Source organism: Petromyzon marinus, chromosome 79 (genome assembly GCF_048934315.1).
Source record: "Petromyzon marinus isolate PM22_M1 ecotype Great Lakes invasive population chromosome 79, UKy_Petmar_22M1.pri1.0, whole genome shotgun sequence".
NCBI classification, from domain to species: Eukaryota; Metazoa; Chordata; class Hyperoartia; order Petromyzontiformes; family Petromyzontidae; genus Petromyzon; species Petromyzon marinus.
The window spans coordinates 19,321,731-19,393,819 of NC_133745.1; the positions used below are offsets into that span (position 1 = coordinate 19,321,731).

Here is a 72,089-nt window from a genome sequence, read left to right on the forward strand (position 1 = left end):
GGGGGTACAGCAACGTGCGTGGTCGGTGTTTGACGATCGAAGAGGAGATCCCCTCTTCGCCAGCCAGCGGTACGTTAGCGAGCGGGGTGAGCGCAACGTGGCGCGGGGTGAGCGCAGCCATCCCGCGAAGAGAGGTGGCTGTCCGAAGATTTAATAAATAATACTTTGAAGTTACTCACTGTGTCGGAGCCACTTATTACACATTAAATAAATATTATCAGTAAACAAGTGGTGTGTCTTGCCATGATGTTCAGGAATGGATCTGAATGGCAATTTTTATTATATCGAGAAACATTGACTCATCTCTTGTATCACTGTATACTTTTATCATCTGACTGGTACTCATTTTCTCACTGCTCGCAAATCATTTTTCGTCTTTTCTGAGGCTGCCCAAAAACTGACGAATGTCACTGCCACCCATCCTCTTGCTCATGATGACACTCACTGTGAATGAAAGCTGACTGTAATAAAACTGCTTGCACTTTAATCAAAGAAACACTAATAATGATATCATAAGCGAGTACAGCTATACACTATACTATACGAATATGCAATATATGAAAGCTACTACTGTCTACAAATATTACACATGCAGCGCAACATAAATGAATGACACTTCACGTGGACTTTCTGACAAATATAACGTAATAAAGACATTAACCAATCTTGATTTGAAGCTTTCGTGACTGCAGGAATCTATACTCTTTGGTTTTTTCGGTAAAGTCACGTAGGTAGACGGCAAGCGGTCGTCCTCAGGCGGAAAAAAATAATCCAGCAGTGGAACTGCTGAACCAGCGAGAGAGCTGTTACAACAAGAGGATATTTACGTGGCAATGGGCAAGCAAGCGGGGTCTGAGCTAGAAAGGAATTCCATCCCCGGACGCAAGCACGTCAGTTGTGTTAATGGGGGAGATTATGAAGAGAGATATTAGGAAGAGAGATTAGCATGAAATGAGCTTCCGTCGCCGCGTAAGAGCACCGTCCCTGCATATGCGCACAACAGCAGTGTTGATGGGAGATTAGCACTATGTTGATTGGAGAGATTTGGCAGGGAGATTAGGGGGATTAGTCAGTTAATGTCATGTCTATGTGTAACACAAGCTGCGGTGCTGCCAACTGCGCTGTGAGCCAAGGGCGTCCACGCAAGAGAACCACCCCAATGGTGGTCGCGCCAGTGAGACACAAAACCCATCACACAGCCAGAACCATCGAAACATCGAGGCTAAGAGAGCAGAGGTGGCCATGTTAGTGAGACCCCAGCCCATTAATGCAGAGGCACATAACAGGGCAATGCAACTCAGAGAGTTGGAGATAACAGCCAAACGGCAGGGAAGAATGGATGCAACCACAGCAAGTTACGATTTTGCTTGGTTAATAACGTCCTTCCTATGATTGCTCAGCATATACCCATCTTCTCGGTTGAAATTGTCTCCGTGTTTATACATCTGGATGGCTTCATGGACAAATATTTTATGGTAGCCCAAAGGTTTGCAGAGTACCTTGGTCTCGGAAAAAGCAATATTGTGTGAGCCCACTGCGCTTTAAGAATGATCAGCCACTGCAGAGGTATTGGTTCTGCTGTGTTTCAAATCTGCCTTGTGTTCGCGAACACAGTCCGAGACATGTCGTTTCGTTTCCCCAATGAAACTGCTTCCGCAGACACAACTTAGTTTGTAGACACCAGGGTATTGCATGTCAGGAATGATATCCTTCACAGATGGGATCAAATCACGGAGTGTGTGTATTGTATTGAATTGGACCTGGATCTTGTGTTTGTTGAAGATTTTGGAAATATTTTTGGTAACCCCTGCTATGTATGGCAAGGTGATGGTTTTGATTGGGTCCTCATAATGTTGTCTCCCCATGGTTGGGGCTACAGCTTTGCGGATTGTGCGGTCTGGGTATCCATTCATCTTGAGGGCTTGGTGTACGTGCTCCAGTTCACTGGCTAGGTGGCGCTGGTCGTAGATGCAGCGGGCGCTATGGTGTAGTGTTTTCATGAGGGAGTTCTTCTGGGCCGGATGGTGGTGGGAGTCAGACTTTATATAGGAATCCGTGTGGGTGGCTTTCCTGTAGACGGAATGTCCCAACGAGCCGTCAGGCCTCTTCTCGATCAAAACATCCAGGAATGGTAGCTTGCCATCATTTTCCACTTCCATGGTGAATTTGATGGATGGGTGTATGGAATTGATCTGATTGAAAAACTGGTTCAGTGCTGGCTGGGCATGTGACCACATGACAAAAGTGTCATCTACGTATCTCTTCCACAGGAAAGGACGTAGGGTGGATGTCAGGATGGCATCTGTTTCAAATTTCTCCATGAAAACATTCGCTACCACTGGTGATACGGGAGAACCCATAGGGGTACCTGCATTTTGTTTGTAGAATGTACCATTCCAGATAAAGTAAGTGTTGGTAAGGCAGTGCCTCACCAAAGCTGGTATATCAGGATTCAGTCCTTGTTGGACCAAGTCTTCAATGATTGCTATGGTGTCAGGTACAGGTACCTTGGTTAACCGAGAGACTACATCGAAGCTGACAAGCAAATCATTATCAGGAGACAGTGAAATGTCCTTGATTAGAGAAACCAAGTGAGCTGAATTAAGTACTGCTGAGGTCGTCTTGCCCGTGAATGGAAGCAGGGTCTCAGACAGAAACCGGGCCAGTTTGTAGGTAGGTGAGTTTATGGTAGAAACGATTGGAGGAGTGGAGTACCTTCTTTATGGATTTTTGGAAGACCATAAAATCTGGGTGGTCTAGCAGCCGAAGGTTTTAGAAAGAGCTGCTTGGTCGATTCGATTATAGAAGTCGAAATAGTGATGATATTGTTGTTTTTTGTAGCCAGGCGGTTAGTAGGATCTTTGTTGATTTTGACATAACTGCCATCATTAATGTACTGTATTTTGTTGTTGTATATGGTTTTATCCATGATGACCGTGGTATTGCCCTTGTCGGCTGAAAGGATGACAATGTCATCTCTACTCTTTGTTTTTTTCGGTAAAGTCACGTAGGTAAAATAAAAATAAAATAAATGAAATCACGACGTTTTATTTTATTTTACCTACATGACTTTACTGAAAAAACCAAAGAGTATGGATCCTTGCAGTCACGAAAGCTTCAAATCTAGAATGTCATCTCTCTTTTTCAATTGAGCGAGTTCAGAGCACTAGTACCTGCTGATGTTACTAATGGGTTTCTTAGCGTTTTTGATGGCGGCGAAATTCAGATCTTACGACATCTGCTGGGATGTGACCTAAACCTTTGTGGGCTACGTTAACCTGGGCAATGATATCATCCAATGGGATGTGTTTGGGGGGTGACTGCAAAGTCCATCCCTCCAGCTAGTACCGATTTTAGACTATCGTTAATTGGGCTGTTACTCTGATTGAAGACAATCTTGTTAACATCTAACTTTTTTAACGTGTGGATCTGGCTTCTTTTTTGACAAGATGTTGAATTTAGCAATCAGTTTAACTTTACATTTGGCTGACATTGTCGCGGCAGAAGAAACAGTCACATTATCTACAAGGTCCCAATCAGATGTGGACATTTTATCTGTTAATGCTAAGTGTGATTGTATGTTCAAAACGGAGCAGCCTTATCCTTTCATGCTAATCTCTATCCCTAATCTCCCCCATTAACACAACTGACGTGGAAGTCCGTTCCAGCTCAGACCCCGCTTGCTTGCCCATCGCCACGTAAATAACCACTTGTTGTAACAGCTCTCTCGCTGGTTAAGCAGTTCCACTGCTGGATTATTTTTTCCCGCCTGAGGACGACCGCTTGTGTTGCGATCGAAACGTCGTGATATATTATTTTTTGCTTTTTTTATTTTTCTACCTACGTGACTTTACCGAAAGAACCAAAGATTAAAGACATTAACGTCCGTTGAATACGCCCGTGAGCGCCATTGTTTGTCTTTGGGTGAATGTGTGGCTAATTCACTTTCCAAGTAACTTACTTAGCTATGCTAGCTAACGTTAGTGATGGTTGATTGCTTAGCAATCGCAAATCGGCCAGTTTTCACCAAAAACCATTGTTTACACTCGATAGTGATATAGCCTACGTCACACTCATTAATTCTTTTTTTCCACTTTTTTTTTATAAATTTGAAAGGAATGAAATGGAGAGACAGTACAGTGTTTGACATTGATTGTACCTACCCACAGCAGTCGGTCAAGCAACGGCTTCTGCTGGGGTACGGCAACACCACTTGGACAAACCACACGCAGAACTGCAGTACACCGTAATACTAGAACTGGTCGTAATAATAATGCCAATTTGTTAAGTTTAAATTTTGATTTAAAGCTTTCGTGACTGCAGTAATTCATATTCTTAGTTCTTTCGGTAAGGTCACGTTGAAGGGAAACAACCAAATAATATTGTTTTATATATATTTTATTATTTTGTTGATTCCCTTCAACGTGACTTCACCGAAAGAACTAAGAATATTGTTAAGTTTAGTTATGGTTATGATTACATTTGCTAATGACTATTTCGGACGGCGGTGCGTGGTTTCCTGTCGCATTGCAATTGCCCCAATATATATTATAATTATGGCCTTGGTTGAAAGTAAAAAAATATATACTGGAGGCTAGGTCAGGACACTGTGGTTGTAAACTCACTTCACCCAATTCTAGTGGCTAACTGTTGAGTAAATCATGTTCGAGTGAGTATAAAAATTGTTTCTGTCTTCCGATGTGCTGGTTATGCGTTCCACCCGCACTGTATCGTATGTGATCGGAGTCTCCCTCGCAACCTGTGGAATGGACACACAGAAGTAAATGCCGGAAGTGAGAACAAAAACCGTGGGCATTTTCCACGCTCACCGTACCACGGGTGGAGGTCGGTCAATGCAAGTTCACTTTAACAACAACACGCTGCCATGCCAATGGCGCCTTCTTCAAGGCAAAACGACAATGCGCCAGATAGGCCCTGGGACGAGGATCCTCCGACAACATTGAGGGACTCTCCCAGGTGAAGTGCGAAAGCCATACCCTGACTTGCCAGGAAAAGGCGAGGCACCAATAATGTTGTCCCCCCCCCACCTGGTCTGTCTGTATAGGATCGAGTGTTACCCCTCGCACACAGGTGGGCTTTTTCTCCGGGTGCTCCGGTATCCTCGCGCATATAACCACTCATCCGTCGGCCGACGAATGAGCCGTCTAAATGTGCGACCTCACGACGCGTACGTTCGGCGACCGCAATCCAACGCGGCTCGGCGGGGGACTGGGCGGATACGGTCGGACCTTGAAGCGCCCGTCACGACGCGCACCGGAGGAGTTTTTGTACGCGAGATGCGGGAGTTTGACGAGCAGCATGAGCTCTCCTTCAAAGGATTCTCACCATAGCCAATGACGATCTCTTCAAAGCTGAGAACGAAAGGACAAAAAAATTAACATTGCGTAGCAAGTCAACTGCTGTCCGTTTTCCCCATAACTGTGCGCATGCGTGCTGTTGTTGTTGTTGTTGTTTTCATAACGCAAATTGGATATACAGTTGATCATTGATTATCTGGCGTGCGATTATTCAGCTTCCAGCTTTATCCGGTGGTCCCGAGCCGATTCGGCGAGATGGGCAAAACCGCTAGGAAAAGGCTGTGACCTAGTCCAGCAATTAGCACCGTGTGTGTGACAAAAAAGTAGCAATTAGCACCGTGTGTGTGACAAAAAAGTAGCTATGCTTGATTGCAGTGTCAAATATATATGTAACATGATACACTACATACAAAAGCTTAAGCAATGAACATACTGCAGTCTTCTAGATTGGAGTGGTAAGTACGGTACAGTAAATGCAGTCACTTTTTTAAGTAGTATATTTATTTTGTCTATTTGTATTTTTATTGATATCAATTTCACATAGTAAACAAATTTAAAACGCTCAAAATCCATGTACACAGCACCTAATAAAAACATAATGTTATGCAAGAACGTGCAAAAATGATCTATTTTAAATAAAGACGACGTGGTGATTATGGGGCGTTTTGTAAAATCCGTCGCGCCCTTACCCCCCGAAGCCACCGGAAAATCCATGATCGACTGCGTAACATGATCGAGAGACATCTCTGCCACTGACGTTGGTGCCAGGGTTATTGAGTTTTTTGCATCAGCTCCAGGTTGATTAAAACTCAAGACGGCAGACCAGGGAGAATGCGGTGCCTTTGAGTTCAACATAACAAGGACTGAAATACAGCACCTGTCCAATGCCATGAGGAGATCGTCTGCCATGCAAATCAGGGCGAACTCAGTTGCACAATCGGCCCTGAAGCCTGATTGAGTTACATCAAAGAAGCATTCGGTCTCAAGACACGACTCCAACTGGGAGGAGGCCACCATTTCTATAATCTTCCCATAAAATTGAAGATTGGCGATTGGGTGATAGTCAGCCAGGATATCAACATACAGTCCTGTTTCCTTTACAAGTTGTCACACTAAAGCCTTTTTCAGGGTCCCGGGAACATTCCTTCTGAGAGGGAAGAGTTTACCAATTCGGTCACCATTGGGATCACTGGCTCAAAGGCCTCCTTAAGAAGACAAGAGGGACAGGGATCTATTTCACACGTGGTCCATTTTATCCCCGCAGTAGTTTGTATGGCAGGACCAGTAAAAAGGCCTCAAAGATGAGAGGAGCCCTTGGGTCCAAGCAAGGATCAGGACTAATTGCTGGGCAGATACCCTCTCTAATGCGATTGATCTTATTAGCAAAGAACTAATGAAAATCTTTGAGTTGCTCTTCAGAAGATGCAACGTTTATGGACGTAGAGTTTGGTGAATCATCCTGTTATTGTGTAATGTGCCATATTTTATTTGGTGTTTAGTGAAGAAAGGGGCTAGTTAGTTAAGCTACGAGGGGTCTGACCCACGGCCATGGTTCCTCCCAACTTACCAAATGGCCATTATACTTCACCACTGCTAATTTACCTACCCGCGGCATTTCCCAGGAACCTAACACGACAATCTCCCGCGGGTTTTGCGAGCGAATTTCGTGTAGACAGTTTGTTGTTGTTCACCCCTCACATCAGCGAAAGCGTTCACCTCTGGCTCGGAGTGCCCTCTGCACAACGCACGCGATGACGGCACCCAGAGAGATGGAGCCGATGGATATCACGGAAACCATGAAAGAAGATGTTGAGTTAGATGCAGTAGTCAGATTGGATTCCACGGGGACATCTGCGCAATGGAGGTCACGTGACACATTGTGGTTAGACGACTTGGATCCGCACTGTGTAAGGTTGCAACTTCATATCCTGCTTGTGTGACAAATCAGCCGATGTAGGTGTTTTTAAGAGACATGGCCAGATTTCTGATCAAAATGGAGGTGTTTTTAAGAGACATGGCCAGATTTCTGATCACAATGGAGGTGTTTTTAAGAGACATGGCCAGATTTCTGATGACAATGGAGGTGTTTTTAAGAGACATGGCCAGATTTCTGATCACAATGGAGGTGTTTTTAAGAGACATGGCCAGATTTCTGATCACAATGGAGGTGTTTTTAAGAAACATGGCCAGATTTCTGATCACAATGGAGGTGTTTTTAAGAGACATGGCCAGATTTCTGATCACAATGGAGGTGTTTTTAAGAGACATGGCCAGATTTCTAATAATAATAATGCACTTTGAGTGGCGCTAAATCCATTATGTAGCAGGACCGGACTGTATTCGGGAAGACATTGCCAAGAATTGTCACCAGAAATGGTTTTCGTGCCAATTTTTTTTTATTCTGAAATAAATACAAAACCTGATCATCGCTCCCCCTACTGGAAAACAAGCGACGAGAATTTCTATCATATCAAGGACGGAAGACGTGCGTCTGCAAGGATATGGTCTTTTTAATTAAACGCACATTTTATCGAGCATTTTCTTTCTTGTCAGATGAACGAATTTCCATTTCCTTAGCCATGGCTGATCATAATGAATGCATTGCAATTGACGATTGTCCTTACGTTGACCCTGTGCGCCGTGGCGAACAAAAAGGTCCGTGTAAATGGAATGTTGAGACGAGTGACTGTGCAGTAGAGGGTCGCCTGTGTACACGCAAGCTTGAACGTATGGCCCACTTACCGTCGACGACCAGGAGGGTTCCAATTTGGTCAGCGTAATTGTACTCGCTGTTTCCCTGTTGGTTCATTTTCAACTCTTTGATGTGACAGAGGTAGACATTTGTGTCACTACAGTTCAGGTTGGTGATGCTGATGCTCGCCTCCCCCTTGGTTGGGTCTCCCACCAGTCTGAGTCGATCCTGGAAATTCCCTTCGGTGTAGTTGTTTGAACTGTTGAATATGAGCAGTCCCTTGTTGACCTCCTGGAGTCTCCACTCCACGTGGACTTGGTGTGAGAGAGAATGATGCGACAAGGTGCAGGGCAAGAGGGCAGAGCCGCCTGCCACGCCCATGACGATCCTCTCGGTGCATACACTCGCCATGTCGCTGAAGTTGGAGCACTGAAGACTCTCGTCTCCCTCAGAGGCTGCACCAGAAAAGGAATGCGAACGATTTGGCAGCATGAGTCTGTGATAGAGTGCTCATAGGTGGTAGATTGGGGTTGCACAGAGAGCACAATGTACATGGTCCCTGATAAACTACATGGCTATGAAGGTGTAGTGATGTATATTGGGTCACTTTGGCGCCCAGAGCCAGTAATTAGCCCTCTCTGCCAGCAGGGTTTGCTTTGCCATGGTAATTGGTCCCTAAGGAGCATGGTTCTAGCGGCGGGCAGAGAGAGCATGTGAGGACGTAGCAGCCCGATTGGCAGGCAAGGGCACGTGACAGGACAGGGTAAGGATGTGGGCCAAATGTTACAGAAGGGACATGTGATGGAAGGCCCAGAGTCTTCTAGTGAGTTCTAGAAGGGGGCGTGGCCGTGGCGGAGCCAAGCCACGCTGAGTGGCTTAAAAGGGAGGTCCCGAGGTACAATTTCTGGCTCTCTACTGGAATGGAACCCGCTGTGCTACGTCTCTTCGCTCTTCACGCTCGGCATCGTGGGTCAGGTAGTGTGTTAACTGACCTAATCCGGTTATGTAGTTACCCCGTGGTGGTTACCGCTATATAGTTATCCCGTTGTTACATTAATGTAGTTACCCCATTCTGGTCGTAGAATAAACGTGTTGCCCCCTAAGTCAAGTGTGTCTCTCAAGTGAACCCACTATATCTGGCAAGCACATTAACCCTTTAACCATTGTGACGACGTACGTTACGTCATCAGTTTTTCTTCTGATTCCGTAATGGAAGATGTACTGAGGCTCCCACAAGGCCATGCGGTGGAGGGATGTGTTCTGCCCCACGACAGATATGTCACCTGGGATCGGGCTGTCTCCATCGCCTGCAAGTTGTCTGGAGCTTGGAAGCTAGATTGTCTCCGAGTAGGGTTGTGTCTCATCACCTGAGTGTACGGAGTCACTCGTGTTATGTGTTGAGTTGTTATTGGACTTTATGCTTAATAAACATACAGAAGAGAAGATGGCGTCTCTGAGAGCTACATTACACTGGGAATACTGTTATAATGTTGGGATTGCCGTTATAATGCTGTAGATGCCTTGTTTTTTCCAAGACCAAGGTACTCTGCAAACCTTTGGGCTACTATCAAAGGTTTGTTCATGAAGCCATCCAGGTATATAAACAGACATAACTTCAACCGAGAAGATGTTATTAACCAGGTAAAAACTTAATTGTTTATGGTTGTTCCATCATATCTGCCGGGTACTAGTCTATTTTTCCAAGTGAATCCCCAGATTAAAACACTACACCATAGGGCCCACTGCATTTCCGACCAACACCACCTAGCCATTGAACTGGAACACGTACACCAGGCCCTCAAGATGAATGGGTACTCGCAAAGCTGTTTTTCCAACCAGGGAAAAACAACCCCCTGAGATGCCGATCAAAACCATCATGTTACCATACATAGCAGGTGTTACCAAAAATAATTCCAAAATCTTAAACAAACACAAGATCCAGGTCCGATTCAATACAGTACACAAAATCCGTGATCTAAACCCATCTGTGCAGGATGTCATTCCTGACGTGCAATATCCTGGAGTCTCCAAACTGAGATGTACCTGCAGTCACAGTTACATTAGGGAAACGAAACGACATGTCTCGGACAGTGTTCGCGAACACAAGGCAGATCTGAAACACGGCAGAATCAATACCTCTGCCGTGGCTGACCATTGTTGTAACGCTGTGGGCTCGCATTATATTGTTTTTTTCTGAGACCAAGGTACTCTGCAAACCTTCGGGCTACTATCAAAGGTTTGGTCATGAAGCCATCCAGATTTATAAACATAGACATAACTTCAACCGAGAAGATGGATACAAATTGAGCAATCATTGGAAGTATGTTATTAACCAGCTAAAACCTTAACTGTTTATGGTTGTTCCATTATATCTGCCGGGTACTAGTCTATTTTTACGTGTTAATTTCCGCTGCATCCCCAGCATCCCCAGCCTCCCACTTCCCCCCCCTGCCCCCCCCCCAGCTTCACGTCCTCTCTACCCCTAGCGCTCACGCAGGGCCCCTCCATCCCCCTACCCCCACTCTCTCTCCCCTTGCTCCTCCCCCCCGTTCTGACTTATATAACCTCTTGCCACGGCAGCTCTCTCGCCCACTGCATTGGCATTGATGCTGCATTGGCATTGATGCTACATTGGCATTGTTGCTGCATTGGCATTGTTGCTGCATTGGCACTCGTGCACTACCCATGCTCCTGGTGCTGTTGATACACTTGAGCTACGCCCATCCCCAAACCTTTATAAACAGTTTGCCTTTAGAGGCTGACTCCTCTGCCTGATGACGACCGCTTGCGTTGCAATCAAAACGTCGTGATTTGTTTTATTTCATTACATTTCTAACTACGTGACTTTACCGAAAGAACCAAAGAGTATGGATTCCTACTTGTGTACAACTACGTGGATTAAGTTGCTGGTAGAGTGAATTAGATGTACCTGTGATGTAGGGGTGTTGTTCGGATAAGGTTAAGAGACTTGTGGAGTGAGTGAGGCGGTTATGTAGTTAACGATGTCTTGAGGCCACCACGTGGCCAAGATGGCGGCCGTATCGTCTCAAACTTTTCCCAGCGTTTATTTTTATAAGGAATATGTCAAGCCAGTGAGTCGTATGTAACATCTTTACCAACGTTTTCAAAAGCAGCTGGTGTAGCACCAAATGTTGAATACTTTGCATCACTTCCTGATGTCATAAACGTCCCTACTTGTTTTAAACACATTCATGAATTTATACAAATCGAAATCACTTATCCCCCCTACCAGATAATGATGATGGCAATTTACAATCAGATGTCACTAAATTCCTCTCAGTCACTCTTTGATATTCTCGTAGCCAGAGATTCTCAAAGACAATGCAACACTCTTGATGATTTCCCTGAATTTTCCTAAAGCTAGCCCTGCATGAGTCATTGCCACAATGGAGAGGCAGGGGTCCTGAAATGTTTGTTACCTGAACCAGATCTCAATACCGAGACGACACGTACCTTTGACGAGCAGGCGGGTTCCATGATGACCATAGTAAATATATTCTTTGATTCTTTGTTCGCTCATTTCCCACTCTTTGATTCGGCAGAAGTAGGTGTTTATGTCCGCATGTTTCAGGTTGACGATGAGGATACTTGCCTCACCCTTGCCTGGGTCTCCCAGCAGTCTGAGTCGATCCCTAAACTTGTCGTCAGTGTAATTGTTATTCGAACTGTTGAATATGACTGCTCCCTTATTGACCTCCCTGAGTCTCCACTCCACGCTATATTGGCTCGAGGCAGAACGAAGCGAGAAGGTGCAGGGCAGGAGCACGGAGCCACCAACCACACCGATGACGAACCTCTTGGTACAGACGCTCACCGTGGAACCAAATTTGGAGCACTGAAGACTCGCGTCTCCCTCAGAGGTTGCACCTGAAAAGAATGCAGACAGGACTAAGTAAGTGCCCAGTCCTGCAACGCCTCTGATGCAGTGATTTTCGGAGGTGGGGTTATCACGTTTAATTCATATGACTGTTCGATTCGCTTCCAGTGCCGCCATCAGATCTCTCAACCAACTCATTGTTGCGTCATCTCACAGATCATTCTATGCTCTGTGCATTAATAAGTCGGATCGGGACCCCAGTGCTCTGTGTTGCGTCATGAAGGGTCCTGCTGCCTCCAACCACCCATCAACCAATCAAAGCGGTCTTTGCGCAGTACAGGGACTCATCCTCTTACACAAATTCGACTTAAGAACTTTCAGAGATATAAATAAAGCTGTCCGTATGTTCCAGATGCCTGTTCAGACCGAGAGTCGTTAGTTCAACCACCAAAAAATATATGGCGGTGGTGGCATCTACATCTGCGAAACGTGAAAAACCAGTGCCATCTACATCTATAGGAGACTATTCAACTTCTATAGGCATTCCCGGTGTTTAGTGTCCATGCCATACAACATGTTTAAAATCGAACAAATCGACTTACGAACAGATTTCTGGAACCTAACTAGTTCCTAAGTAGAGCAGTCCCTGTACTTGCGTCGTTCTTCAATTTTAAAAAGTGACAATCGAGACAGCAGTTTCTAACTTGAAGGCAATGCATTCTCTCGGTCTGCAATTTGAGTTTGATCAACCTGGAACCAATGAAAAACTCGATAAGCTTGTCACCAACGTTGGTTGCAGAGGTATCGTCGCTTGACTACATTCCGCACCTTGATTCTCAAATTACGGTCGCATGTGCTCGCACCGCCGATTATTCACATTGCAAATGTTTCCTTCAGCGAGGGCTGTTTCCCAGACTGGTTAAAAATTGCGCAGGTAACACAGCTCCTGACAAAGCATTAGCTTGCGCCATAGTGAACCCACAACCTATCGCCCGGACTCAAACCAGAGCACGATTTCAAAGGTCATAGAGCGCCTGTGGTTGGAGTGTTTACTTCCCCAGGTCGCTGCAACAGGCAGATTTAACCCATTGCAGTCGTCATACCGGATGTTCCACAGCGCTGAGATGGCATTACCAAAGATCACCGATGACCTCTACAAGATCACGGATGACAGGTTGGTTGGACTCGATGTCTCCACCGCCTTTGACACCATCGACCATGAGATACTCATCGGGCGGCTAAGGTCAATGTTTTGTGTATTGGGTACACCACTGGGGTGGATTTAGTTATACCCGCATGGTCGATCACAGTTCGTTAAGTTGAGGACGAACAGTCATCACCCATGCCATGCCGAGTACCACAGTGATCCGTCCTCAGGCTCTTCCTGTTTTCAAGATACGGGTCTCTGATCGTCGATGTCATCTCGTCACATGCCATCAAGTTTTATTAATTTGCTGACGATGCACGATTGTAAACTGCAGTGAAGTCAAAGTAAGATATGGAGAGCCTCTGTAACCTTGAACATTGCTTGCAAGCGGCGCACGTGTAGTTAGCGCGAAAGAAAATGCTGCTTAATCCATAAAAATCTGAGGTTCTGCTGGTTGCACTCAGGCTCAGGCTAAAACAATTGTGGGAGGATCAGGTGTGGGTGGTCGCAGACTCCAGGTTTCAGTTTTCTACTCATATAAAGAGCCTCGGCACCATCCTCGAACAGAATGTCGTTTGATCGCCGCGTGCAACAACATAGTAAGGTCCTGCAATTTTCACATCAGGGTTCGATGGGGCACATTAGACACAGCCAACATGATGGTGTGCAGCATAGTATTTACAAGGATTGATTATTGCAACTCACTACTCTCACGGGACATCTGGAGAAAAAAAAACATTACCAAGCTGCAGAGTGTACAACATTCTTTGGCACGTGTCGTGACGGGTACTGCAAGATTTGACCAAGTTCGTCCAGTGGTCGCCGAGCTGCATTGGCTTCAGTTGCTGAACGAACACATTATGAGGTCGTGCTCATCGCACACAAAATGCTTTCCACAAATGAACCGCAATGCCTTGCTGATCTCGTCAAGGAGCATACATCATCACACAATCTCCGGTCATCCTTGCAGATTCCGGATAGCAGTCACCGCTGATGTAAGCCATGGCCTATAATTTAACTCAGGTAACCTGGTTTGTAAGAAAGTGCTATGCATAGCCATGAACATTTGTACAGTCAGCGTGGGATGGCAGGTTACTGAAAGGACAAAGCACTTAAAAAAATGCAATCAACATTTTCCACTTGCATATGCTCACATTTCCTGGAGAAGCTAGGTCACTGAGATAAGCATCAGTGCCATCCAGGGGTCGGCTACAAAACCAAAATCCAGGTGGTGGAAAAGTTTTTAAGAGCGAACATTTGAAATGTCAGACGTCAACTGCAAAAATTGCTGAAAGAAAGTGGTGGCAATGTGTCGTATCACGTACGACGCTGGACGCAATGACCTCCAGAAATTGCGCCTATCTCGCCATCGCATGGCATCGCCGTGGCTAGGTGATGTTAACTCTCTCGCCTGGTATACAGGAGGTCGTGGGTTTTATCCCGACCCTGACACCTGCTGTATAATTGGAGTTTGCATGTTGTCTCTCCCCGTGGTCACGTGGATTTTTGTTCGGGTCCTTCGGGTTTTCCCTTCCACATTTATAATCAACGCGCATTTAGAGATTTTGGCTGCTGCTATAAATGTCCATATGATGAGCCCACTTCGTTGCGCTATAATTTACGGTAACCAGGTCGCCTCTAAAAAAAATAACTCTATAGCTCGGTGAGCCTTACCTTGTAAAATAAAAAAACAGTTTAGTTTTTAGTTTATCTGGTCGCACTCATTACACACAAAGTGCTTACCACAAATGAACATCAATGCCTTTACTGATCTCGTTAAGGAGCATAAACCATCATCACGCAAATTCCGCTCATCCTCGCAACAGCGGCTTTTAGTTAACCATAATACAAAGACGGTCATCGCATTGTGCGCTTTGTAATGCGCTTTCTGCGAGCGTCTTGTACGCTCTTCCTTGCGATATTAGGAAGCCACTGGGAGTGGGAGCTATGCACTTTTAAATCGTCTAAAGTTGAAAACTCTTTTATTAAACTGGTTGTTGTGTTTAGTTTGTTGTACTTCCCCCCCGCACCTCTGATTATCTACGGTTGGCTACGTACGGTACGAAATAAGTTCTACATACATCAAAAATGATGGTGGTGATGATGTTGATCATGCGGCCTATCATGTCGAAATTTATAGCAGCCAAATACTCAAAACGCATGTTTTTAAATGTGGACAGAAAAACCGGAGGAGCCGGAGAAAAATGCACACGAACACGGCGAGATAGAACATGCAAACTCCAAATATAGAGCAGACGTCAGGGTTGAAATTGAACTCGCGACTTTCTACATACCAAGCGAGGCAGTTAAAATCTCCTAGCTACCATGCCGCCCATAAAGCATCTGTCGCCCGACTTGGCAAGGCAATTCGCGCGATGATAAATACACCGTCCGGTAAGGCGTCTTGAGACGTGGTTGAAGTCAACCGCTACGTAGCACGCACACCTACACACACGTGTGCGGGTGTACACGACTGTGTGCTTGTGTGAGCCGTGGGAATCCACTCACCCCGTGCCCCGTTCACCCAGAGCCCCAGCACCAAACACGCACGAGCGGCGAGAGCGACCATCTCGGACTCGCACTCAAAATCTTGTGCCGTCTTTGCCCAGGCCAAGGGCCGATTTTATATCACGGGGGGTGGTGGTGACGGTGGGGGTAGTGGTGACGGTGGGGGTGGTGGTGACGGTGGGGGTGGTGGTGACGGTGGGGGTGGTGGTGATGGTGGGCGGTTGGGGGTGGGTGACGGTGGAGGTGTTGAAGGTGGGGGTGGTAGCGGGGGGGTAACGGTGGGGGGAGGTGATGGTGGGGGTGGTGGTTGGGGGGGTTGACTATGAGGGAGGTGTGACTCTGGGGGGGGGGGGGGATGACGGTGGTGGGGGGTGACGGTGGGGGGGTGACGGTGGGTGGGGGGGGTTGACGTTGGGGGGGGCTCCACACGAACCACTCCAACAAAGTGAAAAGCAAGAAGGGTGTCGTCATATTTTACTCTGCTCCAGCTGTTGAGTTACACACACGTAGGGGGTCGGTGATTAGCACCACACCCCTGGCTGCCTTTGTCTCCCCAGCCACGAGTATACATCATCACAGCAGGCACTCGCTTGAGGCCGAGTCGACCTAGGGGAGGCCCAAGATCGGTTCCTGATAATGGCAACTGGTATTGGCCATTAGTAGGAATCGACTATACTGTGTATCGATGTATTTAAAAATGCATCTTGTCTAATAATAATAATACGCTGAGAAACGTTTTACCCCGGCAACATTCCGCCCCTCTGATTGGCTGCTTTGTCGTGGCGACGTCACGCGCCGCAACCAATCGGCGAGCGCGACCCAGCGCCATATTGTTTAACTTAGCGCCGTCACACAGGCTGAGTGGCTGCTTGCTGAGCGTCGCCTCGCTTAGAACTTTGCCTATTAACGTGACGATACAAACCTCCAATAATAAAATAACGGTGCGGTGCGTAAAACACGCTGCAAAAAATGCAACGTTATCTTGCAACTAGCCGTCAAAACGCTTTAACGTGCTGTCCCCCCAGCCTACGAATTGGCTGCGTTCCTGAGGCCCGTCCATCCGTCCAACAGATGTCGTGCGTCGACAAACTGATTGTACGAAAGCTCCACTTGTGACGACACGGAGATAAGAAATTCCGTGCGAAACAACTCTTTCAATACAACTTTCAAATGCCTACTCGCAACTGGCGATTCCACACGTCACCGCTGGGGAGTGAGTGTCAGTGTGGGAGTGTGTGTATATGTAGTGTAGCGGTTAGCGCTACGCTGCGCTATGAACCTGGCGACCCGGGTTCGATTCCCGCTCACGGCCAACACCAGTGACGATTATCTGAACCGGTCCCGGGCCTCCCCTAGGTCGACTCAGCCTCAAATGAGTACCTGGTGCGGTGTGTAAACATTGCCACTAGGGAGACAAAGGCGGTCGGGCGTGGTGCTGGCCACCCACCCCCTCGTGTACCGTTCCGGCCTTCATAGGTGCTCGCTAACAGCACTTGCCCCTACAGTCTGTTAAGGCTATATGGGGGATCTTTGTTGTCTCTCTGTGTGTGTCTCTGTGTGTGTCTCTGTGTGTGTGTGTCTGTGTGTGTGTGTGTGTCTGTCTGTGTGTGTGTGTCTCTGTGTGTGTCTCTGTGTGGGGAGCGGTAGTGTAGCAGTTAGCGCGCTGCGCTATGAACCTGGCGACCCCGAGTTCGATTCCCGCTCACGGCCAACACCAGTGACGATTATCTGAACCGGTCCCGGGCCTCCCCTAGGTCGACTCAGCCTCAAATGAGTACCTGGTGCGGTGTGTAAACATTGCCACTAGGGAGACAAAGGCGGTCGGGCGTGGTGCTGGCCACCCACCCCCTCGTGTACCGTTCCGGCCTTCATAGGTGCTCGCTAACAGCACTTGCCCCTACAGTCTGTTAAGGCTATATGGGAGATCTTTGTATATATGAGCCCGTGTCTAGCGGTTAGCGCGCTGCGCTATGAACCCGGCGACCCGGGTTCGATTCCTGCTCACGGCCAACACTCGTGACGATTATCTGAACCGATCCAGGGCCTCCTCCTAGGTCAACTCAACCTCTAAGTACTTGGTGCGGTGCGTAAACATGGACACCCACCCTCTTGTGTGCCGAGCCAGCCTTCATTCGATGCTGCTCGCTAGTAGCACTTGCCCCAACAGTCTGCTAAGGCTATATGGGGGATCTGTGTGTGTATGTGTTAAAGTGATTGTATGTTCCTTAACATCTTTGACGATTATCCCCGAGCACCTGGGTCTACTTAACCTCAAATCCCTACCTGCTGCGGTGTGTAAACATCGCTACTGGGGAGACAAAGGTGGCCGGGCATGGTGTTGGCCACCCACCCCCTCGTCTGCCGTTCGGCCTTTCAGATGTGCTGCTTGCTAACAGTACTTGGCCCAACAGTCTGTTAAGGTAATATGGGGATCTTTGTCTTTGTATGAGCGTGTGAAAGGCTGTGTGTGTATGTGTGTATATGTGTGTATGTCTTCGAAACAGACCCCCTTCGTAAATCGTGGGTTCCTGCTCGTAAATTAATACTATAATCTAATTCGTAAATGTTATTGTATGCAAATATTTACAACAAACAATGAAATCGACATTACGTTACTATTTATTATTTCCTTCGTCTGCTGTACTGTTCATCATCAGGCGTGTGATCGGCCACGTGCATCCAGTAACATTTCGATTTAAAGCTTTCGTGACTGCAAGGATTCATCTTCTTTGGTTCTTCCGGTAAAGTCACCACGTAGAATGAGAATGAAAGAATAAATTGATAAAATAAAATAACACAATAAAATTCTCACGACGTTTCGGCCACAACACAAGCGGCCTTCATCAGGTGAAGGGACGAGACTGTCTGGAGGACAGCGCTGGAGCGAAAAAGCCACGCTCAGATCGCGACCTTTAAGCTGTGTGAGAAGAAACAAAGCGCCTTGACAAAGGAATTAGCATAGAATTTAGTGTTGAAATAGCTGAGTGATTAGCTTGTGACTGGTCACAGAAATAGCTATGTTAAAGTCAAAGCATACACATTCACAGAGGCACCTAGTACAAATCAAACAGGAGAATTTAGCATTGAAATAGCTGAGTGATTAGCTTGTGACTGGTCACAGAAATGGCTATGTTAAAGTCAGAGCATCCACATCCACAGAGGCACCCCTAGACAAAGGAATTAGCATAGAATTTAGCATTGAAATAGCTGAGAGATTAGCTTATGACTGGTCGCAGAAATAGCTATGTTAAAGTCAGAGCCAACACATTCACAGAGGCACCTAGTACAAATCAAACAGGAGAATTTAGCATTGAAATAACTAGGAGAATTTAGCATTGAAATGACTGAGTGATTAGCTTGTGACTGGTCACAGAAATGGCTATGTTGAAGTCAAAGCCTACACATCTGAGCTATTCACAGTAACTGGGTATACACTACACTATATAATGAATACTATATAGTAAACCAATAAAAAACTAAAATATAAATTACCTCAATGTTATCAATAAACTCTATATATTCTCCAATCAGCTAAGCTACCAACAATAAGTCGTTATATATCACAATGCTATATGGCGAAAAAAATGGGTGGATTCTTACCCTCAACTTTAGCACCACGGATAGCTATGGGCCCTGTTCAGACGGACGAGTTCATCCATGGTCGGAACGGAGGAGGGGGAGAGAGACAGCTGCGAGGCGCTATTATACTCCATGTTGTAAACCATACCATTAACCGTGGTGTGACAGGTATTAAGAGTCAATGCCAGTGAAAGAGCTGCGGTCTGAAGGTCATCGTAAAATACAATTAATTAAGAACGGAAATGGTTTAAAACATCTTTCCAATGGTTACTAAGCCAGAATCCATCTTCTCGGTTGAAATTGTCTCTGTGCTTGTATATGTGAATGGCCTCATGAACGAATCTCTCATGGTAGCCGGTTGGTTTGCAAAGAACCTCCGTCTTGGAGAAGTCAATGTCATGTGAGCCCACTGAATTGTAACAGTGATCTGCCACGGCAGAGGAGTTCGTTCTATCGTGTTTCAAGTCTGTTTTATGTTCGCGGATGCGGTCCGAGATATGTCGTTTGGTTTCTCCAATGTAGCTACTACCACATAGGCACTTTATTTTGTAAACGCCCGGGTACTGTATGTCTGGAACAGCATCTTTTACGGATGGAACCAGATCACGGATTTTATGCACTGTATTGAATCGGACCTGGATCTTGTGAACTAACATAAATGACGCGTAAAAAATCATTACGTGAAAGGATTTGGCCTTCAACAGGTAGCAAAGCATTCATTTGCAAGGCAATTTAACAAATTGCACGAACATGAATACAAAAACATGTCGTAACTCCCGGTCAAAGTGCGCCATCTAATGGCGAAATGGGGGCATTACAGGAGAAAGGTAAAATTTTATGTAATAATATTTGGACAAATTTTGTTGTGGTTTTCACACCTGATGATGATTGCTGTTTGTGTTGCAGTCGAAACGTCGTGAGAATTTTATCGTTTTATATTTTCATTATTTTATTGTTTCCCTTCTACGTGGTGACTCTACCGAAAGAACCAAGAATTTAATATTTTGACAAGTTCGGCAGGCCGGATTAAAAAGCCCAACGGGGCCGTAGCTGGCCCCGGGGGGCCCTACTTTGCCCACGTCTGGCCTAGGCTGTGTACGGGGTGTTGACGTGGTGCGTTCTAATAAAGAGTCGCCTCTACAAGTGTCTCCAGAACGCATTACACGGGTAAAGCGTGCGGGTTTCACAGGCATGCTAATGGGACATCTGTGCCAGGCGTGGTTGCTGGCCACCCACCCCCTCGTGTGCCAGGGTGTCCGCTAACAGCGCTTGCCCCCAAACAGTTTGTTTCAATGCTACAACGGGGATCTTTGTTGTTGTTTTTGTGTTGTTGTGTTGTTGTTGTTGTGTTGTTGTGTTGTTGTTGTGTTGTTGTTGTGTTGTTGTTGTGTTGTTGTTGTATGCAAGAGTGGGGACTCATTACGCCCCCACCCGACAAGCAAGCACCTCGTAGCAGGCCTCAAGGTAAGCGAAGATTTAAATAACAAGAAAACCGCGCGGATAATTTTTTTTAAGTTTCACGTAAATTTATTTAACACTTTATGTACATACTCTTTTGTTCTTTCGGTAAAGTAACGTACAAAGAAAGTGAAGTAAAGAACAGAAAACGACGTTTCGATTGCAACACAAGCAACCGTCAGCAGGTAGAACTAAATTTGAGAGAGAGACAAAAAACATACACGGAGACACAGAGAGACACACAAGCAGACAGAGAGAGACAACATAGACACACAGAGACAACACAGAGACATACAGAGAGACACACAAGCAGAGAGAGAACATAAAGACACACAGAGACAACACGGAGACATACAGAGAGATACACAAGCAGAGAGAGAACATAAAGACACACAGAGACAACACAGAGACATACAGAGAGACAACACAAGCAGAGAGAGAGACAACAGACACACAGAGACAACACAGAGACATACAGAGAGACACACAAGCAGAGAGACAACAGAGACACACAGAGAACACAGAGACATACAGAGAGACACAAGCAGAGAGAGAACATAAAGACACACAGAGACAACACAGAGACATACAGAGAGACACAAGCAGAGAGACAACACAAAGACACACAGACGGACACACAACATAGCCACACAGAGACAATACAGAGACAGAGAGACACACAAGCAGAGAGAGAGACAACATAGACACACAGAGACAACACAGAGACATACAGAGAGACACACAAGCAGAGAGAGAACATAAAGACACACAGACAGACACAACCTAGACACACAGAGACAACACAGAGACATACAGAGAGAGACACACAACATAGACACACATACACACAAGCAGAGAGAGACAACACAGAGACACACAACATAGACACAGAGACAACACAGACACACAACATAGACACACAAGCAGAGAGAGACAACACAGAGACACACAACATAGACACACAGAGACAACACAGACACACAACATAGACACACAGACACACAAGCAGAGAGAGACAACACAGAGACACAGACAGAGACACACAACATAGAGACACAGAGACAACACAGACACACAACATAGACACACAGACACACAAGCAGAGAGAGACAACACAGAGACACAGAGACACACAACATAGACACACAGAGATAACACAGACACACAACATAGACACACAGACACACAAGCAGAGAGAGACAACACAGAGACACAGAGACACACAACATAGACACACAGAGACAACACAGACACACAACACACACAGACACACGAGCAGAGAGAGACAACACAGAGACACAGACAGAGACACACAACATAGACACGTGTCTGTGTGTCTCCGTGTCTGTATTTTGTCTCTCAAATTTAGTTCGACCTGATGACGACTGCTTGTGGTGCAATCGAAACGTCGGCTTCTATCACTTCATTTGCTTTCTCTCGACGCGACTTTACCGCCGAAAGAACCGAAGATTAAATATATTTGACACTTTATTATTTACAACACGCCGCTCACAGCAGCGGCGACGACACGCGTCGCCCCAAACGTACACCGGCCACGTTCATCGTGCCGATGACCGGTTCGAGCAACGCCCCCCCCCCACTCCCCCCCCCCTCCACGCTGTCCAAGCGACACCGTCACGAGCGGCGGCGGCGGCGTCCGAGAGCCTCAGCATTCAGTCCGGTGGCAGCGGAGGCGGCGGAGGCGGCGGAGGCGGCGGAGGCGGCGGAGGCGGTGGAGGCGGTGGAGGCGGCGGAGGCGGCGGAGGCGGTGGAGGCGGTGAAGGCGGCGGAGGCGGTGGAGGCGGCGGAGGCGGTGGAGGCGGTGGAGGCGGCGGAGGCGGCGGAGGCGGTGGAGGCGGCGGAGGCGGCGGAGGCGCCGCCCGTCCCCAGGCGGTGAAACCCGAAGGCCCCCTCCCAGCGCGCCGCTTCGCCACGATGGAGCGCAGCACGCGGACGGCGGCGTCCGTCAGGCCCATGGGAGGCTCCTCCCCCTCCGCCACCTCACGGCGCGTCGCCCCGACGGAGCGCAGCACGCGGACGGCGGCGTCCGCCGTGCCGGTGGGAGGCTCCTCCGGCCCCGCAGCCTCCCTGGGCCCGCGCAGCTTCGGCCACCGGCGGATCGCGGCCCACCGCCGGCGGCCCCCTGGCGGTGAGCGCGCCGCGGCCCCGGCGGTGCCGACGCCACCGGGGCCGCCGGTGGCTGTCGTTGTCGCCGCCCGCTCCCTGTTCTGGCTCCGGACGTTCGCGACGCTCTTGCGCGTGCCGGGAGGCCTCCGCGTCTGTGAACGAAGAACGACGATCACCCCGCCCCCCTCACGTTTAGCGTTAACATGGCCGTGGGTGCGAGCGCAGTTCGCGAGTAAGAGCACTCGTGAAGGCCGGCACAGGCGTCCACTAATTTTCACAGACGCCCCACTAGTTTCACAGATGTCCCAGTAGTTTCACAGACGTCACAATCGTTTCACAGATGTCCCAGTAGTTTCAGAGATGTCCCAGTAGTTTCAAAGATGTTCCAGTAGTTTCACAGATGTCCCAGTAGTTTCAGAGATGTCCCACTAGTTTCACAGATGTCACAGTAGTTTCACAGATGTCTCAGTATAGGAATAGGTTTAACCCTTTTGACTGGCACAAAAACTGACACCTTTATTCAAGGCATCATGTTTGCAATAACCACAACACAAGCAGTCAAAATGCAAACGAAAATAAGACATCTCTGATAATAATATGCACTGTCCTTGAATTTGATTGGTCCACACCCGAGATGGCTTTTCTTAGAGCCCTTTAGTCTCCACTGGTGTTGGACCAGAAGATGCCAAAAGGCGTACAACTCAAAAACAGCTCACTATCAGAGTATTGAGGGCTCGGGGTGAGCATTTACATTATGAGACCTCCTTTGCCAGTAACAAGATATAGGAATAGGTTTTACCCTTTTAACCGGCACAAAAACTGACACCTTTATTCAAGGCATCATGTTTGCAATAACCACAACACAAGCAGTCAAAATGCAAACAAAAAAAGACAAATCTGATAATAATATGCACTGTCCTTGAATTTGATTGGTCCACACCCGAGACGGCTTTTCTTAGAGCCTAGTCTCCATTGGTGTTGGACCAGAAGACGCCAAAAGGCGTACAACTCAAAAACAGCGCACTATCAGAGTATTGAGGGCTCGGGGTGAGCATTTACATTATGGGACCTCCTTTGCCAGTAACAAGATATAGGAATAGGTTTTACCCTTTCAACTGGCTCCCTCATCCTGCTCCTGACATCCGAGATGCTCTTGCTGACAGCAGGAGGCTTTGGCGTCTGTGGATAAAGACAAATATCCCCCCCCCCCCCCGTATAGAGTTAGCATGGCTGCCGGTGCTCGCGCTGTTGGTGAGTAGCAGCGTCCATGAAGGCTGGCACAGCGCGCGTGTTAAAAATAAAATATATATTGTGGACGATGTTGGTCATGAAAGCCTACGTGTTAAATCTGTGAAACCGCCTGGACATCTGTGAAACTAAACTGGGACATCTGTGAAACTAAACTATGGGGACATCTGTGAAACTAAACTGGGATATCTGTGAAACCATTGGGACTATCTGCGAATCTGCGGTGACTGTGATTGTCACTGCGTGGTGCCGGGCTTACGAAGCCACGGCGGATAACGTGTTGGCATCATGTGCAGCCCGCTTACTGATCGTAGTACCACCGGCCCTAGCGGGGCCTGGGTTGAGCACCGGTCAGCAGCGGGGGCACCGCGAGCGGCGTGCGCTGCGGGCTCCCGGTGAGGGAGCCAGAGCGAGCGTCGGCCAGCCAGGGTTACGTTGGGGCACGATACGCCGGTTGACCTGCCGACACGTGACCGGATTATATTGGAGGGGGGCCACCGGTGGACTGGGGGCCGCTGGGGGGTCACGTGGTCTAAAGGAGCTCACGGGGAGCCCTTTGGGAAAGAGCCGGAGAGGTCTGGAAGGTGGGCGGGGCGAGGGGCGGAGCCAAGCCCAGCCCCAGGCCGATGTAACGGGGGCCCCGTGAAGGGACTCAGGGGTTCTTCGTGTTGCTGGTAATGAAGATCCACGGTCGGGTAAACGAAGCCTCTAGCCACGCGATCCGGGACCCGGCTCGCGGTCCGGGCCAGGGACAGGGAACCTTGTCCAGTTCTGTCGTGGCGTGGCCAGATGAGCATTCAACACCCAAGTGTAGGTGGTGTTTTGTTACGTTGATTTATTGAATAGTGTTGCTCCCAAGACAACGTCTCGCAATTCAGTTGGACTCACTACCAACCTATTGGGATGTCTTTGAAACGATTGGCCAGCAATACACCCGGCAGTCTTTGCCACACCAGTAGCGACGTTTCCAAACCAGACCAGGTAGTTTTTTGACGACCTGTTGTGCACTCTCGTGTGAATCTTTACCAATGAAAGTTCGACCGGAAGCTATCCCAAGGCCATAATCGTCAGCACGGCCTGTGGTGGAATCATCGCTGTGCACCTTGGCACTGCAGCCAGAATCAGAATCTTTATTTATACTGGATGAATCCGATGAGCTATGAAGCTCTTTTTCACAGATGTAAAATAATTATAACAGGTGTCCAATATATATCCTTAGTTTTTTCGGTAAAGTCACGTTGAAGAGAAACAACAAAATAATAATATATATATAAAACAATAAAACATTCTCACGACGTTTCGACCATAACTCAAACGGTCGTCTTCAGGTGTGTTGGTTCGCATACATTTATTTTTAAACGGCGCATTTATTTATTTATAAAAAACGTTGGCGTCACGCGCAGCGATTTGGCAGTTTACCCAGGACTAGTCCATCTATTTTTTGAAAAGAGGAGGGGGGAGACGAAATTTTTTATAATGTATGCTGTCTGAAAGCCACTGTAAGCGTGAACAATCAATTAAGAACTGAAATGGTTTATCAAATCTTTCCAATGATTGCTAAGATAGAATCCATCTTCTCGGTTGAAATTGTCTCTGTGCTTGTATATGTGGATAGCCTCATGAACGAATCTCTCATGGAAGCCAGATGGCTTACAAAGAACCTCTGTCTTGGAAAAGTCAATGGCATGTGAGCCTACTGAATTAGAACAATGATCTGCCACGGCCGAGGTGTTGGTCCTACCGTGTTTAAGGTCTGCTTTATGTTCACGAATGCGGTCCGAGACATGGCGTTTGGTTTCTCCAATGTAACTACTACCACAGAGGCAACTTAGTTTGTAGACACCAGGGTATTGTATGTCCGGAATCACATCTTTTACAGACGGCACCAGATCACGGATTTTATGTAATGTGTTGAAACGGACCTGGATCTTGTGTTTATTCAAGATTTTGGAGATCTTTTTTGTGATCCCAGCAATGTAGGGTAAAGTGATGGTTTTGAAAGGCTCCTCAAGAGGGTTCTTCTTCATGGTTTGAGTCATAGCTTTGCGGATTGTATAGTCGGAGTAACCATTAGCCCTAAGAGCTTGGTGTACGTGCTTGAGTTCACTGCTTATGTGTTCCTGGTCGGATATGCATTGGGCTCTATGATACAGAGTCTTGATGAGAGAATTCTTCTGTGATGGATGGTGGTGGGAATCCGGTTTCAGATAAGCATCCGTATGGGTAGCTTTCCTGTAGACAGAGTGGCTCATTGAACCATCAGGTCTCTTTTTAATTAGGACATCCAAAAAAGGTATCTTGCCATCTATTTCGACTTCCATGGTAAATCTGATGGCTGGGTGTATGGAATTGATGTGGTCGAAGAATTGGTCTAGAGCAGGCCGGCCATGTGGCCAGATGACAAAAGTGTCATCCACGTACCTCTTCCATAAGGTTGGGCGCAGAGTGGCAGTCTGGATGGCGTCAGTCTCAAATTTATCCATGAAAATGTTAGCTATAACTGGAGAAAGGGGGGAGCCCATTGGGGTGCCCTCAGTTTGTTTGTAGAAAGTTCCATTCCAAGTGAAGTATGTATTGGTTAAACAGTGTCTCACCAGGGGGGGTACCTCAGTGTTTAGTCCTTGATGAACCAAGTCTTCAATGATTGCAATGGTGTCAGGTACAGGAACCTTGGTGAATAAGGAAACTACATCAAAACTGACAAGCAGGTCGTCTGGGGACAGGGAAATACCCTTGATTGTTGATACCAGGTGAGTAGAATTTTGTACCGCAGAGGTGGTCTTTCCAGTGAAAGGACGCAGGATTTCAGACAAAAAACGAGCTAGTTTGTAGGTGGGGGAGCTGATAGTAGAGACTATGGGACGAAGAGGTGTATCAACTTTATGTATTTTTGGTAAGCCGTATAATCTTGGTGGCCTGGCAGCAAAAGGTTTCAATGAAAACTGTTTAGATTGATCAATTAATGCGGTTGAATCAGAAATTATTTTGTTGGTTTGTGTGACGAGGCTGTTGGTGGGATCTCTTTTTATTTTTGTATAACTACCATCGTCGAGTAATTCTTTAATTTTGTTGTTGTATTCTATTTTATCCATGATAACAGTAGCATTGCCTTTGTCAGCTGAGAGAACTACAATATCATTCCTCTTTTTTAATTTATATAATTCAAAACGCTCATCTTTGCTGAGGTTGCTAGCTGGCATCTTAGCGTTTTTGAGGGTTGCAGCGATTTCAGATCTTGCTACGTCTGCAGCGATGTGACCCAGGCCCCTGAGAGCAACGTCTACTTGGGCAATTATATCATTAACTGGTATGTGTTTAGGTGTGACTGCAAAGTTTAGACCTTTAGCTGAAACGGATTTCAGACCATCGGAAATAGAACTGTTACTGCGATTAATTACGACTTTATTAACGTCTAACTTTTTGGTGTGTGGGTCCGGTCTTTTGTTGAAGAGGAGGTTAAATTTTGAAATCAGGTTTTCCTTACATTTGGTCGACATAGTAGCAGCTGAAGAGGCAGTCATATTGTCTACATGTTCCCAATCCGATGTGGACATTATTGCCGTCAATGATAAGTGTGATTTGTAGAGTGTCTTGTCTAACTGATCTAGTTCTGTGCGTATAAGTCTGATTTTTTCTGAGATAAGAGCTAAGCTAGTTTTGAAAAGAATTCGTTTCGCATTAGAAGAAGTTACAGTAGCAGAGGTGAGTGTAAATGCGATTGGTATTACCCCAGAGTCGCGGCATCTCTTCAGGAAGGTGAGAGACTCGATCAGCTGAGCTTTCTTATCCCGGAGTTTGTTGAAGGATCTTAAAGTTATGTGAAAACCCTCCCCGTAGAGGCGATAAAATTTTGATTTAAAGCTTTCGTGACTGCAGTAATTCATATTCTTAGTTTTTTCGGTAAAGTCACGTTGAAGAGAAACAACAAAATAACAAAATATATATAAAACAATAAAAAATTCTCACGACGTTTCGACCATAACTCAAACGGTCATCATCAGGTGTGTCGGTTTGCATAAATTTATTTTGAAAACGGCATTTTATTTATTTATTTATATATATATAAAAATAACGTTTGCGTCACGCGCAACGATTGGCAGTTTGCCCAGGACTAGTCCATCTATTTTTTGAAAAGAGGAGGGGGGAGACGAAATTTGTTTTTATGTATGCTGTCTGAAAGCCACTGTAAGCGTGAACAATAGTAGTTACATTGGAGAAACCAAACGCCATATCTCGGACCGCATTCGTGAACATAAAGCAGACCTTAAACACGGTAGGACCAACACCTCGGCCGTAGCAGATCATTGTTCTAATTCAGTAGGCTCACATGCCATTGACTTTTCCAAGACGGAGGTTCTTTGTAAGCCATCTGGCTTCCATGAGAGATTCGTTCATGAGGCTATCCACATATACAAACACAGAGACAATTTCAACCGAGAAGATGGATTCTATCTTAGCAATCATTGGAAAGATTTCATAAATCATTTCAGTTCTTGATTGATTGTTCACGCTTACAGTGGCTTTCAGACAGCATACATAAAAACAAATTTCGTCTCCCCCCTCCTCTTTTCAAAAAATAGATGGACTAGTCCTGGCAAACAGCCAATCGTTGCGCGTGACGCAAACGTGATTTTTTTTATATATAAATAAATAAATATGCCGTTTTCTAAATAAATTTATGCAAACCGACACACCTGATGATGACCGTTTGAGTTATGGTCGAAACGTCGTGAGAATTTTGTATTGTTTTATATATATATTTTGTTATTTTGTTGTTTCTCTTCAACGTGACTTTACCGAAAAAACTAAGAATATTGGGACATCTGTTAAACTATTGGGACATCTGTGAAACTCCTGGTACATCTGTGAAACTATTGGGACATCTGTGAAACTATGGGGACATCTGTGAAACTAATGGGACATATGTGAAACTATTGGGGCATCTGTGAAACTACTGGGACATGTGTGAAACTACTGGGACATCTGTGAAACTACTGGGACATCTGTTAAACTATTGGGACATCTGTGAAACTATGGGGACATCTGTTAACCTACTGGGACATATGTGAAACTATTGGGACATCTGTAAAACTACTGGGACATATGTGAAACTATTGGGACATCTGTGAAACTATTGGGACATCTGTGAAACTATTGGGACATCTGTGAAACTACTGGTACATCTGTGAAATTATGGGGACATCTGTGAAACTATTGGGACATCTGTGAAACTACTGGTACATCTGTGAAACTATTGGGACATCTGTGAAACTATGGGGACATCTGTGAAACTAATGGGACATATGTGAAACTATTGGGTCGTCTGTGAAACTATAGGGACATGTGTGAAATTACTGGGACATCTGTAAATCTACTGGGACATCTTTGAAACTATTGGGACATCTGTGACACTATTGGGACATCTGTGAAACTATGGGCACATCTGTTAACCTACTGGGATGTCTGTAAAACTTCTGGGACATCTGTGAAACTGTTGGGACATCTGTGAAACTATTGGGACATCTGTGAAACTACTGGTACATCTGTGAAACTATTGGGACATCTGTGAAAATATGGGGACATCTGTGAAACTAATGGGACATATGTGAAACTATTGGGACATCTGTGAAACTAGTGGGACATCTGTGAAACTACCGGGACATCTGTAAAACTACTGGGACATCTTTGAAACTATTGGGACATCTGTGACACTATTGGGCCATCTGTGAAACTATGGGGACATCTGTTAACCTACTGGGATATCTGTAAAACTTCTGGAACATCTGTGAAACTATTGGGACATCTGTGAAACTATTGGGACATCTGTGAAACTACCGGGACATCTGTAAAACTACTGGGACATCTTTGAAACTATTGGGACATCTGTGACACTATTGGGACATCTGTGAAACTATGGGGACATCTGTTAACCTACTGGGATATCTGTAAAACTTCTGGAACATCTGTGAAACTATTGGGACATCTGTGAAACTATTGGGACATCTGTGAAACTACTGGTGCATCTGTGAAACTATTGGGACATCTGTGAAACTATGGGGACATCTGTGAAACTACTGGGACATCTGTGTAATTACTCGGACATCTGTTGAACTACTGGGACATCTGTTAAACTGTTGGGACATCTGTGAAACTATGGGGACATCTGTTAACCTACTGGGACATCTGTGAAACTACTGGGACATCTGTTAAACTACTGGGACATCTGTTAAACTATTGGGACATCTGTGAAACTACTGGGACATCTGTAAAACTACTGGGACATATGTGAACCTATTGGGACATCTGTGAAACCATTGGGCCATCTGTGAAACTATTGGGAGATCTGTGAATCAACTGGGACATCTGTTAAACTATTGGGACATCTGTTAAACTCCTGGGACATCTGTGAAACTAATGGGACATCTGTAAAACTATTGGGACATCTGTTAAACTATTGGGTCATCTGTGAAACTACTAGTACATCTGTGAAACTATTGGGACATCTGTGAAACTATGGGGACATCTGTTAACCTACTGGAATATCTGTAAAACTACTGGGACATCTGTGAAACTACTGGGACATGTGTGAAACTACTGGGACATCTGTTAAACTACTGGGACATGTGTGAAACTACTGGGACATCTGTGAAACTACTGGGACATCTGTAAAACTACTGGGACATCTGTTAAACTATTGGGACATCTGTGAAACTATGGGGACATCTCTTCTTTGGTTCTTTCGGTAAAGTCACGTAGAATGAGAATAAAATAATAAATTGATAAAATAAAATAACACAATAATATTCTCACGACGTTTCGGCCACAACACAAGCGGCCTTCATCAGGTGAAGGGACGAGACTGTCTGGAGGACAGCGCTGGAGTGAGAAAGCCACGCTGAGATCACGACCTTTTAGCTGTGTGAGAAGAAACAAAGCGCCTTGACAAAGGAATTAGCATAGAATTTAGTGTTGAAATAGCTAAGTTAAAGCATACACATCCGCAGAGGCACCCCTTGACAAAGGAATTAGCATAGAATTTAGCATTGAAATAGCTAAGTGATTAGCTTGTGACTGGTCACAGAAATGGCTATGTTAAAGCTAAAGCATACACATCCGCAGAGGCACCCCTTGACAAGGGAATTAGCATAGAATTTAGCATTGAAATAGATAAGTTAAAGTATACACATCCGCAGAGGCACCCCTTGACAAAGGAATTAGCATAGAATTTAGCATTGAAATAGCTAAGTTAAAGCATACACATCCGCAGAGGCACCCCTTGACAAAGGAATTGGCATAGAATTTAGCATTGAAATAGCTAAGTAAAAGTATACACATCCGCAGAGGCACCCCTTGACAAAGGAATTAGCATAGAATTTAGCATTGAAATGGCTGAGTGATTAGCTTGTGACTGGTCACAGAAATGGCTATGTTAAAGTTAAAGCATACACATCCGCAGAGGCACCCCTTGACAAAGGAATTGGCATAGAATTTAGCATTGAAATAGCTAAGTTAAAGCATACACATCCACAGAGGCACCCCTTGACAAAGGAATTAGCATAGAATTTAGCATTGAAATAGCTAAGTTAAAGTATACACATTCGCAGAGCCCCCCCTTTACAAAGGAATTAGCATAGAATTTAGCATTGAAATGGCTGAGTGATTAGCTTGTGACTGGTCACAGAAATGGCTATGTTAAAGTTAAAGCATACACATCCACAAAGGCACCCCTTGACAAAGGAATTAGCATAGAATTTAGCATTGAAATAGCTAAGTTAAAGTATACACATCCGCAGAGGCACCCCTTGACAAAGGAATTGGCATAGAATTTAGCATTGAAATAGCTAAGTTAAAGCATACACATCCACAGAGGCACCCCTTGACAAAGGAATTAGCATAGAATTTAGCATTGAAATAGCTAAGTTAAAGTATACACATTCGCAGAGGCCCCCCTTTACAAAGGAATTAGCATAGAATTTAGCATTGAAATGGCTGAGTGATTAGCTTGTGACTGGTCACAGAAATGGCTATGTTAAAGTTAAAGCATACACATCCACAAAGGCACCCCTTGACAAAGGAATTAGCATAGAATTTAGCATTGAAATAGCTAAGTTAAAGTATACACATCCGCAGAGGCACCCCTTGACAAAGGAATTAGCATAGAATTTAGCATTGAAATAGCTCAGTTAAAGTATACACATCCGCAGAGGCACTCATTGGCAAAGGAATTAGCATAGAATTTAGCATTGAAATGGCTGAGTGATTAGCTTGTGACTGGTCACAGAAATGGCTATGTTAAAGTTAAAGCATACACATCCGCAGAGGCACCCCTTGACAAAGGAATTAGCATAGAATTTAGCATTGAAATAGCTAAGTTAAAGCATACACATTCGCAGAGGCACCCCTTGACAAAGGAATTAGCATAGAATTTAGCATTGAAATGGCTGAGTGATTAGCTTGTGACTGGTCACAGAAATGGCTATGTTAAAGTTATAGCATACACATCCGCAGAGGCACCCCTTGACAAAGGGATTAGCATAGAATTTAGCATTGAAATGGCTACGTTAAAGTATACACATCCGCAGAGGCACCCCTTGACAAAGGAATTAGCATAGAATTTAGCATTGAAATAGCTCAGTTAAAGTATACACATCCGCAGAGGCACTCATTGACAAAGGAATTAGCATAGAATTTAGCATTGAAATAGCTAAGTTAAAGCATACACATCCGCAGAGGCACTCATTGACAAAGGAATTAGCATAGAATTTAGCATTGAAATGGCTGAGTGATTAGCTTGTGACTGGTCACAGAAATGGCTATGTTAAAGTTAAAGCATACACATCCGCAGAGGCACCCCTTGACAAAGGGATTAGCATAGAATTTAGCATTGAAATGGCTACGTTAAAGTATACACATCCGCAGAGGCACCCCTTGACAAAAGAATTAGCATAGAATTTAGCATTGAAATGGCAGAGTGATTAGCTTGTGACTGGTCACAGAAATGGCTATGTTAAAGTTAAAGCATACACATCCGCAGAGGCACCCCTTGACAAAGGAATTAGCATAGAATTTAGCATTGAAATGGCTGAGTGATTAGCTTGTGACTGGTCACAGAAATGGCTATGTTAAAGTTAAAGCATACACATCCGCAGAGGCACCCCTTGACAAAGGAATTAGCATAGAATTTAGCATTGAAATGGCTGAGTGATTAGCTTGTGACTGGTCACAGAAATGGCTATGTTAAAGTTAAAGCATACACATCCACAAAGGCACCCCTTGACAAAGGAATTAGCATAGAATTTAGCATTGAAATAGCTAAGTTAAAGTATACACATCCGCAGAGGCACCCCTTGACAAAGGAATTAGCATAGAATTTAGCATTGAAATAGCCCAGTTAAAGTATACACATCCGCAGAGGCACTCATTGACAAAGGAATTAGCATAGAATTTAGCATTGAAATGGCTGAGTGATTAGCTTGTGACTGGTCACAGAAATGGCTATGTTAAAGTTAAAGCATACACATCCGCAGAGGCACCCCTTGACAAAGGATGACTCCATGCAGTCACGAAAGCTTTAAATCGAAATTTAAACTGTTTGGGGGGCAGGCGCTGTTAGCGGCTACCCTGGCACACGAGGGGGTGGCCGGCCAGCAACCACCCCTGGCACAGATGTCCCATTAGCATGCCTGTCAAACCCGCACGCTTTACCCGCGCAATGGGTTCTGGAGACTCTTGTAGGGGCGACTCTTTATACTGGTGGGAGCGAAGTTGTGAACTGAGTGTACCAGCCTGCAATAGATTCATGTGTCCGTGCGTCCGTCCCGTCCCCTTTCAAGAGCCCCATACTACCGTGTAGCGGGAAACAATTCCTCATTTTAAAACGCGATTGTCGTCATCTTTGGGCCCAGCCCTTAACGATTTCACGATACATTGCCCCAAAATGGGCAGATTTCAGTCAACGGGGGTTTCACCGTTCCATTCCTTCTACGGAGGCGAATTTGTTCCCAAGAACCCTCAACGATTTTGAGGGCAAAAAAATGGTGGGCATGCGCTCGCGATTTGCCCAATTTTCCGCAACGGTGTTGTAAAATTGCGCAAAAAATTCCCATGTCCCCACCAGCCCACCCTGCAGGGGACCTGTTCAGAACGCGTCCGCGTCAACACCTCGCACGCAGGCCCAGGGCAGACGTGCGCAGAGTAGGGCCCCCACGGGGCCGTAAATGGCCCCTAGGGATTTCTTTGATCCGGGGGGCCCCGGCCGAACTTGCCCACCACCACCACCACCATCACCACCACCACCACCACCATCACCACCACCACCACCACCACCTCCACTACCACCACCATCACCTCCATCACCACCACCACCACCATCACCACCACCACCATCACCACCACCACCACCACCTCCACTACCACCACCATCACCTCCATCCACCACCACCACCACCATCACCACCACCACCATCACCACCATCACCACCATCACCACCACCATCACCACCACCACCATCACCACCCACCATCACCACCATCACCTCCATCACCACCACCACCACCATCACCACCACCATCACCACCATCACCACTACCACCATCACCACCACCACCACCATCACCACCACCATCACCACCACCACCACCATCACCACCACCATCACCACCATCACCACCACCATCACCACCACCACCACCATCATACCACCACCATCACCACCACCACATCACCACCACCTCCATCACCACCACCCATCACCCACCACCATCACCATCCCACCAACCATCCCACCACCATCACCACCACCCATCACCACACCATCACCACCACCACCATCATCACCACCATCACCATCACCACCATCACCACCACCATCACCATCACCACCATCACCACCACCATCACCACCACCATCACCACCACCATCACCACCACCACCATCATCACCACCATCACCATCACCACCATCACCACCACCATCACCACCACCATCACCTCCATCACCACCACCACCACCACCATCACCACCACCACCACCATCACCACCACCACCATCACCACCACCACCATCACCACCACCACCACCATCACCACCACCATCACCACCATCACCACCATCACCACCACCACCATCACCACCACCACCATCACCACCACCATCACCACCACCACCATCACCACCACCACCACCATCACCACCACCACCACCATCACCACCACCATCACCACCACCACCACCACCACCTCCACTACCACCACCATCACCACCACCACCACCGCGTAGGAAGGGGAAGCGCTAAAATGATTTAAAATAATATATATACGTATAAAACGGTGAAAATTCTCACGACGTTTCGACCGCAACGGCAAGCAGCAATCGTCATCAGGCGCGAAAACCCGCGACAAAATTTGTCCAAATATCATCATTATTATTAGTAGTAGTAGTAGTCCATTGAACTTTACCTATTCTCCCGAAATGCCAACCATTTCCCCATTAGATGGCGCACTTTGACCGGGAGTCAAGACGTGTTTTTTTTGGTGTCCATGTTCAACGTGTTAAATTGCCTTGCAAAAATAGACGCCTCGCCAGCCTGTTGAAGGCCAAATCCGTTCACGTAACGACGTTTATTATTTTTTTTTGAACGCGCCATTTGCGTTAGCTCGCCACAAACGCTCCGTCCGTATGTTTTCCTGGCCCGGGCCTCCCTCTGTCAAGTTTTTTTAGGAGCCGCTGTGGTAACCGCGAGCCAAAACAATTCTCCCGCCCCCGTGGCTTCGGGCGCACAGTCTATCCCCGGCGTGCCCTGACACTGGCTACGCTGTCGGTGACTCCTGCTATAACTACCCCAGGAGAGGCCGCCCTGACAAGACCCAGCCAGGCTGCGGGTCTACACCTCTGGCTTCCTCGGCCCCGCCCACGCGCTTATAAGGGCGTGGGGGCGGGGCCGGGAGGTCCCAGAGTCCCACCACCGCCGGCACGCACAGCGCCCACGCGCTTATAAGGGCGTGGGGGCGGGGCCGGGAGGTCCCAGAGTCCCACCACCGCCGGCACGCACAGCGCCCCACGCCCTTATAAGGGCGTGGGCGGGGCCGGGAGTCCCAGAGTCCCACCGCTGGATACGCACAGCGCCCACGCCCTTATAAGGGCAAGGCGGGGCCGGGAGTCCCAGCCTTGCCCTTATAAGGGCGTGGGCGGGGCCGGGAGGTCCCAGAGTCCCACCACCGGATAAAGCACAGCGCCCACGCCCTTATAAGGGCGTGGGCAGGGCCGGGAGTCCCAGAGTCCACCGCTGGATACGCACAGCGCCAACGCCCTTATAAGGGCAAGGCGGGGCCGGGAGTCCCAGCCTTGCCCTTATAAGGGCGTGGGCGGGGCCGGGAGGTCCCAGAGTCCCACCACCGGATAAGCACAGCGCCCACGCCCTTATAAGGGCGTGGGCAGGGCCGGGAGTCCCAGAGTCCCACCACCGGCACGCACAGCGCCCCACGCCCTTATAAGGGCAAGGCTGGGCCGGGCGGGTCCCAGCCTTGCCCTTATAAGGGCGTGGGCGGGGCCGGGAGTGTCCCAGTGTCCTCAGCTTGCTGGGTCCTCGTTCTTCGGCTGCGGCTGGCCCAGATCGGCTGGGGAGGTCCCCTTTTATACCCCTCGCCCCCCTCGGGAGGGGAGGGGCTGCGGGGGATCCTGAGCCCCCCTCCCCCCCCCGGCAGCCCCTCCCGGGCTGGCACTGCAGCCCCTCCCCCTGTCGGCACGAGGCACCACCCCCCCCCCCCCGCAGGTGGGTCCCGTCTGCCACTGCCGGTAGGTGAGGCCCATCCACGGCACGACCTTTCAGAATGTCCTCGCTCGGGGTCATTGAGTAAGCAAGATCGTCTTTTCCGTCCGCTCGTGTTCCTCCCCCCACGCGATGGCGCTTTAGTAGGACGAGCGTTGATATTCACAAGCGGGTGCACGGGCTGACCGATAGGGGTCTGAGTTGGTCTGCGATAAGGTGGGCCACTGACCAGTGATTGGGCATGTATCTGGTGGTGTGGTGTTGAGTATAGCGGCGTGTATAGCGGAGTGTTTAGTGTGGTTTAGACTTGAAACTTCCGTGACTGCGGGAATTCGAAGTATTGGTCCTTTCGGTAAAGGCACGTAAGTAGAAAACGAAAAAAAATCAAAAGATGAAAGTAAAATATAAAAAAACAATAGGATAAAATAAAATTAATAAAATAAAAATAACAAATTGAAAATCGCAACACAAGCGGTCTTCATCAAGTGGAGAAAAAGTACTTTTTTTGTATTTCTCTGTAAATTTAATTTATTTTTTTTATTTTCTATCTTACGTGACTTTGCCGAAAGAAACAAGATGATGTGAATTCCGGCAGTCACGAAGGTTTGAAGTCGAATTGTTTTGCGTAGCTACTTTTGCTACACAGGATAATGTAATCCCGTTCTTTCGGTAAAGTCAGAAGTCTGCCCGGTGCCTTTCCTGGTCTCAGACTCTGGATCGCCTTCAGTACTTCTTCAACGGATGGCGCCTCCAAGTAAAAGTAGCAATGCGTGTGTAGTGACGGTGTGAGTGGACTCGCGGCCACGGGAGGTGATGACAGGGGAGTCAGCCGGCATTGTGAGTGGACTAGTGGCCACGGGAGGTAATGACAGGGGAGTCAGCCTACAGTGTGAGTGGACTGGTGGCCATGGGAGGTAATGACAGGGGAGTCAGCCGGCAGTGTGAGTGGACTAGTGGCCATGGGAGGTGATGACAGGAGAGTCAGCCTGCAGTGTGAATGGACTAGTGGCCACGGGAGGTGATGAGAGAGGAGTCAGCCTGCGATGTGAGTGGACTGGTGGCCACGGGAGGTAATGACAGGCGAGTCAGCCTGCAGTGTGAGTGGACTAGTGGCCATGGGAGGTAATGACAGGAGAGTCAGCCTGCAGTGTGAGTGGACTAGTGGCCACGGGGGGTGATGACAGGGGAGTCAGCCTGCAGTGTGAGTGGACTAGTGGCCACGGCAGGTAGTGACAGGGGAGTCAGCCTCCAGTGTGAGTGGACTGGTGGTCACGGGAGGTAGTGACAGAGGAGTCAGCCTGCAGTGTGAGTGGACTAGTGGCCATGGGAGGTAGTGACAGAGGAGTCAGCCTGCAGTGTGAGTGGACTAGTGGCCATGGGAGGTAATGACAGAGGAGTCAGCCTGCAGTGTGAGTGGACTAGTGGCCACGGGAGGTAATGACAGGGGAGTCAGCCGGCAGTGTGAGTGGACTAGTGGCCACGGGAGGTAATGACAGGGGAGTCAGCCTGGAGTGTGAGTGGACTGGTGGCCAAGGGAGGTACTGACAGGGGAGTCAGCCTGCAGTGTGCGTGGACTAGTGGCCGCAGGAGGTACTGACAGGGGAGTCAGCCTGCAGTGTGAGTGGACTAGTGGCCGCAGGAGGTACTGACAGGGGAGTCAGCCTGCAGTGTGAGTGGACTAGTGGACACTGGAGGTAATGACAGGGGAGTCAGCCGGCAGTGTTAATGGACTGGTGGCCACGGGGGGATTTGCTAGAGGCTACCTGGGTCAGCTTTGTCTGTGTGCTACTAACAGCACTTGCCCCTGCATCCCTGCAAGAGGCTACCTGGTTCACCTTTGTCTGTGTGCTACTAACAGCACTTGCCCCTGCATCCCTGCAGGAGGCTGCCTGGGTCAGCTTTGTCTGTGTGCTGCTAACAGCACTTGCCCCTGCATCCCTGCAAGAGGCTACCTGGTTCAGCTTTGTCTGTGTGCTACTAACAGCACTTGCCCCTGCATCCCTGCAAGAGGCTACCTGGGTCAGCTTTGTCTGTGTGCTACTAACAGCACTTGCCCCTGCATCCCTGCAACAGGCTACCTGGTTCAGCTTTGTCTGTGTGCTACTAACAGCACTTGCCCCTGTATCCCTGCAAGAGGCTAGCTGGTTCAGCTTTGTCTGTGTGCTACTAACAGCACTTGCCCCTGCATCCCTGCAGGAGGCTACCTGGGTCAGCTTTGTCTGTGTTCTACTAACAGCACTTGCCCCTACTTCCCTGCAGGAGGCTAGCTGGTTCAGCTTTGTCTGTGTGCTACTAACAGCACTTGCCTCTGCATCCCTGCAAGAGGCTACCTGGTTCAGCTTTGTCTGTGTGCTACTAACAGCACTTGCCCCTGCATCCCTGCAAGAGGCTACCTGGTTCAGCTTTGTCTGTGTGCTACTAACAGCACTTGCCCCTAGTATCCCTGCAGGAGGCTACCTGGGTCAGCTTTGTCTGTGTGCTACTAACAGCACTTGCCCCTAGTATTCCTGCAGGAGGCTACCTGGGTCAGCTTTGTCTGTGTGCTACTAACAGCACTTGCCCCTGCATCCTGGCAAGAGGCTACCTGGGTCAGCTTTGTCTGTGTGCTACTAACAGCACTTGCCCCTGCATGCCTGCAAGAGGCTACCTGGTTCAGTTTTGTCTGTGTGCTACTAACAGCGCTTGCCCCTGCATCTCTGCAAGAGGCTACCTGGGTCAGCTTTGTCTGTGTGCTACTAACAGCACTTGCCCCTGCATCCCTGCAGGAGGCTACCTGGGTCAGCTTTGTCTGTGTGCTACTAACAGCACTTGCCCCTGTATGCCTGCAGGAGGCTACCTGGTCAGCTTTGTCTGTGCCTTGTCGATGCGTCTGAGGAATCGATTACTCACGAAGTCGGCGATTCCCGATTTTCCTCAACAAACAAAGGGCAGAATCGATCCGCTTTAGAATATATGTTTTAAATCGTGACCACTTAATCGATCCGGCCCGTAATCGGAAAAATCGATCGATAATCGAATCTGTCCCCAAGAGGGAACAGAATCGATTCCGCACTCGTCACGTGCTCACTCACTCACCCACTCACTCACCCACCCACTCACCTATTCACTCACCTATTCACTCACCCATTCACTCACTCACTCACACACTCACTCACACACTCACCCACACACTCACCCACTGACTCACCCACTCACTCACCCACTCACTCACTCACCCACACACTCACCCACACACTCACACACTCACCCATTCACTCACCCACTCACCCATTCACTCACTCACCCACCCATTCACTCACCCATTCACTCACTCACCCATTCACTCACCCACTCACCTATTCACTCACCCACTCAACCATTCACTCACCCACTCAACCATTCACTCACCCAATCATTCACTCATCCACTCACTCACCCACACACTTACCCATTCACTCACCCACTCACTCACCCACCCACTCACTCAACCACTCACTCACCCATTCACTCAACCGCCCACACACTCACTCACCCATTCACCCATTCACAGATACTCATAGAGACCCACAGAGACTCAGAGACCCACAGAGACTCAGACCCACAGAGACTCATAGAGACCCAGAAATACTCAGAGACCCACAGCGACTCATAGAGACCCACAGAGAATAAAAGAGACCCACAGAGCCTCATAGAGACACACAGAGCCTCATAGAGACACACAGAGCCTCATAGAGACCCATAGATACTCATAGAGACCTATAGAGACTCAAAGGCACACAGAGACTCATAGAGACACACAGACTGATAGAGACCCACAGAAACTCATAGAGACCTATAGAGACTCAAAGACACACAGAGACTCATAGAGACCCACAGAGACTCATAGAGACCCACGGAGACTCAAAGACACACAGAGACTCATAGAGACCCACAGAGACACAGAGACCCACAAAGACTCATAGAGACACACATAGCCTCATAGAGACACACAGACTGATAGAGACCCACAAAGACTCATAGAGACCCACAGAGAATCAAAGACACACAGAGACTTATAGAGACCCACATAGACTAATAGAGACCCACAGAGCCTCATAGAGACCCACAGATACTCAAAGACACACAGAGACTCACAGAGACCCACAAAGACACAAAGAATAATAGAGACCCACAGAGACTCATAGAGACACACATATACTCATAGAGACCCATAGACACTCATAGAGACCCACCTAGCCTCATAGAGACCCACAGACTGATAGAGACCCACACAGACTCAGAGACCCACAGAGACTCATAGAGACCCACAGAGACTCATAGAGACCCACAGAGACTCATAGAGACCCACAGAGACTCAGAGACCCACCGAGACTCATAGAGACCCACAGAGACTCATAGAGACCCACAGAGACTCATAGAGACCCACAGAGACTCAGAGACCCACCGAGGCTGATAGAGACCCACAGAGACACAGAGACCCACAGACACAGAGACCCACAGAGCCTCATAGAGACCCACAGAGAAATATGGCAGGTATAATGGCGTCACAATGGAGTGTGTTGGTGTTTACATAATAACACACTGCCCATAGACTCAACACTGCCCATAGACTCAACACTGCCCATAAACTCAACACTGCCCATAGACTCAATACTGCACCATAGACTCAACACTGCCCATAGACTCAACACTGCCCATAGATTCAACACTTCCCATAGACTCAACACTGCCCATAGACTCAACACTACACCATAGACTCAACACTGCCCATAGATTCAACACTGCACCACAGACTCAACACTGCCCACAGACTCAACACTGCCCATAGACTCAACACTGCCCATAGACTCAGCACTGCCCATAGACTCAACACTGCACCAAAGACTCAGCACTGCACCATAGACTCAACACTGCCCATAGACTCAACACTGCCCATAGACTCAACACTGCCCCATAGACTCAACACTGTCACCCATAGACTCAACACTGTCACCCATAGACTCAACACTGTCACCCATAGACTCAACACTGCCACCCATAGACTCAACACTGCCACCCATAGACTCAACACTGTCACCCATAGACTCAACACTGTCACCCATAGACTCAACACTGTCACCCATAGACTCAACACTGCCACCCATAGACTCAACACTGTCACCCATAGACTCAACACTGCCACCCATAGACTCAACACTGTCACCCATAGACTCAACACTGCCCCATAGACTCAAAACTGTCACCCATAGACTCAACACTGCCACCCATAGACTCAACACTGCCACCCATAGACTCAACACTGCCACCCGTAGACTCAACACTGCCACCCATAGACTCAACACTGCCACCCATAGACTCAACACTGTCACCCATAGACTCAACACTGCACTATAGACTCAACACTGCCCATAGACTCAACACTGCCCATAGACTCAACACTGTCACCCATAGACTCAACACTGTCCATAGACTCAACACTGTCATGCATAGACTCAACACTGCACCATAGACTCAACACTGCCACCCATAGACTCAACACTGTCACCCATAGACTCAACACTGCTACCCATAGACTAAACACTGTCACCCATAGACTAAACACTGTCACTCATAGACTCAACACTGTCACCCACAGACTCAGCACTGCCACCCATAGACTCAACACTGCCACCCATAGACTCAACACTGTCACCCATCGACTCAACACTACCCATAGACTCAACACTGCCCATTGACTCAACACTGCCACCCATAGACTCCACACTGCACCATAGACTCAACACTGCCACCCATAGACTCAACACTGCCACCCATAGACTCAACACTGTCACCCATAGACTCAATACTGCCCATAGACTCAACACTACCCATAGACTCAACACTGTCACCCATAGACTCAACAATGCCACCCATAGACTCAACACTGCCACCCATAGACTCAACACTACCCATAGACTCAACACTGCCCATAGACTCAACACTGTCACCCGTAGACTCAACACTGTCACCATAGACTCAACACTGCCCATAGACTCAACACTGCCATCCATAGACTCAACACTGTCACCCATAGACTCAACACTGTCACCCATAGACTCAACACTGCCACCCATAGACTCAACACTGCCACCCATAGACTCAACACTGTCACCCATAGACTCAACACTGTCACCCATAGACTCAACACTGCCACCCATAGACTCAACACTGTCACCCATATACTCAACACTGCCACCCATAGACTCAACACTGCCACCCATAGACTCAACACTGTCACCCATAGACTCAACACTGCCCCATAGACTCAAAACTGTCACCCATAGACTCAACACTGCCACCCATAGACTCAACAATGCCACCCATAGACTCAACACTGCCACCCGAAGACTCAACACTGCCACCCATAGACTCAACACTGTCACCCATATACTCAACACTGCCACCCATAGACTCAACACTGCCACCCATAGACTCAACACTGTCACCCATAGACTCAACACTGCCCCATAGACTCAAAACTGTCACCCATAGACTCAACACTGCCACCCATAGACTCAACAATGCCACCCATAGACTCAACACTGCCACCCGAAGACTCAACACTGTCACCCATAGACTCAACACTGCACTATAGACTCAACACTGCCCATAGACTCAACACTGCCCATAGACTCAACACTGTCACCCATAGACTCAACACTGTCCATAGACTCAACACTGTCACGCATAGACTCAACACTGCACCATAGACTCAACACTGCCACCCATAGACTCAACACTGTCACCCATAGACTCAACACTGCTACCCATAGACTAAACACTGTCACCCATAGACTAAACACTGTCACCCATAGACTCAACACTGTCACCCACAGACTCAGCACTGCCACCCATAGACTCAACACTGCCACCCATAGACTCAACACTGTCACCCATAGACTCAACACTGCCACCCATAGACTCAACACTGCCACCCATAGACTCAACACTGTTACCCATAGACTCAACACTGCCACCCATAGACTCAACACTGTCACCCATAGACTCAACACTGCCACCCATAGACTCAACACTGCCACCCATAGACTCAACACTGTCACCCATAGACTCAACACTGCCACCCATAGACTCAACACTGCCACCCATAGACTCAACACTGTCACCCATAGACTCAACACTGCCCCATAGACTCAAAACTGTCACCCATAGACTCAACACTGCCACCCATAGACTCAACACTGCCACCCATAGACTCAACACTGCCACCCGTAGACTCAACACTGCCACCCATAGACTCAACACTGCCACCCATAGACTCAACACTGTCACCCATAGACTCAACACTGCACTATAGACTCAACACTGCCCATAGACTCAACACTGCCCATAGACTCAACACTGTCACCCATAGACTCAACACTGTCCATAGACTCAACACTGTCACGCATAGACTCAACACTGCACCATAGACTCAACACTGCCACCCATAGACTCAACACTGTCACCCATAGACTCAACACTGCTACCCATAGACTAAACACTGTCACCCATAGACTAAACACTGTCACCCATAGACTCAACACTGTCACCCACAGACTCAGCACTGCCACCCATAGACTCAACACTGCCACCCATAGACTCAACACTGTCACCCATCGACTCAACACTACCCATAGACTCAACACTGCCCATAGACTCAACACTGCCACCCATAGACTCCACACTGCACCATAGACTCAACACTGCCACCCATAGACTCAACACTGCCACCCATAGACTCAACATTGTCACCCATAGACTCAATACTGCCCATAGACTCAACACTACCCATAGACTCAACACTGTCACCCATAGACTCAACAATGCCACCCATAGACTCAACACTGCCACCCATAGACTCAACACTGCCCATAGACTCAACACTGTCACCCATAGACTCAACACTGCCACCCATAGACTCAACACTGTCAACTATAGACTCAACACTGTCACCCATAGACTCAACACTGCCCATAGACTCAACACTGCCCATAGATTCAACGCTGTCACCCATAGACTCAACACTGTCCATAGACTCAACACTGTCACCCATAGACTCAACACTGCACCATAGACTCAACACTGCCACCCATAGACTCAACACTGTCACCCATAGACTCAACACTGCTACCCATAGACTAAACACTGTCACCCATAGACTAAACACTGTCACCCATAGACTCAACACTGTCACCCACAGACTCAGCACTGCCACCCATAGACTCAACACGGCCACCCATAGACTCAACACTGTCACCCATCGACTCAACACTACCCATAGACTCAACACTGTCCATAGATTCAACACTGCCACCCATAGACTCCACACTGCACCATAGACTCAACACTGCCACCCATAGACTCAACACTGCCACCCATAGACTCAACACTGTCACCCATAGACTCAATACTGCCCATAGACTCAACACTAACCATAGACTCAACACTGTCACCCATAGACTCAACAATGCCACCCATAGACTCAACACTGCCCATAGACTCAACACTGCACCACAGACTCAACACTGCCCACAGACTCAACACTGCCCATAGACTCAACACTGCCCATAGACTCAACACTGCCCATAGACTCAACACTGCCCACAGACTCAGCACTGCACCATAGACTCAACACTGCCCATAGACTCAACACTGCCCATAGACTCAGCACTGCCCATAGACTCAACACTGCACCAAAGACTCAGCACTGCACCATAGACTCAACACTGCCCATAGACTCAAAACTGCCCATAGACTCAACACTGCACCATAGACTCAACACTGCCCATAGACTCAACACTGCCCCATAGATTCAACACTGTCACCCATAGACTCAACACTGTCACCCATAGACTCAACACTGTCACCCATAGACTCAACACTGTCACCCATAGACTCAACACTGCCACCCATAGACTCAACACTGCCACCCATAGACTCAACACTGTCACCCATAGACTCAACACTGTCACCCATAGACTCAACACTGTCACCCATAGACTCAACACTGCTACCCATAGACTCAACACTGTCACCCATAGACTCAACACTGCCACCCATAGACTCAACACTGCCACCCATAGACTCAACACTGTCACCCATAGACTCAACACTGCCCCATAGACTCAAAACTGTCACCCATAGACTCAACACTGCCACCCATAGACTCAACACTGCCACCCATAGACTCAACACTGCCACCCATAGACTCAACACTGCCACCCATAGACTCAACACTGCCACCCATAGACTCAACACTGTCACCCATAGACTCAACACTGCACTATAGACTCAACACTGCCCATAGACTCAACACTGCCCATAGACTCAATACTGTCACCCATAGACTCAACACTGTCCATAGACTCAACACTGTCACCCATAGACTCAACACTGCACCATAGACTCAACACTGCCACCCATAGACTCAACACTGTCACCCATAGACTCAACACTGCTACCCATAGACTAAACACTGTCACCCATAGACTAAACACTGTCACCCATAGACTCAACACTGTCACCCACAGACTCAGCACTGCCACCCATAGACTCAACACTGCCACCCATAGACTCAACACTGTCACCCATCGACTCAACACTACCCATAGACTCAACACTGCCCATAGACTCAACACTCCCACCCATAGACTCCACACTTCACCATAGACTCAACACTGCCATCCATAGACTCAACACTGCCACCCATAGACTCAACACTGTCACCCATAGACTCAATACTGCCCATAGACTCAACACTAACCATAGACTCAACACTGTCACCCATAGACTCAACAATGCCACCCATAGACTCAACACTGCCACCCATAGACTCAACACTACCCATAGACTCAACACTGCCCATAGACTCAACACTGTCACCCATAGACTCAACACTGTCACCCATAGACTCAACACTGCCACCCAAAGACTCAACACTGCCCATAGACTCAACACTGTCACCCATAGACTCAACACTGCCACCCATAGACACACTGCCCCATAGACTCAACACTGTCACCCATAGACTCAACACTGTCCATAGACTCAACACTGCCACCCATAGACTCAACACTGCCACCCACAGACTCAACACTGTCACCCATAGACTCAGCACTGCCCATAGACTCAACACTGCCACCCATAGACTCAACACTGTCACCATAGACTCAGCACTGCCCCATACACTCAACACTGCCCCATAGACTCAACACTGCCCCATAGACTCAAAACTGTCACCCATAGACTCAACACTGCCACCCATAGACTCAACAATGCCACCCATAGACTCAACACTGCCACCCGAAGACTCAACACTGCCACCCATAGACTCAACACTGCCACCCATAGACTCAACACTGTCACCCATAGACTCAACACTGCACTATAGACTCAACACTGCCCATAGACTCAACACTGCCCATAGACTCAACACTGTCACCCATAGACTCAACACTGTCCATAGACTCAACACTGTCACGCATAGACTCAACACTGCACCATAGACTCAACACTGCCACCCATAGACTCAACACTGTCACCCATAGACTCAACACTGCTACCCATAGACTAAACACTGTCACCCATAGACTAAACACTGTCACCCATAGACTCAACACTGTCACCCACAGACTCAGCACTGCCACCCATAGACTCAACACTGCCACCCATAGACTCAACACTGTCACCCATAGACTCAACACTGCCACCCATAGACTCAACACTGCCACCCATAGACTCAACACTGTCACCCATAGACTCAACACTGCCACCCATAGACTCAACACTGTCACCCATAGACTCAACACTGCCACCCATAGACTCAACACTGCCACCCATAGACTCAACACTGTCACCCATAGACTCAACACTGCCACCCATAGACTCAACACTGCCACCCATAGACTCAACACTGTCACCCATAGACTCAACACTGCCCCATAGACTCAAAACTGTCACCCATAGACTCAACACTGCCACCCATAGACTCAACACTGCCACCCATAGACTCAACACTGCCACCCGTAGACTCAACACTGCCACCCATAGACTCAACACTGCCACCCATAGACTCAACACTGTCACCCATAGACTCAACACTGCACTATAGACTCAACACTGCCCATAGACTCAACACTGCCCATAGACTCAACACTGTCACCCATAGACTCAACACTGTCCATAGACTCAACACTGTCACGCATAGACTCAACACTGCACCATAGACTCAACACTGCCACCCATAGACTCAACACTGTCACCCATAGACTCAACACTGCTACCCATAGACTAAACACTGTCACCCATAGACTAAACACTGTCACCCATAGACTCAACACTGTCACCCACAGACTCAGCACTGCCACCCATAGACTCAACACTGCCACCCATAGACTCAACACTGTCACCCATCGACTCAACACTACCCATAGACTCAACACTGCCCATAGACTCAACATTGCCACCCATAGACTCCACACTGCACCATAGACTCAACACTGCCACCCATAGACTCAACACTGCCACCCATAGACTCAACATTGTCACCCATAGACTCAATACTGCCCATAGACTCAACACTACCCATAGACTCAACACTGTCACCCATAGACTCAACAATGCCACCCATAGACTCAACACTGCCACCCATAGACTCAACACTGCCCATAGACTCAACACTGTCACCCATAGACTCAACACTGCCACCCATAGACTCAACACTGTCAACTATAGACTCAACACTGTCACCCATAGACTCAACACTGCCCATAGACTCAACACTGCCCATAGATTCAACGCTGTCACCCATAGACTCAACACTGTCCATAGACTCAACACTGTCACCCATAGACTCAACACTGCACCATAGACTCAACACTGCCACCCATAGACTCAACACTGTCACCCATAGACTCAACACTGCTACCCATAGACTAAACACTGTCACCCATAGACTAAACACTGTCACCCATAGACTCAACACTGTCACCCACAGACTCAGCACTGCCACCCATAGACTCAACACGGCCACCCATAGACTCAACACTGTCACCCATCGACTCAACACTACCCATAGACTCAACACTGTCCATAGATTCAACACTGCCACCCATAGACTCCACACTGCACCATAGACTCAACACTGCCACCCATAGACTCAACACTGCCACCCATAGACTCAACACTGTCACCCATAGACTCAATACTGCCCATAGACTCAACACTAACCATAGACTCAACACTGTCACCCATAGACTCAACAATGCCACCCATAGACTCAACACTGCCCATAGACTCAACACTGCACCACAGACTCAACACTGCCCACAGACTCAACACTGCCCATAGACTCAACACTGCCCATAGACTCAACACTGCCCATAGACTCAACACTGCCCACAGACTCAGCACTGCACCATAGACTCAACACTGCCCATAGACTCAACACTGCCCATAGACTCAGCATTGCCCATAGACTCAACACTGCACCAAAGACTCAGCACTGCACCATAGACTCAACACTGCCCATAGACTCAACACTGCCCATAGACTCAACACTGCACCATAGACTCAACACTGCCCATAGACTCAACACTGCCCCATAGACTCAACACTGTCACCCATAGACTCAACACTGTCACCCATAGACTCAACACTGTCACCCATAGACTCAACACTGTCACCCATAGACTCAACACTGCCACCCATAGACTCAACACTGCCACCCATAGACTCAACACTGTCACCCATAGACTCAACACTGTCACCCATAGACTCAACACTGTCACCCATAGACTCAACACTGCTACCCATAGACTCAACACTGTCACCCATAGACTCAACACTGCCACCCATAGACTCAACACTGCCACCCATAGACTCAACACTGTCACCCATAGACTCAACACTGCCCCATAGACTCAAAACTGTCACCCATAGACTCAACACTGCCACCCATAGACTCAACACTGCCACCCATAGACTCAACACTGCCACCCATAGACTCAACACTGCCACCCATAGACTCAACACTGCCACCCATAGACTCAACACTGTCACCCATAGACTCAACACTGCACTATAGACTCAACACTGCCCATAGACTCAACACTGCCCATAGACTCAATACTGTCACCCATAGACTCAACACTGTCCATAGACTCAACACTGTCACCCATAGACTCAACACTGCACCATAGACTCAACACTGCCACCCATAGACTCAACACTGTCACCCATAGACTCAACACTGCTACCCATAGACTAAACACTGTCACCCATAGACTAAACACTGTCACCCATAGACTCAACACTGTCACCCACAGACTCAGCACTGCCACCCATAGACTCAACACTGCCACCCATAGACTCAACACTGTCACCCATCGACTCAACACTACCCATAGACTCAACACTGCCCATAGACTCAACACTGCCACCCATAGACTCCACACTGCACCATAGACTCAACACTGCCATCCATAGACTCAACACTGCCACCCATAGACTCAACACTGTCACCCATAGACTCAATACTGCCCATAGACTCAACACTAACCATAGACTCAACACTGTCACCCATAGACTCAACAATGCCACCCATAGACTCAACACTACCCATAGACTCAACACTGCCCATAGACTCAACACTGTCACCCATAGACTCAACACTGTCACCCATAGACTCAACACTGCCACCCAAAGACTCAACACTGCCCATAGACTCAACACTGTCACCCATAGACTCAACACTGCCACCCATAGACACACTGCCCCATAGACTCAACACTGTCACCCATAGACTCAACACTGTCCATAGACTCAACACTGCCACCCATAGACTCAACACTGCCACCCACAGACTCAACACTGTCACCCATAGACTCAGCACTGCCCATAGACTCAACACTGCCACCCATAGACTCAACACTGTCACCATAGACTCAGCACTGCCCCATACACTCAACACTGCCCCATAGACTCAACACTGCCCCATAGACTCAACACTGCCACCCATAGACTCAACACTGCCACCCATAGACTCAACACTGCCACCCATAGACTCAACACTGTCACCCATAGACTCAACACTGTCACCCATAGACTCAACACTGTCACCCATAGACTCAACACTGCTACCCATAGACTCAACACTGTCACCCATAGACTCAACACTGCCACCCATAGACTCAACACTGCCACCCATAGACTCAACACTGTCACCCATAGACTCAACACTGCCCCATAGACTCAAAACTGTCACCCATAGACTCAACACTGCCACCCATAGACTCAACACTGCCACCCATAGACTCAACACTGCCACCCATAGACTCAACACTGCCACCCATAGACTCAACACTGCCACCCATAGACTCAACACTGTCACCCATAGACTCAACACTGCACTATAGACTCAACACTGCCCATAGACTCAACACTGCCCATAGACTCAATACTGTCACCCATAGACTCAACACTGTCCATAGACTCAACACTGTCACCCATAGACTCAACACTGCACCATAGACTCAACACTGCCACCCATAGACTCAACACTGTCACCCATAGACTCAACACTGCTAACCATAGACTAAACACTGTCACCCATAGACTAAACACTGTCACCCATAGACTCAACACTGTCACCCACAGACTCAGCACTGCCACCCATAGACTCAACACTGCCACCCATAGACTCAACACTGTCACCCATCGACTCAACACTACCCATAGACTCAACACTGCCCATAGACTCAACACTGCCACCCATAGACTCCACACTGCACCATAGACTCAACACTGCCATCCATAGACTCAACACTGCCACCCATAGACTCAACACTGTCACCCATAGACTCAATACTGCCCATAGACTCAACACTAACCATAGACTCAACACTGTCACCCATAGACTCAACAATGCCACCCATAGACTCAACACTGCCACCCATAGACTCAACACTACCCATAGACTCAACACTGCCCATAGACTCAACACTGTCACCCATAGACTCAACACTGTCACCCATAGACTCAACACTGCCACCCAAAGACTCAACACTGCCCATAGACTCAACACTGTCACCCATAGACTCAACACTGCCACCCATAGACACACTGCCCCATAGACTCAACACTGTCACCCATAGACTCAACACTGTCCATAGACTCAACACTGCCACCCATAGACTCAACACTGCCACCCACAGACTCAACACTGTCACCCATAGACTCAGCACTGCCCATAGACTCAACACTGCCACCCATAGACTCAACACTGTCACCATAGACTCAGCACTGCCCCATACACTCAACACTGCCCCATAGACTCAACACTGCCCCATAGACTCAACACTGCCACCCATAGACTCAACACTGCCACCCATAGACTCAACACTGTCACCCGTAGACTCAACACTGTCACCCATAGACTCAACACTGTCACCCATAGACTCAACACTGCACCATAGACTCAACACTGTCACCCATAGACTCAACACTGTCACCCATAGACTCAACACTGCCCATAGACTCAACACTGCCCATAGACTCAACACTGCCCATAGACTCAACACTGCCACCCATGGACTCAGCACTGTTCATAGACTCAACACTGTCACCCATAGACTCAACACTGCACCATAGACTCAACACTGCCCATATACTCAACACTGCACCATAGACTCAACACTGTCACCCATAGACTCACCACTGTCACCCATAGACTCAACACTGCACCATAGACTCAACACTGCACCATAGACTCAACACTGCACCATAGACTCAACACTGCACCATAGACTCAACACTGTCACCCATAGATCAACACTGCACCATAGACTCAACACTGCACCAGAGACTCAAAACTGTCACCCATAAACTCAACACTGTCACCCATAGACTCAACACTGTCACCCATAGACTCAACACTGCCCCATAGACTCAACACTGTCACCCATAGACTCAACACTGCACCATAGACTCAACACTGCCACCCATAGACTCAACATGCCACCCATAGACTCAACACTGCACCATAGACTCAACACTGTCACCCATAGACTCAACATTGCCCCATAGACTCAACACTGTCACCCACAGACTCAACACTGCCCATAGACTCAACACTGCCACCCATAGACTCAACACTGCCACCCATAGACTCAACACTGTCACCCATACTCTCAACACTGCCACCCATAGACTCAACACTGCCACCCATAGACTCAACACTGCCCCATACACTCAACACTGTCACCCATACACTCAACACTGTCACCCATAGACTCAACACTGTCCATAGACTCAACACTGCCACCCATAGACTCAACACTGCCACCCACAGACTCAACACTGTCACCCATAGACTCAGCACTGCCCATAGACTCAACACTGCCACCCATAGACTCAACATTGCCCCATAGACTCAACACTGCCACCCATAGACTCAACACTGCCACCCATAGACTCAACACTGTCACCCATACTCTCAACACTGCCACCCATAGACTCAACACTGCCACCCATAGACTCAACACTGCCCCATACACTCAACACTGTCACCCATACACTCAACATTGTCACCCATAGACTCAACACTGCCACCCACAGACTCAACACTGTCACCCATAGACTCAACACTGTCCATAGACTCAACACTGCCACCCATAGACTCAACACTGCCACCCACAGACTCAACACTGTCACCCATAGACTCAGCACTGCCCATAGACTCAACACTGCCACCCATAGACTCAACACTGTCACCATAGACTCAGCACTGCCCCATACACTCAACACTGCCCCATAGACTCAACACTGCCCCGTAGACTCAACACTGCACCATAGACTCAACACTGCCACCCATAGACTCAACACTGTCACCCATAGACTCAACACTGTCACCCAGAGACTCAACACTGTCACCCATAGACTCAACACTGCACCATAGACTCAACACTGTCACCCATAGACTCAACACTGTCACCCATAGACTCAACACTGCCCATAGACTCAACACTGCCCATAGACTCAACATTGCCCATAGACTCAACACTGCCACCCATGGACTCAACACTGCCACACATAGACTCAACACTGCACCATAGATTCAACACTGCCACCCATAGACTCAACACTGTCACCCATAGACTCACCACTGTCCATAGACTCAACACTGTCACCCATAGACTCAACACTGCCCCATAGACTCAACACTGTCACCCATAGACTCAACACTGCCCCATAGACTCAACAGTGTCACCCATCGACTCAACACTGCCCATAGACTCAACACTGCAACACTGCCACCCATAGACTCAACACTGCCACCCATAGACTTAACACTGCCACCCATAGACTCAACACTGCCCATAGACTCAACACTGCCCATAGACTCAACACTGCCCCATAGACTCAACACTGTCACCCATAGACTCAACACTGCACCATAGACTCAACACTGTCAACCATAGACTCAACACTGCCACCCATAGACTCAACACTGCCCATAGACTCAACACTGTCACCCATAGACTCAACACTGTCACCCATAGACTCAACACTGCCACCCATAGACTCAACACTGTCACCCATAGACTCAACACTGCACCATAGACTCAACACTGTCAACCATAGACTCAACACTGCCACCCATAGACTCAACACTGCCCATAGACTCAACACTGTCACCCATAGACTCAACACTGTCACCCATAGACTCAACACTGCCCCATAGACTCAACACTGTCACCCATAGACTCAACACTGCCCATAGACTCAACACTGTCACCCATAGACTCAACACTGCCACCCATAGACTCAACACTGTCACCCATAGACTCAACACTGCCACCCATAGACTCAACACTGCCACCCATAGACTCAACACTGCCCCGTACACTCAACACTGTCACCCTACACTCAACATTTTCACCCATAGACTCAACACTGCCACCCACAGACTCAACACTGTCACCCATAGACTCAACACTGTCCATAGGCTCAACACTGCCACCCATAGACTCAACACTGCCACCCACAGACTCAACACTGTCACCCATAGACTCAGCACTGCCCCATACACTCAACACTGCCCCATACACTCAACACTGCCCATAGACTTAACACTGCCACCCATAGACTCAACACTGCCACCGATAGACTCAACACTGTCACCCATAGACTCAACACTGCCACCCATAGACTCAACACTGTCACCCATAGACTCAGCACTGTCCATAGACTCAACACTGTCACCCATAGACTCAACACTGCCCCATAGACTCAACACTGTCACCCATAGACTCAACACTGCCCCATAGACTCAACACTGCCACCCATAGACTCAACACTGTCACCCATAGACTCAACACTGCCACCCATAGACTCAACACTGCCACCCATAGACTTAACACTGCCACCCATAGACTCAACACTGCCCATAGACTCAACACTGCCCATAGACTCAACACTGCCCCATAGACTCAACACTGTCACCCATAGACTCAACACTGCACCATAGACTCAACACTGTCAACCATAGACTCAACACTGCCACCCATAGACTCCACACTGCCCATAGTCTCAAAACTGTCACCCATAGACTCAACACTGTCACCCATAGACTCAACACTGCCCATAGACTCAACACTGCCCATAGACTCAACACTGTCACCCATAGACTCAACACTGCCACCCATAGACACACTGCCCCATAGACTCAACACTGTCACCCATAGACTCAACACTGTCCATAGACTCAACACTGCCACCCATAGACTCAACACTGCCACCCACAGACTCAACACTGTCACCCATAGACTCAGCACTGCCCATAGACTCAACACTGCCACCCATAGACTCAACACTGTCACCATAGACTCAGCACTGCCCCATACACTCAACACTGCCCCATAGACTCAACACTGCCCCATAGACTCAACACTGCCACCCATAGACTCAACACTGCCACCCATAGACTCAACACTGTCACCCATAGACTCAACACTGTCACCCATAGACTCAACACTGTCACCCATAGACTCAACACTGCACCATAGACTCAACACTGTCACCCATAGACTCAACACTGTCACCCATAGACTCAACACTGCCCATAGACTCAACACTGCCCATAGACTCAACACTGCCCATAGACTCAACACTGCCACCCATGGACTCAGCACTGTTCATAGACTCAACACTGTCACCCATAGACTCAACACTGCACCATAGACTCAACACTGCCCATATACTCAACACTGCACCATAGACTCAACACTGTCACCCATAGACTCACCACTGTCACCCATAGACTCAACACTGCACCATAGACTCAACACTGCACCATAGACTCAACACTGCACCATAGACTCAACACTGCACCATAGACTCAACACTGTCACCCATAGATCAACACTGCACCATAGACTCAACACTGCACCAGAGACTCAAAACTGTCACCCATAAACTCAACACTGTCACCCATAGACTCAACACTGTCACCCATAGACTCAACACTGCCCCATAGACTCAACACTGTCACCCATAGACTCAACACTGCACCATAGACTCAACACTGCCACCCATAGACTCAACATGCCACCCATAGACTCAACACTGCACCATAGACTCAACACTGTCACCCATAGACTCAACATTGCCCCATAGACTCAACACTGTCACCCACAGACTCAACACTGCCCATAGACTCAACACTGCCACCCATAGACTCAACACTGCCACCCATAGACTCAACACTGTCACCCATACTCTCAACACTGCCACCCATAGACTCAACACTGCCACCCATAGACTCAACACTGCCCCATACACTCAACACTGTCACCCATACACTCAACATTGTCACCCATAGACTCAACACTGCCACCCACAGACTCAACACTGTCACCCATAGACTCAACACTGTCCATAGACTCAACACTGCCACCCATAGACTCAACACTGCCACCCACAGACTCAACACTGTCACCCATAGACTCAGCACTGCCCATAGACTCAACACTGCCACCCATAGACTCAACATTGCCCCATAGACTCAACACTGTCACCCACAGACTCAACACTGCCCATAGACTCAACACTGCCACCCATAGACTCAACACTGCCACCCATAGACTCAACACTGTCACCCATACTCTCAACACTGCCACCCATAGACTCAACACTGCCACCCATAGACTCAACACTGCCCCATACACTCAACACTGTCACCCATACACTCAACATTGTCACCCATAGACTCAACACTGCCACCCACAGACTCAACACTGTCACCCATAGACTCAACACTGTCCATAGACTCAACACTGCCACCCATAGACTCAACACTGCCACCCACAGACTCAACACTGTCACCCATAGACTCAGCACTGCCCATAGACTCAACACTGCCACCCATAGACTCAACGCTGTCACCATAGACTCAGCACTGCCCCATACACTCAACACTGCCCCATAGACTCAACACTGCCCCATAGACTCAACACTGCACCATAGACTCAACACTGCCACCCATAGACTCAACACTGTCACCCATAGACTCAACACTGTCACCCATAGACTCAACACTGTCACCCATAGACTCAACACTGCACCATAGACTCAACACTGCACTATAGACTCAACACTGCCCATAGACTCAACACTGCCCATAGACTCAACACTGTCACCCATAGACTCAACACTGTCCATAGACTCAACACTGTCACCCATAGACTCAACACTGCACCATAGACTCAACACTGCCACCCATAGACTCAACACTGTCACGCATAGACTCAACACTGCTACCCATAGACTAAACACTGTCACCCATAGACTAAACACTGTCACCCATAGACTCAACACTGTCACCCACAGACTCAGCACTGCCACCCATAGACTCAACACTGCCACCCATAGACTCAACACTGTCACCCATCGACTCAACACTACCCATAGACTCAACACTGCCCATAGACTCAACACTGCCACCCATAGACTCCACACTGCACCATAGACTCAACACTGCCATCCATAGACTCAACACTGCCACCCATAGACTCAACACTGTCACCCATAGACTCAATACTGCCCATAGACTCAACACTAACCATAGACTCAACACTGTCACCCATAGACTCAACAATGCCACCCATAGACTCAACACTGCCACCCATAGACTCAACACTACCCATAGACTCAACACTGCCCATAGACTCAACACTGTCACCCATAGACTCAACACTGTCACCCATAGACTCAACACTGCCACCCAAAGACTCAACACTGCCCATAGACTCAACACTGTCACCCATAGACTCAACACTGCCACCCATAGACACACTGCCCCATAGACTCAACACTGTCACCCATAGACTCAACACTGTCCATAGACTCAACACTGCCACCCATAGACTCAACACTGCCACCCACAGACTCAACACTGTCACCCATAGACTCAGCACTGCCCATAGACTCAACACTGCCACCCATAGACTCAACACTGTCACCATAGACTCAGCACTGCCCCATACACTCAACACTGCCCCATAGACTCAACACTGCCCCATAGACTCAACACTGCCACCCATAGACTCAACACTGCCACCCATAGACTCAACACTGTCACCCATAGACTCAACACTGTCACCCATAGACTCAACACTGTCACCCATAGACTCAACACTGCACCATAGACTCAACACTGTCACCCATAGACTCAACACTGTCACCCATAGACTCAACACTGCCCATAGACTCAACACTGCCCATAGACTCAACACTGCCCATAGACTCAACACTGCCACCCATGGACTCAGCACTGTTCATAGACTCAACACTGTCACCCATAGACTCAACACTGCACCATAGACTCAACACTGCCCATATACTCAACACTGCACCATAGACTCAACACTGTCACCCATAGACTCACCACTGTCACCCATAGACTCAACACTGCACCATAGACTCAACACTGCACCATAGACTCAACACTGCACCATAGACTCAACACTGCACCATAGACTCAACACTGTCACCCATAGATCAACACTGCACCATAGACTCAACACTGCACCAGAGACTCAAAACTGTCACCCATAAACTCAACACTGTCACCCATAGACTCAACACTGTCACCCATAGACTCAACACTGCCCCATAGACTCAACACTGTCACCCATAGACTCAACACTGCACCATAGACTCAACACTGCCACCCATAGACTCAACATGCCACCCATAGACTCAACACTGCACCATAGACTCAACACTGTCACCCATAGACTCAACATTGCCCCATAGACTCAACACTGTCACCCACAGACTCAACACTGCCCATAGACTCAACACTGCCACCCATAGACTCAACACTGCCACCCATAGACTCAACACTGTCACCCATACTCTCAACACTGCCACCCATAGACTCAACACTGCCACCCATAGACTCAACACTGCCCCATACACTCAACACTGTCACCCATACACTCAACATTGTCACCCATAGACTCAACACTGCCACCCACAGACTCAACACTGTCACCCATAGACTCAACACTGTCCATAGACTCAACACTGCCACCCATAGACTCAACACTGCCACCCACAGACTCAACACTGTCACCCATAGACTCAGCACTGCCCATAGACTCAACACTGCCACCCATAGACTCAACATTGCCCCATAGACTCAACACTGTCACCCACAGACTCAACACTGCCCATAGACTCAACACTGCCACCCATAGACTCAACACTGCCACCCATAGACTCAACATTGTCACCCATAGACTCAACACTGCCACCCACAGACTCAACACTGTCACCCATAGACTCAACACTGTCCATAGACTCAACACTGCCACCCATAGACTCAACACTGCCACCCACAGACTCAACACTGTCACCCATAGACTCAGCACTGCCCATAGACTCAACACTGCCACCCATAGACTCAACACTGTCACCATAGACTCAGCACTGCCCCATACACTCAACACTGCCCTATAGACTCAACACTGCCCCATAGACTCAACACTGCACCATAGACTCAACACTGCCACCCATAGACTCAACACTGTCACCCATAGACTCAACACTGTCACCCATAGACTCAACACTGTCACCCATAGACTCAACACTGCACCATAGACTCAACACTGTCACCCATAGACTCAACACTGTCACCCATAGACTCAACACTGCCCATAGACTCAACACTGCCCATAGACTCAACACTGCCCATAGACTCAACACTGCCACCCATGGACTCAACACTGCCACACATAGACTCAACACTGCACCATAGATTCAACACTGACACCCATAGACTCAACACTGTCACCCATAGACTCACCACTGTCCATAGACTCAACACTGTCACCCATAGACTCAACACTGCCCCATAGACTCAACACTGTCACCCATAGACTCAACACTGCCCCATAGACTCAACAGTGTCACCCATCGACTCAACACTGCCCATAGACTCAACACTGCCACCCATAGACTCAACACTTCAACACTGCCACCCATAGACTCAACACTGCCACCCATAGACTTAACACTGCCACCCATAGACTCAACACTGCCCATAGACTCAACACTGCCCATAGACTCAACACTGCCCCATAGACTCAACACTGTCACCCATAGACTCAACACTGCACCATAGACTCAACACTGTCAACCATAGACTCAACACTGCCACCCATAGACTCAACACTGCCCATAGACTCAACACTGTCACCCATAGACTCAACACTGTCACCCATAGACTCAACACTGCCACCCATAGACTCAACACTGTCACCCATAGACTCAACACTGCCACCCATAGACTCAACACTGTCACCCATAGACTCAACACTGCCACCCATAGACTCAACACTGCCACCCATAGACTCAACACTGCCCCGTACACTCAACACTGTCACCCTACACTCAACATTTTCACCCATAGACTCAACACTGCCACCCACAGACTCAACACTGTCACCCATAGACTCAACACTGTCCATAGGCTCAACACTGCCACCCATAGACTCAACACTGCCACCCACAGACTCAACACTGTCACCCATAGACTCAGCACTGCCCCATACACTCAACACTGCCCCATACACTCAACACTGCCCATAGACTTAACACTGCCACCCATAGACTCAACACTGCCACCGATAGACTCAACACTGTCACCCATAGACTCAACACTGCCACCCATAGACTCAACACTGTCACCCATAGACTCAGCACTGTCCATAGACTCAACACTGTCACCCATAGACTCACCACTGCCCCATAGACTCAACACTGTCACCCATAGACTCAACACTGCCCCATAGACTCAACACTGCCACCCATAGACTCAACACTGTCACCCATAGACTCAACACTGCCACCCATAGACTCAACACTGCCACCCATAGACTTAACACTGCCACCCATAGACTCAACACTGCCCATAGACTCAACACTGCCCATAGTCTCAAAACTGTCACCCATAGACTCAACACTGTCACCCATAGACTCAACACTGCCCATAGACTCAACACTGCCCATAGACTCAACACTGTCACCCATAGACTCAACACTGCCACCCATAGACACACTGCCCCATAGACTCAACACTGTCACCCATAGACTCAACACTGTCCATAGACTCAACACTGCCACCCATAGACTCAACACTGCCACCCACAGACTCAACACTGTCACCCATAGACTCAGCACTGCCCATAGACTCAACACTGCCACCCATAGACTCAACACTGTCACCATAGACTCAGCACTGCCCCATACACTCAACACTGCCCCATAGACTCAACACTGCCCCATAGACTCAACACTGCCACCCATAGACTCAACACTGCCACCCATAGACTCAACACTGTCACCCATAGACTCAACACTGTCACCCATAGACTCAACACTGTCACCCATAGACTCAACACTGCACCATAGACTCAACACTGTCACCCATAGACTCAACACTGTCACCCATAGACTCAACACTGCCCATAGACTCAACACTGCCCATAGACTCAACACTGCCCATAGACTCAACACTGCCACCCATGGACTCAGCACTGTTCATAGACTCAACACTGTCACCCATAGACTCAACACTGCACCATAGACTCAACACTGCCCATATACTCAACACTGCACCATAGACTCAACACTGTCACCCATAGACTCACCACTGTCACCCATAGACTCAACACTGCACCATAGACTCAACACTGCACCATAGACTCAACACTGCACCATATACTCAACACTGCACCATAGACTCAACACTGTCACCCATAGATCAACACTGCACCATAGACTCAACACTGCACCAGAGACTCAAAACTGTCACCCATAAACTCAACACTGTCACCCATAGACTCAACACTGTCACCCATAGACTCAACACTGCCCCATAGACTCAACACTGTCACCCATAGACTCAACACTGCACCATAGACTCAACACTGCCACCCATAGACTCAACATGCCACCCATAGACTCAACACTGCACCATAGACTCAACACTGTCACCCATAGACTCAACATTGCCCCATAGACTCAACACTGTCACCCACAGACTCAACACTGCCCATAGACTCAACACTGCCACCCATAGACTCAACACTGCCACCCATAGACTCAACACTGTCACCCATACTCTCAACACTGCCACCCATAGACTCAACACTGCCACCCATAGACTCAACACTGCCCCATACACTCAACACTGTCACCCATACACTCAACATTGTCACCCATAGACTCAACACTGCCACCCACAGACTCAACACTGTCACCCATAGACTCAACACTGTCCATAGACTCAACACTGCCACCCATAGACTCAACACTGCCACCCACAGACTCAACACTGTCACCCATAGACTCAGCACTGCCCATAGACTCAACACTGCCACCCATAGACTCAACATTGCCCCATAGACTCAACACTGCCACCCATAGACTCAACACTGCCACCCATAGACTCAACACTGTCACCCATACTCTCAACACTGCCACCCATAGACTCAACACTGCCACCCATAGACTCAACACTGCCCCATACACTCAACACTGTCACCCATACACTCAACATTGTCACCCATAGACTCAACACTGCCACCCACAGACTCAACACTGTCACCCATAGACTCAACACTGTCCATAGACTCAACACTGCCACCCATAGACTCAACACTGCCACCCACAGACTCAACACTGTCACCCATAGACTCAGCACTGCCCATAGACTCAACACTGCCACCCATAGACTCAACACTGTCACCATAGACTCAGCACTGCCCCATACACTCAACACTGCCCCATAGACTCAACACTGCCCCATAGACTCAACACTGCACCATAGACTCAACACTGCCACCCATAGACTCAACACTGTCACCCATAGACTCAACACTGTGACCCATAGACTCAACACTGTCACCCATAGACTCAACACTGCACCATAGACTCAACACTGTCACCCATAGACTCAACACTGTCACCCATAGACTCAACACTGCCCATAGACTCAACACTGCCCATAGACTCAACACTGCCCATAGACTCAACACTGCCACCCATGGACTCAACACTGCCACACATAGACTCAACACTGCACCATAGATTCAACACTGCCACCCATAGACTCAACACTGTCACCCATAGACTCACCACTGTCCATAGACTCAACACTGTCACCCATAGACTCAACACTGCCCCATAGACTCAACACTGTCACCCATAGACTCAACACTGCCCCATAGACTCAACAGTGTCACCCATCGACTCAACACTGCCCATAGACTCAACACTGCCACCCATAGACTCAACACTTCAACACTGCCACCCATAGACTCAACACTGCCACCCATAGACTTAACACTGCCACCCATAGACTCAACACTGCCCATAGACTCAACACTGCCCATAGACTCAACACTGCCCCATAGACTCAACACTGTCACCCATAGACTCAACACTGCACCATAGACTCAACACTGTCAACCATAGACTCAACACTGCCACCCATAGACTCAACACTGCCCATAGACTCAACACTGTCACCCATAGACTCAACACTGTCACCCATAGACTCAACACTGCCACCCATAGACTCAACACTGTCACCCATAGACTCAACACTGCACCATAGACTCAACACTGTCAACCATAGACTCAACACTGCCACCCATAGACTCAACACTGCCCATAGACTCAACACTGTCACCCATAGACTCAACACTGTCACCCATAGACTCAACACTGCCCCATAGACTCAACACTGTCACCCATAGACTCAACACTGCACCATAGACTCAACACTGCCACCCATAGACTCAACATGCCACCCATAGACTCAACACTGCACCATAGACTCAACACTGTCACCCATAGACTCAACATTGCCCCATAGACTCAACACTGTCACCCACAGACTCAACACTGCCCATAGACTCAACACTGCCACCCATAGACTCAACACTACCACCCATAGACTCAACACTGTCACCCATACTCTCAACACTGCCACCCATAGACTCAACACTGCCACCCATAGACTCAACACTGCCCCATACACTCAACACTGTCACCCATACACTCAACATTGTCACCCATAGACTCAACACTGCCACCCACAGACTCAACACTGTCACCCATAGACTCAACACTGTCCATAGACTCAACACTGCCACCCATAGACTCAACACTGCCACCCACAGACTCAACACTGTCACCCATAGACTCAGCACTGCCCATAGACTCAACACTGCCACCCATAGACTCAACATTGCCCCATAGACTCAACACTGTCACCCACAGACTCAACACTGCCCATAGACTCAACACTGCCACCCATAGACTCAACACTGCCACCCATAGACTCAACACTGTCACCCATACTCTCAACACTGCCACCCATAGACTCAACACTGCCACCCATAGACTCAACACTGCCCCATACACTCAACACTGTCACCCATACACTCAACATTGTCACCCATAGACTCAACACTGCCACCCACAGACTCAACACTGTCACCCATAGACTCAACACTGTCCATAGACTCAACACTGCCACCCATAGACTCAACACTGCCACCCACAGACTCAACACTGTCACCCATAGACTCAGCACTGCCCATAGACTCAACACTGCCACCCATAGACTCAACACTGTCACCATAGACTCAGCACTGCCCCATACACTCAACACTGCCCCATAGACTCAACACTGCCCCATAGACTCAACACTGCACCATAGACTCAACACTGCCACCCATAGACTCAACACTGTCACCCATAGACTCAACACTGTCACCCATAGACTCAACACTGTCACCCATAGACTCAACACTGCACCATAGACTCAACACTGTCACCCATAGACTCAACACTGTCACCCATAGACTCAACACTGCCCATAGACTCAACACTGCCCATAGACTCAACACTGCCCATAGACTCAACACTGCCACCCATGGACTCAACACTGCCACACATAGACTCAACACTGCACCATAGATTCAACACTGCCACCCATAGACTCAACACTGTCACCCATAGACTCACCACTGTCCATACACTCAACACTGTCACCCATAGACTCAACACTGCCCCATAGACTCAACACTGTCACCCATAGACTTAACACTGCCCCATAGACTCAACAGTGTCACCCATCGACTCAACACTGCCCATAGACTCAACACTGCCACCCATAGACTCAACACTTCAACACTGCCACCCATAGACTCAACACTGCCACCCATAGACTTAACACTGCCACCCATAGACTCAACACTGCCCATAGACTCAACACTGCCCATAGACTCAACACTGCCCCATAGACTCAACACTGTCACCCATAGACTCAACACTGCACCATAGACTCAACACTGTCAACCATAGACTCAACACTGCCACCCATAGACTCAACACTGCCCATAGACTCAACACTGTCACCCATAGACTCAACACTGTCACCCATAGACTCAACACTGCCACCCATAGACTCAACACTGTCACCCATAGACTCAACACTGCACCATAGACTCAACACTGTCAACCATAGACTCAACACTGCCACCCATAGACTCAACACTGTCACCCATAGACTCAACACTGCCCCATAGACTCAACACTGTCACCCATAGACTCAACACTGCCCCATAGACTCAACACTGTCACCCATAGACTCAACACTGCCCATAGACTCAACACTGTCACCCATAGACTCAACACTGCCACCCATAGACTCAACACTGTCACCCATAGACTCAACACTGCCACCCATAGACTCAACACTGCCACCCATAGACTCAACACTGCCCCGTACACTCAACACTGTCACCCTACACTCAACATTTTCACCCATAGACTCAACACTGCCACCCACAGACTCAACACTGTCACCCATAGACTCAACACTGTCCATAGGCTCAACACTGCCACCCATAGACTCAACACTGCCACCCACAGACTCAACACTGTCACCCATAGACTCAGCACTGCCCCATACACTCAACACTGCCCCATACACTCAACACTGCCCATAGACTTAACACTGCCACCCATAGACTCAACACTGCCACCGATAGACTCAACACTGTCACCCATAGACTCAACACTGCCACCCATAGACTCAACACTGTCACCCATAGACTCAGCACTGTCCATAGACTCAACACTGTCACCCATAGACTCAACACTGCCCCATAGACTCAACACTGTCACCCATAGACTCAACACTGCCCCATAGACTCAACACTGCCACCCATAGACTCAACACTGTCACCCATAGACTCAACACTGCCACCCATAGACTCAACACTGCCACCCATAGACTTAACACTGCCACCCATAGACTCAACACTGCCCATAGACTCAACACTGCCCATAGACTCAACACTGCCCCATAGACTCAACACTGTCACCCATAGACTCAACACTGCACCATAGACTCAACACTGTCAACCATAGACTCAACACTGCCACCCATAGACTCCACACTGCCCATAGTCTCAAAACTGTCACCCATAGACTCAACACTGTCACCCATAGACTCAACACTGCCCATAGACTCAACACTGCCCATAGACTCAACACTATCACCCATAGACTCAACACTGCCCATAGACTCAACACTGCCCATAGACTCAACACTGCCCATAGACTCAACACTGCCCATAGACTCAGCACTGCCACCCATAGACTCAACACTGCCACCCATACACTCAACACTGTCACCCATAGACTCAACACAACCCATAGACTCAACACTGCACCATAGACTCACACTGTCAGCCATAGACTCAACACTGCCCATAGACTCAACACTGCCACCCATAGACTCAACACTGTCAACCATAGACTCAACACTGCCACCCATAGACTCAACACTGCACCATAGACTCAACACTGCCCATAGACTCAACACTGCACCATAGACTCAACACTGCCACCCATAGACTCAACACTGCCACTCATAGTCTCAACACTGCCACCCATAGACTCAACACTGCCACCCATAGACTCAACACTGCCACTCATAGTCTCAACACTGTCACCCATAGACTCCAACACTGCCCATAGACTCAACACTGCCACTCATAGTCTCAACACTGCCACTCATAGTCTCAACACTGCCACCCATAGACTCAAACGCGTCACGCAATCTTCGTGACGCGTCCACCGATTTAATGATTTTTTTTTAAACGGGCGGAATCGACGCCGTCGTGGAATCGTCTCGCGCGCTTTTTTTAACGCGGAATCGACAGGGCGAGGTAATCGTTTCTCTGGTAAATCGGCGCCATCCACAGTCCGGGGCCTCCTCCTCCTGCTGCTGCTGCTGGGTCCTCGATCCCAGCTGCTGCTGTGGAGAGGCCCCGCGGAGCGCACCACTCGGGTGGAGGTAGGGGTGGTGGTGGTGGTGATGGTGGTGGTGGTGATGGTGGTGGTGGTGGGGGTGGTGGTGGGGGTGGTGGTGATGGTGGTGGTGATGGTGGTGGTGGTGGGGGTGGTGGTGGTGGTGATGGTGGTGATGGTGGTGATGATGATGGTGGTGGTGGTGATGGTGGTGGTGATGGTGGTGAGGGTGGTGGTGGTGATGGTGGTGGTGGTGGTGATGGTGGTGGTGGTGATGGTGGTGGTGGTGATGGTGGTGGTGATGGTGTTGGTGGTGGTGATGGTGGTGGTGGTGGTGATGGTGGTGGTGGTGATGGTGGTGGTGGTGAGGGTGGTGGTGGTGGTGTTGGTGATGGTGATGGTGGTGGGGGTGGTGGTGATGATGGTGGTGGTGGTGATGGTGGTGGTGGTGATGGTGGTGATGGTGGTGGTGGTGATGGTGGTGGTGGTGATGGTGGTGAGGGTGGTGGTGGTGATGGTGGTGGTGGTGATGGTGGTGAGGGTGGTGGTGGTGGTGGTGATGGTGGTGATGGTGGTGGTGATGGTGGTGGTGATGGTGGTGAGGGTGGTGGTGGTGGTGGTGATGGTGGTGATGGTGGTGGTGGTGATGGTGGTGGTGGTGATGGTGGTGGTGGTGGTGGTGATGGTGGTGAGGGTGGTGGTGGTGGTGGTGGTGATGGTGGTGGTGGTGATGGTGGTGGTGATGGTGGTGGTGGTGGTGATGGTGGTGGTGGTGATGGTGGTGGTGATGGTGGTGGTGGTGATGGTGGTGGTGATGGTAGTGGTGATGGTGGTGGTGGTGGTGAGGGTGGTGGTGGTGGTGAGGGTGGTGGTGGTGATGGTGGGGGTGGTGGTGATGGTGGTGGTGGTGATTGTGGTGGTGGTGATGGTGGTGGTGGTGATGGTGGTGGTGGTGAGGGTGGTGGTGGTGATGGTGGGGGTGGTGGTGATGGTGGTAGTGGTGGTGGTGGTGATGGTGGTGATGGTGGTGGTGATGGTGGTGGTGAGGGTGGTGGTGGTGGTGAGGGTGGTGGTGGTGGTGATGATGGTGGTGGTGGTGATGGTGGTGGTGATGGTGGTGGTGGTGATGGGGGTGGTGGTGAGGGTGATGGTGGTGGTGGTGATGGTGGTGGTGGTGGTGATGATGGTGGTGATGGTGGTGGTGGTGATGGTGGTGGTGATGGTGGTGAGGGTGGTGGTGGTGGTGATGATGGTGGTGGTGATGGTGGTGGTGGTGATGGTGGTGGTGAGGGTGGTGGTGGTGATGGTGGTGGTGGTGATGGTGGTGGTGGTGAGGGTGGTGGTGGGGGTGGTGGTGATGGTGGTGGTGGTGATGGTGGTGGTGGGGGTGGTGGTGGTGGTGGTGATGGTGGTGGTGATGGTGGTGGTGGTGATGGTGGTGGGGGTGGTGGTGATGATGGTGGTGGTGGTGATGGTGGTGGTGGTGATGGTGGTGATGGTGGTGGTGGTGATGGTGGTGGTGGTGATGGTGGTGAGGGTGGTGGTGGTGGTGGTGATGGTGGTGATGGTGGTGGTGGTGATGGTGGTGAGGGTGGTGGTGGTGGTGGTGATGGTGGTGGTGATGGTGGTGAGGGTGGTGGTGGTGAGGGTGGTGGTGGTGGTGGTGATGGTGGTGATGGTGATGGTGGTGATGGTGGTGGTGGTGATGGTGGTGGTGGTGGTGATGGTGGTGAGGGTGGTGGTGGTGGTGGTGGTGATGGTGGTGATGGTGGTGGTGGTGATGGTGGTGGTGATGGTGGTGGTGGTGGGGGTGGTGGTGGTGGTGGTGATGGTGGTGGTGGTGATGGTGGTGGTGGTGGTGGTGTGGTGGTGGTGGTGGTGGTGATGGTGATGGTGGTGGTGATGGTAGTGGTGATGGTGGTGGTGAGGGTGGTGGTGGTGGTGAGGGTGGTGGTGGTGATGGTGGGGGTGGTGGTGATGGTGGTGGTGGTGATTGTGGTGGTGGTGATGGTGGTGGTGGTGGTGGTGATGGTGGTGGTGGTGAGGGTGGTGGTGGTGATGGTGGGGGTGGTGGTGATGGTGGTAGTGGTGGTGGTGGTGATGGTGGTGGTGGTGAGGGTGGTGGTGGTGGTGAGGGTGGTGGTGGTGGTGATGATGGTGGTGGTGGTGGTGATGGTGGTGGTGGTGGTGATGGTGGTGGTGGTGATGGGGGTGGTGGTGAGGGTGATGGTGGTGGTGGTGATGGTGGTGGTGATGATGGTGGTGATGGTGGTGGTGGTGATGGTGGTGGTGGTGGTGATGGTGGTGAGGGTGGTGGTGGTGGTGGTGATGGTGGTGGTGGTGATGGTGGTGGTGATGGTAGTGGTGATGGTGGTGGTGGTGGTGAGGGTGGTGGTGGTGGTGAGGGTGGTGGTGGTGATGGTGGGGGTGGTGGTGATGGTGGTGGTGGTGATTGTGGTGGTGGTGATGGTGGTGGTGGTGATGGTGGTGGTGGTGAGGGTGGTGGTGGTGATGGTGGGGGTGGTGGTGATGGTGGTAGTGGTGGTGGTGGTGATGGTGGTGATGGTGGTGGTGATGGTGGTGGTGAGGGTGGTGGTGGTGGTGAGGGTGGTGGTGGTGGTGATGATGGTGGTGGTGGTGATGGTGGTGGTGATGGTGGTGGTGGTGATGGGGGTGGTGGTGAGGGTGATGGTGGTGGTGGTGATGGTGGTGGTGGTGGTGATGATGGTGGTGATGGTGGTGGTGGTGATGGTGGTGGTGATGGTGGTGAGGGTGGTGGTGGTGGTGATGATGGTGGTGGTGATGGTGGTGGTGGTGATGGTGGTGGTGAGGGTGGTGGTGGTGATGGTGGTGGTGGTGATGGTGGTGGTGGTGAGGGTGGTGGTGGGGGTGGTGGTGATGGTGGTGGTGGTGATGGTGGTGGTGGGGGTGGTGGTGGTGGTGGTGATGGTGGTGGTGATGGTGGTGGTGGTGATGGTGGTGGGGGTGGTGGGTGATGATGGTGGTGGTGGTGATGGTGGTGGTGGTGATGGTGGTGATGGTGGTGGTGGTGATGGTGGTGGTGGTGATGGTGGTGAGGGTGGTGGTGGTGATGGTGGTGATGGTGGTGGTGGTGATGGTGGTGAGGGTGGTGGTGGTGGTGGTGATGGTGGTGGTGATGGTGGTGAGGGTGGTGGTGGTGAGGGTGGTGGTGGTGGTGGTGATGGTGGTGATGGTGATGGTGGTGATGGTGGTGGTGGTGATGGTGGTGGTGGTGGTGATGGTGGTGAGGGTGGTGGTGGTGGTGGTGGTGATGGTGGTGATGGTGGTGGTGGTGATGGTGGTGGTGATGGTGGTGGTGGTGGGGGTGGTGGTGGTGGTGGTGATGGTGGTGGTGGTGATGGTGGTGGTGGTGGTGGTGATGGTGGTGGTGGTGATGGTGATGGTGGTGGTGATGGTAGTGGTGATGGTGGTGGTGAGGGTGGTGGTGGTGGTGAGGGTGGTGGTGGTGATGGTGGGGGTGGTGGTGATGGTGGTGGTGGTGATTGTGGTGGTGGTGATGGTGGTGGTGGTGGTGGTGATGGTGGTGGTGGTGAGGGTGGTGGTGGTGATGGTGGGGGTGGTGGTGATGGTGGTAGTGGTGGTGGTGGTGATGGTGGTGGTGGTGAGGGTGGTGGTGGTGGTGAGGGTGGTGGTGGTGGTGATGATGGTGGTGGTGGTGGTGATGGTGGTGGTGGTGGTGATGGTGGTGGTGGTGATGGGGGTGGTGGTGAGGGTGATGGTGGTGGTGGTGATGGTGGTGGTGATGATGGTGGTGATGGTGGTGGTGGTGATGGTGGTGGTGGTGGTGATGGTGGTGAGGGTGGTGGTGGTGGTGATGATGGTGGTGGTGGTGATGGTGGTGGTGGTGATGGTGGTGGTGAGGGTGGTGGTGGTGATGGTGGTGGTGGTGATGGTGGTGGTGGTGAGGGTGGTGGTGGGGGTGGTGGTGATGGTGGTGGTGGTGATGGTGGTGGTGGTGATGGTGGTGGTGATGGTGGTGGTGGTGATGGTGGTGGTGAGGGTGGTGGTGGGGGTGGTGGTGATGGTGGTGGTGGTGATGGTGGTGGTGGTGGTGATGGTGGTGGTGAGGGTGGTGGTGGGGGTGGTGGTGATGGTGGTGGTGGTGATGGTGGTGGTGGGGGTGGTGGTGGTGGTGGTGGTGGTGATGGTGATGGGGGTGGTGGTGGTGGTGATGGTGGTGGTGGTGGTGGTGATGGTGGTGAGGGTGGTGGTGGGGGTGGTGGTGGTGATGGTGGGGGTGATGGTGGTGGTGGTAGTGGTGATGGTGGTGGTGGTGGTGATGGTGGTGGTGGTGGGGGTGGTGGTGGTGATGGTGGTGGTGGTGGGGGTGGTGGTGGTGATGGTGGTGGTGGTGGTGATGGTGGTGGTGGTGGTGAGGGTGGTGGTGGTGGTGTTGGTGATGGTGATGGTGGTGGGGGTGGTGGTGGTGGTGGTGGTGATGGTGGTGGT

General features: G+C 49.1%; 2 protein-coding genes across 2 annotated transcripts in view; one reads left to right on the top strand and one right to left on the bottom strand.

Annotated features, from left to right (window-relative positions):
- Positions 1 to 2,927: 2,927 nt before the first annotated feature.
- Positions 2,928 to 15,631, bottom strand: LOC116957646 (junctional adhesion molecule-like). Its single transcript, XM_032979916.2, has 6 exons — positions 15,504 to 15,631; positions 11,485 to 11,898; positions 8,061 to 8,465; positions 7,035 to 7,169; positions 5,347 to 5,372; positions 2,928 to 4,759 (listed from the first exon to the last, which is right to left on the bottom strand). Exons 1-6 carry the CDS (start codon positions 15,562 to 15,564, stop codon positions 4,637 to 4,639), a joined length of 1,164 nt encoding a protein of 387 aa, XP_032835807.2. The 5' UTR covers positions 15,565 to 15,631; the 3' UTR covers positions 2,928 to 4,636.
- A 51,780-nt stretch (positions 15,632 to 67,411) lies between these two features.
- Positions 67,412 to 72,089, top strand: part of LOC116938095 (uncharacterized) — a 41,057-nt gene continuing 36,379 nt past the window's right edge. Inside the window, exon 1 of the mRNA XM_076057095.1 lies at positions 67,412 to 67,644. The gene's annotated coding sequence lies outside the window, so the exon portion shown is untranslated. The remainder of the gene's footprint in view (positions 67,645 to 72,089) is intronic.

What these genes read in the sequence shown, in the direction of transcription:
- LOC116957646 (XM_032979916.2), bottom strand. Translation starts at nt 15,564, where the DNA reads ATGGTCGCTCTCGCCGCTCGTGCGTGTTTGGTGCTGGGGCTCTGGGTG. An exon ending in AACCCTCCTGGTCGTCGACG is followed by an intron (nt 7,170 to 8,060) that starts GTAAGTGGGCCA and finishes TCCATTGCGCAG; the next exon opens with ATGTCCCCGTGGAATCCAAT. An exon ending in AGAGATCGTCATTGGCTATG is followed by an intron (nt 4,760 to 5,346) that starts GTGAGAATCCTT and finishes TCCATTCCACAG; the next exon opens with GTTGCGAGGGAGACTCCGAT.